Source organism: Galendromus occidentalis, unplaced genomic scaffold, assembly GCF_000255335.2.
Source record: "Galendromus occidentalis unplaced genomic scaffold, Mocc_1.1 scf7180000075574, whole genome shotgun sequence".
Classification (NCBI taxonomy): Eukaryota; Metazoa; Arthropoda; class Arachnida; order Mesostigmata; family Phytoseiidae; genus Galendromus; species Galendromus occidentalis.
In genome coordinates, this window is record NW_003803564.1 from 199,293 (window position 1) to 266,503 (window position 67,211).

A 67,211-nucleotide genomic window follows, 5' to 3' on the forward strand; every position below is an offset into this window, starting at 1 on the left:
AATTCGGGACTTTTTCCGAAGCGCGAAGTATACTCAGCGCTCGATCCGCCGAGAAGCGAAAAAAAGACCGTCGGAGCAAGAACATGCTCCCAAGCACGAAAGAGGAAAAACTCAGCCTTTCAGCCGGCTATCCCATCGACGGTCTCCTTCCCACGGAAGTTTAGAGCTTTCAATTCGCTTCGCTGACGGCCAATCCCTCCGTGCCGTTCTCGTTGCCCTGAAGAGCATTTAAGCTGTCGCCCGACGGAGCGATCGAGCGCGTTCATGAACTGCTTTTGAACATATCTTCCTAACCTCCTCTTCCATCTCCTCCGTGGACTCAGGGATCTCGGAGGAGTTCCTTAGGCCGGCTGTACACCATAACGGCCACTGACCCTGAGTCTGGATCCCAGAGTCCGGAGCGATCCCTAGGCTCTCAACGAGGGAAGCTTTTGCAACACGGACTCGCGAGACCATGGAGCGACCCACAAATTCCGTGGGGTGGAATCATCGGTCCGATTCGCGATTTCTTCATCGCCTCCTGACGGAATCTCCCTTGTCTCATCGAGCATCAGATCCTGCCCTTATGCACTACAGGGCCGGCACAGAATCGACCAGCTGTGATTGCTCCGGCCTAATCCTAACGTGACGTTGACATTCAGCTGAGAGACGCAGTCAGCACAACGAAGTTCCATGAGAGCTCTTCTTGAAACTTTCTCTCGTGCTTTTGTAGCGCTCAGAAGCTACTGAGCCGCTAATCCAATGTCCGTCTCCCATTCTTCATGGAAACCCGCTTGCTGGCAGCTTCTCGAACAGATGCTAACTTAGCAGTTGCTAAGCTCACCGAGAACTCCATGAAAACCTCAGCCCAAGTGCCTGTCTGGAGAGTCTGCGACCCCGGAAGTGGACACGCCAAAGAGGAGAGGAATATTCCGGCCTGCAGTATCCGCGAATCTGGACTCGATTCGATAAATATATGTTTCTCAGCGATTTTCATCGATTGATCACCCCGTCTCTTGACCTTTTCATGGGCCATCTTGGCATATCTCATTCAATCGTCGAAGATGAATTCGATGATCGACGACCTTCCTTCCGTCGGTAGCTGCGAACGAAATGTGGGCAGGGATCGCTAGATTTTTAGTAGATCCATCCGCCGTAGGAGGCTCCGATTGTGCGAACGACTCTATTGTAGAATTATCCTACAGAAGGAACTCAGTAAGCGACAGACATCCCACTATCCCGTGGTGCCATTTGTTGACTACGGATTAATCTGGATACCGTGGTTAATTAAAAGAATCACGCCAGGAGAATGATTCTTAACTTTTCTATGTATTGGGACGTGCTGTCCCTGTACATTGGACTACGTCGCACACTCGTCCTCGTAGATGACCGATTTGTTTTTCTTGAGGAGAATTATCACATCGAGTCTCGTCACTCATAGCATCGCAATATCCCTCGCTTCGGCGAACGATACGCCAGTTCATTGTCAGATCCCGACTCAGGCCATGAATTGAGCTCGTGGCAGGAACTTCGAGGGTCTTTTTTGGATATGTGTGCGCAAATGTAGGTTGCGCCGTGAGAATCGAGATTCTGTCAACTTACAAAACACGATTCCGATGCAGGCCCCGAAATTCCTCGCCTTTCCTCGAAAATAGGTATCCATCGAATACGCGACCATCCAGGCGATTCGTGAATCATCTGAGCCCACGTGAGGACACTTCGAGCGTAGGTGGGCAGTCCTCTCGAATCGAACCCGTCGTAGACGAGCCCAAGTCCCCGAATAAGACGGGGCGACATTGTAGCCGCTCAAGAATGGAAGTGCATTATATCAACAACGTAACCTTTGAAGAGGGACGCGGCTCCTGAAGAATTGTATTTCTTCTTCCGGACAGAAAGATAGAAATTCGCTACTCAGAGCGCATTCCGCTTTCGGTAAACATTATGGCGTTCGAAATCGATCGCGGACCCTTTAGAGCTGGAGCTCCCGAACCGCGCGCTGCTCTCGTGCGTCGGTTGTGGGTAACAGAATCGACGGTCAGCAAGGTCGTCGCCGACACGGCCTCTGATGTCAACCTGACCGAGATTGTGTTTCATTGTGCGTTAGCAACGAGCTGTCGTTGGTTATTGGTTTCGCTAGGCATTTATTTGCGGAAGCTCATCATGGGATAAGATGGATGAGGTTTTGTCCCCGCTCAAGTATGTGACGTCGTCGCTTTTATTATTGCAACCGTCTGGTTCAAGCAATGAAGGTAAGGGTGACGATGATGAACGCGTCTCTGCTGGTAGGAATAATGACGACGCGACGGCAGGCGGCGCCGACAACTTGGTATAATGTTATCCTATCAGGGTCCGGGTCTCAAGGTGGAAGAAAACCTCTCGACACACGGAGAATTAGTCGCGTCTAGAAGCTGAGAGAGACGTCACGGATAGACTGATTCTTAGAAAGGGAAAAATCGCGCGGAGCCATCTCGGTTTTTCCGCTCGAGACTGAGCTCAGGACGTGGCGCTCGATGGCAGCGTTTGATGAAATCGTCATTGTACACCTGCAGCTGCTCACGGCAGAAACACCAGACTTCTCGCCCGAACAATGGAATACGGCGTCATCATATGCATATGAAATGAGGTTTTCACTGGTAGCGTCATATTGACCCCAGAGCGTAACTTCGGTCCGCGTCCCTGAGGATTCGATTTTTGGGGAACGACAGGGTGAGCTCTCAACTGGAAGAGTTAGGAGAGAGAATGCCCTCCTCAAAACGCTAACTAACGTCATAGTATATTAAAGATTAAGTCCGGATCCATTGGTGGCTGGATGGCTGAGTGACTAGCTGAATAAATAGCTGGAACCTAGGTCGGAGCCGTGGCGGGTCTTATCAGCGGGATGCTGGTCGGGTGCTTCTGATAAATCGGCTCTGAATATGCTCCGCTCCAATGGACGCCCATGTGATCGGGATCGCAGCCAGAAAATATTAATAAATCTCGTTTTTATCCGAGCCCCACGTTCGCGTCCTCCGGCGGTATTCACTGTCGGATGTGAGCGGCATCATCACAAGAATCGCCCAGGTTTCGGCGAGGCTTTCCATGTCATCCTATACGGCCTCGGACTGATCCAGTGGCTTAGGAGGAACAGGAATATTCACTCGCCCGGTTCATTGTTCGAGGAGATGGATGAATCAAGGGACATGAAACATTTGATTCCTCTCCCTCGGTTTAGTCCCGGCGGAGTCTTGGAATCCCTCGTTCCGGATTTTTTGGGGCGGGAGGCTCCATTCCAATGACGCAATGAATCGACAGAGATCTCGTGAATCATTCAGAGATTGTGCTATGTTCGCCGATCAAGGTTGAAATTTACCCATGGAGAGCCCTCGGAGATTTTTTTAAAAAGCCTTGAAGAGCGCCGGGACCGTTTAGGAGAAATGATAAGCAATACGAGAAAACTCAAATGAATGATGATGATTTGAGAGGAAGGCAATGAAGAAGTTTGATGCCTGTATACCTATTTTCAAGGGGAAACAATGCTCATCGGCAGTCGGGTAAGGGGCGGAATCAGCATCAGATGTGTGCCAGGGCGCGGGGAGAATGATACGGTCGAGCTGGACTTGGCGGGGAATGCTTACTTTTCCGTCGATTCGACCGGTCGCAACAGTGTTCGATATATGAATGGGAGAATGAGGCAATCGGAGGGAGGGAGGGGGGAAGAAAGTGACTCGCAGGATGGATACGAGAATCAATGGAACGACAAACTTTGGAAGTATACTAACTTTTCCCGACGCGATAGCCTGCTCTTTGTGTGGGCTATCCGGGCATTAATCGAAACCGAGACTCCATAGCCGCTAGACGCATTCTCGTTCCCTTATCGAATGCGGAGATCTCGAATGGGACTTTCGATAAATGACACCAGGATACCCCCGTAACGATTCAAAGAAAACCCTCATCATTTTCGTTCCACTCTCCAATCCACGCTCGAATGCAGACGATCCATGGGTGGGAGCCGGATGAGGAAAGTTGGAAGTTTCGCAAGTAGTAGTAGAGTGAATCAACGCGAGAAAAGACACGAACAAGATAATGAAGGACCTTAGCGGGAGACTGCTCCTGATAGCCTTGACGGAATGGACGGAGCCAGAAGTTGAAATTGGCTCCTTCCAAACGGAGATTTCCTTCCCACGAGAATTCCTCATACTGAATGGCTCGTTAGCTCAAATGGATATTTTCTCCTATGGCTGTCCTCCTCCCCGTCGCCGTCGTCTCGGACCTGATTCCTGCCCCAGACGAGGGTCTCGGCTGAGTACGTAATTTGCAGGAGCTCCATTTTGACACTCGTTTCAGGGGATACATTCCGACTGGATCTCGAAGGACTCGCCTCGAGTGAGGCCCTCCCGGACTGGGAATCGGGATCATATGGAATTCGATTAGGGCGACGGTTTCCGGAATCGAGTACTACCGTCAAGCGACTTCCATGGAGATGGTGGACCGTGACTCGCTCAGTGGAGATCAAGCGACTCTACGGATATCGTTCCTCCAACTCGAATGTCTCCGAGTTTCGCACAAGAGATGTTCTCGAACCTTCGCCTGCTGAGTGCTGGAGCGCAGTGTTCGATTCCAATCGGATCTGGTATCGAATGAATTATTTTCCGTGTCCCTAGAGGAGCTCAAAAATGGTTCTGTTGCGGCTGATGCGACGAAACCAAGGTCGTTGACGATGACATACGCCGCCTGTGACAGCGGGAACTGGAAAAAACGCTCCCGATGCTTTAAATCGGAGCGCAAGCATTCCGGGACGCATTTTTTTCGGAAAAACGTCCGCCCTCGGCCACTCGCTCGCCGGAGATTGGAGAGTTCGTCTGGTTACGTTGATGAGCTAGATTTTGGATATTCAATCGGAACTCACGTTCTCACGCAGGAATCAGATCGGAGCGACCTAAACAGAGGATGTGAGAGTATGACAATGGGAGCCTCTCCTGCCTGGCGCTTATTGTAATTCTCAAGGGGCCTTCGAGAGCGGTCTGGGGTTCGAGTCGAAGGCTGAGCGGATGGATCGGTCCCGAAATAAACCCGGACACAAACTACTTTCCGGCCGCCGTATAAGGCCCCATCCCAACCTCTGTCTATCGGTCAATCTCGGTTCACTCGCTGCAGACCGTCGCGTCGTTGATTTCCCTACGAAAATGCCATACAGGAGTCCGCCATCGAGGATTGGGAGCAGAGACCGTATTTGGCATTCAGGCTCTTCACATGTTCGAAAGTGATTCCAAGAGCAGTGAAGATCAATTCAGGGCTATTTTCGACACATCGGGATCATTGCCCCAGTCACAGCGATCGAGAGCGGAACTTTCGCCGGAAACCCTCGGGAACTCATCTCGGAGAACGGAGAATCCCCACGCGGTTAGCCAACTCAAACTGGGAGGACTCCGGACAACGGGGCTTGAGCTCCAGTTTCTCTCGAGCTCACGGCGTGGTCTGGCGCTGCTTTTCAGTGATAATTGCCTTGATTGCACTATGATGTCTTCCACTCTTCAGAGGAATCTTATCGGGCCTCAAAGCCACGAGGGGTTCACGGTTTGAAGCCTGACGACTTGCGACCCGCAGCTGGAGGTCTACCGCCGGAACGCGTTGCGGCGAGCCAGACGCACCTCACGCTATACCTTGCTCTCGCCGACAGGGGTTATTCATCTGTCTAGGATAGGGAGAAATCGAGTTTAGGAGTTGCGAGATCTGAAGGCGGAATATTTTCGCTCTTGGAATTTGAGAGCGAGGTCGGCCATCCCGAGCTACATACATATCTCGTGACACACCAAGACCCACGGGGAAATTCCATAGAGGAGCTCGGACGATTGCGCTCCATGATTCTTCCCGGAGCCCCGCTAGTCATTCTGCTCATGAATATGATGCTTTTTGATTCATTCTCAAACGACGAGTAGCTAGTTCTCTCGTTCACTGGAGCACTCAGCTCCCGCTCGGGCGAAGAACCCCGAGACGGAGAGGTTTCCCGGCTTTATTTTGATAAAAATCGGTGTATTATACCGGGTCCCGGAGCTTTCCGTTTCTTCTACAAGGAAAAAATATTATCGACAAAAACATCTTCCCTCGGCGAAGTCCAACCGTGAACGGGCATGTTTGAATCATCGCATCCGCTGTCTGAATCGTTTCCTGAAGACAGTGCTAATGTATTGTTCAATTTGCGCGTGAGTCCATGAGTCTCGGGGCGAGAGCGTAAATCAGGAGAGTAAACTTGAAGTTCATCCGCCGAAAACGGTCTCCTCCAGTTTCGCCGGTGAGGCGGAATCGAGTTTGAAGAAGCGGAAAGAGAGCTCGGGGAACCGGCGATCGGCCGCAGTAAGTAACAGATGTTTGCGGGGAATTGCATTTTAGCTCGAGATGAATTTTTAGGAGCCGAGAAAGATTTGGCGTACGCTCCAGTGGCATCATCTGCCGTCGGAGTCTTCAAACTGCCAAGCACCGCGGGAATCTCCCTCCTGCTACGGGAAGAAGCGGGTTCTGATTCTCAAAATTTTGCCGCCGCTTAGCCGCGAGAGAACGAGTTGATTTAAAATGCGGTTGATGTTGCCTTCGGATGAAGTGAGCACGAAGGCACCAACCTAAAGATGCGGGATTTCTTACGAGGCAAGCCCAGATGCGGGCTCGCCGCGGGTGGGTGAGCGCTCAGCCGTCCCCCCTGATGTCGTCACCGATTCGACGGCGACGACGAGGACGACGACTTTCGAGCTCTGCTATGAAACGCAATATTCACCTTCGACGGGGGCCCCTTTCCAAGAATTTGGGTCTAACGTCTCGAAAGACGTTGACGGCTTACCGTCCGTCCGAAAACTGTCACACATCATCAGCATCATTATCTCTATGATTAGCATCGCGGTGGCAGTCGCCGCCACAAGCGCCTCCGTCGTCGCCATCTGCTCTTAATTCTTTTGCTTTGCTCCGACGACGCAAAGTTTCCCTAGTAATCTTTTTGAGTTCTCGTCTCGGGATACTTGAAACTTCTCGCGTAGTACCAAAGTTTATGCCACGAGAGAGAGAGCGCCGTGATCCGGCAGTCGGTCGCTAGAGCTCTTGTTGTCCTGATCTAAGTATGTAAAATGAGCACTCACGGCTGTCTGGTGGGCCGCTCCTACTTGTTTCGAGGAGCTCAGATTCCAACGTGCACTCAAAAATCCTCTTTCCGTTCCGCTTCCAAATGAGAGAAGTAGCGGTCATTGGAATCATGGCACGCCAACAAAGGCGCAAATCCCCAAGCTCCCTCGCTCCGGACTCGGAGCCGGCCTCTTGAACTTCTGTGCGAGGAGACCCTCGTGCGAATCTCGACGGCATTAGGCAAACTGCTATCTACAAAGTTGTGCACAGGCTACTCTCGAGAGCGTTCCGGCCTCGGCTTTATTGGAGTTTCGTATTCAGAATACGGAACAGCAGCGACCCATTCCACCTGACGCAAGTCTTCCTTCAGTTTTCAGTTGCAAACCACGGCAGAGCCCCGGAGTCTCCGGCAGCTGCTCGTTTTCAATGACCTTTCCCATATTCTTCTTCACACACCCGCGTTTGGCTGCTCGCTCGCTCGTCCATCCATCCAGGCAACAGCTGCAAGTACGTTTTATACGCGGCGGCAACTCGCAAACTTCTCCATGTGAGCAGCGACTGCTTTGGCGCCTGACGGCAGCAGCAGTAGCAGCACAAACTAAGCTTCTACTAAAACGTCTAAACTGTTCCTTAGACACTGGAAGTGATTTATCGTCCCGACCATACGAAATTCGAATTAAATATCCCTACGCCCCCTCTGACCCCGTGCCTACGGCTGAAAGTCGAAGAGGGATTAAATAATTCCATCCGATGCCGAATCTCCTCCAACCGCTTCGGAAACACGCGCGGTCACTCGCGGGGTGATTCCGAGCTTTAGTTCTATGGGAAGCGTTCGTTGCCCTCAATGTCCGCAGGGAAGAGAGCCCGTCGTTGCGCTCTAATGACTCGAGCCGGCAATAAAGGGGGGGGGGTGGAGAACAAGGGGAGGGTCCGGAGCAACCCGGCTTCGAATACCCTCTGTGGCATGCTTCTGCCTCTTTCCGGGGTCTGGAGCGCGTGCTCTTAGTTTTCCTCGGACCTTTTATTCTTTTCCTGACGACGCGAATCCGCCGCTTCGGCCACCGCCATTGAACTTTGTTTAAATTCCAATTCGAAACAAAGGAGCGAATTGTGCGGAACAGTCGATTACGACTGTTTTCCCGCGACGCCTTCTGTTCCGCGCCGGCCGCATCATCTCATCGGCATTGATTCCCGTTATTCCTCTTTTGATCGTCCCGCACTCTCTCCGCCATCGATTCTTTGACATTTCACACGTCCGAGACTCGATGTTATTTATTAGTATTGTTTCCTGATCTTACGGTGCGGTGAGTGCGGTCGACGCAATGACGGATACGAACGAATGGGCTCGGGGCAAGCTCTGATCGGCAGAAGCCCATGATTTCATTCTGGAAAATGATCTCTGATCATGGTCTCGGGGGATACAATCTGACTCGGGTAGGGAGATCGATAGAGAAGAAGCGCCATTTCTCCCTTTCTCCTTATGGAGCTATGAAAAATAGAAAGAAAGTCAGTCTTGCACCGAACCAACATCCGGCGTTTCTCTGCATCACATCGGAGAGTATTCAAACTGAACCCGATCGATGCGGGATTACTCAGGTGGGGCAAAGTCATAGTCTCTGAGCTATTAGGAAGCCTGTAGGACGATTACCGTAAATATTCCAATACAAGCCCGGGCTTCTATCATTTCAACCCTCCGCGGAGGGGCTTCTACTGGAGTGGGCTTCTATTGAAGAGGGGCTTCTGTTACGAGGGAGCTCCTCACGATTCTACGCGCGGCTGTGCGATGACGGTGACTAAGAAGCAGAGACTCCAGAAAGCTGGACTTATCGTGACTTCTGAAACTCGAAGTACGCTCTGGAACAGGGCTTCTCGGAAATCTGATTCGATTCCCCTTAAGGGGCTGCTGTCCGATACGGGCTACTATCGGAGACGGGGTTCTATTCGACTCCAGAATCCCGCCGAGGGGCTTCTATTGGAGACGGGCTACTATTGGAGAGGGGCTTGTACTGGAATTTTTACGGTATTTCTCCTGAGGTACGTTTCTTTCCAATGAGCAATCGCGTACCCCCTCACTCATACTCCCCACAAGAGATGTCGGCCTAGCCCTGTGTATCGCCATGTGTGTAATCGAAGCGGGAAGCGGAACGGGAGACTGGAAAGAATGGAGAAGGAATAACCGGGAAGGGGAAAAAATGAAGGGCATCGAATTTTCAGATTAGAGGAAGTGCGGAACGGGTAACCGAGAAGTACACGGGAAAGGGCGAACAGGAAATCGAGGAATTCGGAGACGGGGAGTTCGAGGAGACGGGGGTAGGAACACGAGCAAGGGGAAGCCTCGGTCTATCGACCAGATGAACATGTAATCTGGGAGATCCGGAGAAGGTGGCAGAGAAACGGGAAACCAGGAAGAACAGGGAGACGGGCGAATTTTAGAGCTGGGCACGAGGAAACAGGGAGTCTGTGAAGAATGGGGAGCGGGAAAACGAGCAAGGTGAGTTCTCTTAGTTCATTGAATAACTTCAGTGATCAAAGGCAGTTGTACCGTATATCGACGCAGACACACCGGGAAGGAGACGCATGCAGCAGAAGATCCAGTGCCCAGTATTGCTGCTCCGCGGCGTATCATCCCCGACCTCGTATACACCAAGAAGCTGCGGTCGAGTCCTCCCAACTAGTCAGTCCGACTCGATTGGAACAGGGCGAGCGGGCCCTCGCATGCGACTGGCGGCCGAACACAAAGTGCGTCGGCGTGAGTTACACAGGAGATATCCATTTTGATGGACTGCGTTAGAGAGCCGTAAAATGGCGCCGACGGGACGCGACACCTGAACTCTCGATGTCTCCAGGAGCGAATTAAGGTAGCTCTTTCAATGTTCCATCCTGCAATGCAACGACGGCCCCCTCTCTGCGGAGCTCCTTGTTCATATGATAGATCTTCACAGAATGAAGCTTGAGCATTTGACGTGGAGGATAGCGCGTCGCTCCTGATTGTATAGCTACTTCTACGGTTACGTTCGCCACGTGACCCAACATTTTTCTACAGACAATACTTATAGAAGCCCGCTGCCCAAGCCATGTGAGCAGAATTTGAATAGGCACTCCGGATTCGGGGAGTTGATCGCCTTTCAGTTTCAGTTTCTTACCGCCGACGCGATCATGCCCAAAGGGCGACAAACTAGTTTTCGACCGCTGGAGCACGTTTGGTATTTCGCCGCCTCCCGTGAGACGCGAGCGGAAATCCCCGCGTCAGACAAGCCATGAACAAAACGCCAGCGACATCGAGGCTCAATTTTTCGGAATCGTCAAAACCTCCTTGCGATAAATCGTGCAATCTCGAGGCGTTTCTGGACGGATTGCTGGTGAGAGTATTTCCCAAAGACAGCGGAAAACAGCACGACGTTACGTATGATTCCCAATCCGAATCACTGTGCGCTTGGCACTTAGGTTAAGTAAGAGAAAGAGGATGCTTCTGGCCAACGATACACAGGAACCCACCGTTTGAATTCCATATGCTTCCCGTAAGACTCGGACGTCGGGCTTGTCTCCTGTGACGATATCCCGTAGATCTTCATGCGTGACTTCCTCGCATAAGCATCTCCGCAGTTCGTGGTTTCAGTGACTTAATTTCCGGTATGGGTTGTTGCTTCGTCGAACCGATTCCCGTCTCACGAGGATGGGCAAGCGGCGGCGGCGGAGAAACACGAGAGCGAATACCGTAAGCGGCGATATAGAAAAAGACAATGATAGAGAGACACAGAGTTTGCTCGGTTGCCAATAAGCCAATCGCACCCCTCCCACCTGGCTCTGTATAGCCGCGCCGAACAAACACTGTCAGACAGCAAGTCGATCGTTCGCCCACCGACTCTCACTTCCTCGCTTAGACTTGTTTCCCTTTGACGACTAACAGACACGTTTGGACATCCGCGGTGCGATCTCACCTGATTTGCCGATGCGCTCGTCGGCTTCACACGAAGAGCAGACATGAGCCTCGAGTCCGCCGCGTATAACCCGATGCGCCTGTCTAATATGATACGTTGTGGGCATACGACGATATATGGCATCTCATGCATGTCTCGAGCATCTCGTGTGCGCAGTATTGGTCGGAGGCATTGAACATCCGATGGTGGGGTGGAGTGGAGTGATGCATTGCCCTATTAGATAAGATCTATCCGATCCTAGCGGCAGCAAACACATTGACGGAAATAAAGGGAACCCACCGGGAAAGATTGGGTAACATCGACGGAGAGGGGGAGTAATCGAGGGAGGAACGAGATAGGGAACTTTTCTACATTGACAATATATAAGATGGACGGACTCCACCGCTCCCTTCGCTCCCACCGCATTCTGAGAACTTTGCTATCTTGAATACGATCGACACTTCTCAGACCCCTGATCCCTCCCGTCCTCTCTGCCCGGCTCTCATCGGCCCTCTCAAGTGTTCCCAAGTGTCTTCGGGCTTCTGTGAATTCGAATTTCGACTCTGAATATTTTAGGTGTTTCGGTTCGTGGCCGTCTCCGCGAGCTACATTCACTCGGGATATTCATCGGGTCTCTCGCTCGGTTTCGGGGAAGTCGATCGGGAGATCCAAGTCTCCCTGGACCCGGATCGATATCGGGCGGTGTGGAGGCAGAAAAAAATTTCCAGAAGTTTCCATTGTGCTTCGGAGTTGTCTTCGAGGATCAGAATCGAAACATCGGGGAAATATCGAGCGACTCGAATCACACACGCGGTAGCGGCTCGTTCCCATCGGGAGGCAGCATAGCTGATCGATTGGGAGTCGGGAGGGGGGGGAGTAGCTGAGCGTGATCAAGAAGAACAGCGGGAAGACCGGAGGGAATGAATTCAAACACACCGAGCAGACTCAGAACGTTTTTTGTTGATTAAAAGCAACAAGACTTTTTAGTCTAATAGTCATCAGACATACGACAGACAGATCGTTGTCTTTGTCGATGGAGCAGCGAACAGCCGAATACTCCCGGGACCCGACTCTTTCGTAATAGAACGGAAGGAGGGGCGGTCGGTCGGTGCGGGAGAAGGATACGAGTGCGATAGGGGCTGGGGGAGGGAAATCGGGGGGCGCGGGCAGACGCAATCAACGAGAAGAATACCGCGGCCGGATCTCACGGGTGCATAATCTCACTCTGCTTCTTGACTCTTTCTCCTCTCCCTTAGGGTGTACGCCTCGTATAGAACTGAACCGAAGTTCGGCCGGACGCGGTCACAAACAATAGAGCTGTAGCAGTTCCACGCTGATGTTTACGGATGGCAGCCACGGTTTCGGATGCAGGCTTCGCTCTGAGATATATCTCATCTGGAATTTCGTCCGGGTTATCCTGAGTCATCACCGACGCGGAGCGGACTCCCGATCATGATTTCGTCTCATGTGTCCGACTCCCGTCGTTCCATCCCCCGCCCACTGCCGTTCGCAGGGAGACAATGGTAGGTTTTCAATTTCGATGAGGAATAAGTCGGATGATTTCGACCCGCAAGTATCGCAGAGGAAGCCCGAAGAGCGATGCGCGACCATCCCGTCACTTCCTTCGCCCGCCTCCTCGGTCGGCTGAGCTCGCTTCGCGGCAAGTTCACCATACACCTCATCCGCGTCGTTTTCCTCTTCGCTCGTTGAGGATATAGTATCCCGTTCGTCGTCCACCTCCTCCTCCCCTCCCCCTGGACTGCTCAGATGTCCTGCTGCAAAAGCCACCTGTTTGGTCTCAGGGTGACCCACACGAATCTCAGATTACCGTCTTGCCAATTACGGCCTCATCCGGTTGTTCGTCTACATCCTCGTCCATTTCTCTCTTCTCGGTCGTGCGAGGAGCGAAGCTATATCCCGTCGGCCACCCGTGTTGTCAAGCGACCGGGACTTGTTCGCAGTTCGTGCACTTCGAGAGGTCTAATTATTCCCCTTAGCAATTTCGTGTAGGTACAACAAGGAAGCTGTCGAAGTGCTCCGCTAACTATGTGGAGATGCCTCCGGTTCTCCGATTGTGAGAGGAGCGGGACTTCATTCTCGAGGAAGTACTCACACCATCGGTCGCCTAGAGGATGCAATAATGGTTCGTCTGATATTTCCGTTGGGAATCCGATTTTCGATATCCGCAGGATTCCGGATCTCCGTCCTGGCTGGAGACGGTGCCCTCGCCAAACGGCGATCTGATCGAGAGTTTCGAGCTGCATTGAAGTCCGTCCCGATCTGAAAACTAGGGAACGATATCCGCCGTGGGTCGCCTACTCTGCTGAGGGTCACGAAACTCGGATTTCGTCGTGGAATTTGGGACCACTCTGAGAGTGAACCGTTCGCTCGGTCACACCCACAGAGACCCACCGGGCTCAGAACCATAGCGAGAAAAGAGCATCTCCAACGTACACGACGAAGAGGGTTTGAACTCCGAGGGCTCGAGTCTGGTGAATCCCTGCTGCCCGCCCTCGACCCGGATCCATGAGCAGAACAAGCATCCGAATGTTGGCATCAAACGAGCGCTCGTTAACTTCGGTTTCGTGCTTCCGAGCACACATCAGTCGAGCGTAGAGAACAACGCGGGAACAAGCACAACGAAACTCACCCTTAGGAATGCCGGGGCAAGACACTTGTGCGCCAAGTTGTTGGGGTCAGGCGCTGTTGAACAAGGTAGACAAAAAGAAAAGGATCGTCAGGAAGTCTGTTGCACGATGTTACACAGTCTGATAGCGGTTAGTTGTCCCGTGCTGAATGAGCGGGTCGCTTGCCCCTCAGCTGCTCGTTGTCCGGTGGGAACATCGCGACGTTGCTTGCTCGCAGCCATTGCTTCATTCATCTTGGTCAGTTGCATGCCATTAGCAGTCTACGCGGCTCAGGCATGGCCAGGGGTCGAGTGAGTTGAGGAGGTGGAGCTGAGACCCCGACTGTGGAGAAGTACCTACCTATCTGTCGCATGGAGACAAATCTAATATCGGAATTAGTTCATTGCCTCTCCCCGTCTGATGATGTTTGTCCGAAGTGACTGTCACCGGAGACTGTTGCTTCGGAAGACTCCGATCGATGAAACGGATCCACCCGTCCGATAGATCGCGAGCTTCGCCCTTATTCTCGTCGAGACCGAGGAAGCTGAGGGTTATGCTTCTTTTTCAAATGCGTCCCTCAGCGGTCTTCCCTTCAATTGAGTTCCGTTGGAGACTTGTTGGGAGGTGTGCGCAGCACCACTACGGATCTTCCCGCCGCACTTCGCCATTATACTATTCCATCTAGAGAAGATAACGAAGAGAAGAGATTGACACTGCTGCACCGCTCGTTCACGGTGGTTCACATTCCAACAGGTTATGGGCCCAGGCCACCATGTGTGAAAGAGTCGAAACATTGAGGATAGAATGTTGACGAAGGCTGTGCGAGTGCCTATGCGAAATCAATAGAAGTGAACCGAGTGAAAAAAGAAATTTCCTAAACCGCGGCGTGGTGACGGAAAGGAGCCCGGCGGGAGAATGGTCAACGAGGACTCAGAATCGCGTCTGTCTTCGCGTCTGCATGAGGTTCATCAGGAGCTCTGAGGAGCCGACACCTAAGCTTTCGCCAAAAGAGACTATTGAGGAAAACACCACGACAGGCGAAACGGGAGAGAGACGCAGGTGGAGGAAGACCTGCGTTGGGTTGATATGTGTTCAGAAAAGATCTACTGGAGTGTAGAACTGTGAATGTACGAATCCCGAGAATGAACATGGCGTGAATGCACGACTAGCTGGAAAGCGATCGACACGCTACTCAAGAGAGCGTGTCGATGATGGTTGCTGCTGGACTCGATGAGAGCTAAAGACAGATCTCGTATCGAGAAAGCTCTGACTGGTGTCTTCGATGAGCACACCATGGTTTCGTCAATCATCTGGCAAGAATCTGAAGGAGGACCGAGGCTTAAGGTAGCGGGTCCGGTGGACAGCTTGAGAGGACCGATGCTTGATGTAGCGGGTCCGGGCGATGAGATGAGCGGACCGATGCTTGATGTAGCGGGTCCGGGCGATGAGATGAGTGGACCGATGCTTGATGTAGCGGGTCCGGGCGATGAGATGAGTGGACCGATGCTTGATGTAGCGGGTCCGGGTGATGAGATGAGGGGACCAATGCCATGGGTGGCAGGTCAGGATGAGGGGCCGATGCCATGTGTGGCAGGTCAGGACGACGGAAGACCAATGCCTAATGTGGCGGGTCGAGAATTGGTCGTGATGAGATGGTCGGTCGAGATGATGAACACGTGCCATGTGTGGCAGGTTCAGATCAGCTGAAGGGTCGAAATGGGCGACCAATGCCATTTGAGGCATGTTGGAATGGAGCATCGAGCGATGGCTGAGGCACGGCTCAATTGCCCGCCAGCCTTTTTCGGAACGCAGACGGAAACGCTGGAAGCGTCGTTGAGAGCGCTGGGAGCGCAGATGGAAACGCTGGGAGCGTTGAGGACGCTAAGAGCGTAGATGAGAATGCTGGGAGCGTTAGTAGCGCTCGGAGCGCGGACAAAGGCTGCTCGGGAAGCGTCGGGAATTCGAGAAAACTGGACGAGGGCTCGGGGAGCACAGGAAATATCCGACCGTGCCGGGGTCAGGACAGAGATCAAAGTCAGCGGAACACCGAGCTGTCACTACCCATCGATTATACAAGACCAAAACTGGATCGCGGAGTGCTGCGGAATGCCAGAGAACTTCGCGAGCGATGGGAGTACTTCAGATAAGTAGAACCTAAGTTGAATTTTCTTAGAGGGTGCCTCATCCACCTTGAATGAGCTCCCTGGTTTTGAAGCAAGGGGGAGCCTTCGAGATCGCGCTCCACTTCGAAGGATCTTCGTGGTTCTGCGCAAGGGGGAGTGTTGGGAGGTGTGCGCAGCACCACTACGGATCTTCCCGCCGCACTTCGCCATTATACTATTCCATCTAGAGAAGATAACGAAGAGAAGAGATTGACACTGCTGCACCGCTCGTTCACGGTGGTTCACATTCCAACAAGACTTCACCTTTTCGCGAATCGCTTTGTGGATCGGCGTCATCAAATACATACTACGTGTGTACATGAAGTGAACAGGGAGGAGAGGGAAGAGAAGCGAGACAGTTCGGTGGCTCGGTGCGAGGGCACACAAGCGAGCGGGCAGACAACGAGTTTCGGCGTCTGCGGGAAAATAAATTTGGCTTTCCGCGCGATTTCATCCCAATGCTCCGTGATCTCTTCCTCCGCTCTGTTAGTACGGCTGGTCGCAACAATGGCCCGAGAAAAAAACACAATGTCAACAAACATACGGGCACAAGCAAGCAATGCGCTCCTCGGTTGTAACCCTTTTTTGAAGCTTCACGCGGGAATGTTTTTTTTTCGCTCGAGAAAATTTCCCCGATAATGTGAGAGCTCCTCAGAAGCGCTGCCCCCACCGCACCGACACGATACTCTTCATCGAGGATTCAAACAACGCCATTCTTTTCAATGGATGCTCTCATCCGAGATGCCAGCCAAAAACTTCAACAAGAAGTCATGGAACTTGCGGAGCGGATAATCGAGAAAGTTTTGATCGGAATCCGCCGCCAGTCTCTTCTCGGTGTGATATCTTCAGAAGACCACCAGTCCTTGCGGGCCGACGCGGGCATCTTTCAAATGTTTTAATCCAATCTCATATGATGTTCGGCTGAGCTCTCCCGTCACGGGATCTTCAAAATGAAATATCTCGCAGGGAGAACACCACATCACCTGCGGGCCGCTTATCAGACCCGGAAACCCTTGACAAAAGTGAAAGAGACATTTATGCCCCCGACAAGTGCGAGCAATTTTGAAAGTGTTAAGCTTATCTCTTTGAATGAGTGTATACGTCGAGGCGGGAGACAGCAGGAGTTACCGCTTGCGCACCGAGTACAATCCTTGTCAGGCTCCATTTAAATTTCACTTCTCACCAAGACCGGATGTCTCTCGCGCGGGCAAAGCAACTATGGAGGAACAGAGGATGTGGCAAGGCTAGCAGAGACATTGGCATGGCACGCAGCAGAGTCCCCTGATCCGTCTCAGCCCATTCAGGGCGCTCGTTCCGGGCGGCCCGCTCAAAGCTGTCCGAGCTCGAAACATCCGTCCGGACGTCTTCATCGTTGTATGTCAGCTCGCACAGATCCCGATTCGCAAGGCCTCGGGCGAGCCTCGGAGCGTTCTGTGTTTGTCATTCTGTTGCGCGCTCAGACGCCCCCACTGTGTGTGTAGCCGTCTCGCTGCTCCGCGAGTTTTCAGCATCAACTACCGCGCGAAAATTGCCCGAAACATTGGAGCATACAGGAAGAGAAATGTTCCCTGGGAACCCTGAGCATGCTGCATCTTGGATGGACGCATTTTTGGGGTTTGAGACGAGGAAAAAGAAGAACCATGGTCCATGGTCCCTCGATAATATACAAAATGTCTTCAGCGAAACTTGGACCAACTCCAGAACGGTAGTAGGAAGAACTTATGAAAAGCTACTGCCCTCATCGCGTCTGGCGGTGAGAGTAAGCTCGTCGGGCGTTTCTTGAATAGATATGTATAAGAATCAACATGGGCTGCTGCGATCCTCGAGCAGGTCGTTTTTATCTAGAGCCGAGCGAAGTTGCCCCTCAAGTTGTTCCTACTGTTGCAAGAAGTAACCTGAAGTAGATATGATCAACTAGGGACGAGAACCGAGATCCTGATGCGGGTGCAGTTGCGGAAACTCAGGAAGTCGATGAGGGGAGCGGCCACGAGATTTTTCACACGGTCGAGAATATTCGTAGCTCAACGACCGGATCACGAGACCAGGTCATCGCTCCAAAATTAATGGATGAATAAATTGTAATCAATCGGATCATTTGATGGATAAATTATTTATTGGATGAATTTATGGATAAATAATGAATGAACAAAATGATCAGATCCGGATCAAAACTGCGCGGAAGACCCCGTCACATTCTCTCCGCGCAATATTTCAGGAGGAATTCTCTCAAAAAAACTCTGATTAGACGAAACATCTTCATCACAGAACAACATTCCCTCCTTCCTTGTCTGTGCAAGAAGAGGCCCAGCCTAAGAGCAAGGGCGAGTCAGTCTAATTTATGTACCCCTAGCGTAACAACAGATCCGATGACCTTATTTACTTGATGGTTATGATCTTTCATCTCTCGGTTCCGCTGCTGGTTCGAAGAAGGAGCTTGAGTATCAGGGTGGTACGGTGACTCCCCATGGCATGTCGGCCCGAAACTTCTCCGCGCTAGGACCGCTGAGCCATCACATACTTCCGCATCTGTTTCCCTTTCCAGCGGCCGGAGTCGGTCAATGATCCAGAGGAGGCGACACTCCAACCTGCGGCAAATTTCGCAGGGAGATGCATTCTCACACCTAACTATTGAGCAAACTATTGTGGATCACGACAGCAAATTGATGGGGAAGACCGAAGCGCTGGAAATACTCACCGAAGGAAAAATGACTTTCGATTATACTCCGATTTTTCTTCCAACTCCGATATACTCCGTCGTCTACATTCGATTTATGAAATTCTCATCCCCATCCGAAGCGGCCTTGAGGAAGTTTCGATTAATGATATTTCGCAACCGACATTGTTCGGCAAAATTATGCAAATGATGGAAGTGACTGAATGTCAACGGGTTTCTGAGTGAACCCACAACCCTGGTGTCAAATTACTCATGATAAATCAATCACCGCTAGTGAATCCGACCAGAATCGCCTCCCCGCGAATATTGGTGCTGTTGCCGCCCTTGCTACCGCGATCAATGTGACAAGCAACGACTCGCTCCTCATCGGCATCGCATTTAGCGGCTAAACGATACGGTCACAATGAGAGCGAAGACATCACATGCCAGAGGTAAAACAAAAGCTTATCCGTCTTGTCCTGTGATGAGCAACGGCAAATAAAAGCCGAACGAAACCGAGGGGCCTCGGATACAGACAATGGAATACGACCTTGACAAGCTCGATGCCAATTGACATCTGAGGCCGAGAGACCTTGACGACCTTCAAATTCTGTAGACGGCGTCGCATGTGACCAGCGTGCGAGAGGCTCAGACCCGTGGACCAGGGTTCGAACCTTCCGCTATATAACCGGAACCTCCCTCAGCGTTTGAACACCGGAAGCGTGCCGGATCGTCCGGAGTGAATCCGTGGTGATTTCGATTGCGACAAGGAGGATCACCGTTTCCGCTGCTACCGTGCTCAGTGTTTTTCCGCGATGATCGGCGTAAGAGTTCTGATTCTCGTGGCGATCCCCGCCGCTCTCGCCAGCAATGCGACAGATCCCAAGAACAGACTCGATGAGAGAACTTTTGGATTCTTCGACTCGGGAGTGAATATGAGAAATATTGACGCGGACTACGAGAAGCCGATTGTGAGTGAATTTCTCCGAGCGGAATCTTCGGACTGGTGATAATTATTCATCTGGATTTCCCCCCGAAAATCTGACAGTTCAGCGGAGTATCCGGAGTCCCTTCTTCATTCGATCTCGAGTTCTAAGCGACGTTGTGCCTCGAGAAGTCTTTAATTTCTCGTCAATCCGGATATTCCGCGCCCCCTCTCCCCAGCAAGATCTGGATATTCGATGAAATCCCACGAAATATCATATTCCTCTCGATCTCCATTGACGTTGTTCTACCTCACGCAGGATTATCTGGTGCAATCGAAAGGCTATCCATTCGAGAAACACTACGTCACCACAGAAGACGGATACATCATAACAATGCACAGGATCCCTCATGGAAGGAATGTACCGAATCCCGGCACTCCGAATCGCAAAGTCGCCGTCCTCGGCGCACCACTCCTGACACTGAGCACAATATGGGTGATGGATATGCCCAATAACTCATTCGGTACGTTCGCTACCGACCTACTCGGGAGTAGGTCGGCTAGGGGCTAGCGGAACAGCGCTCGCGAGAGCCTCCCCAGACTCTCTCTCGGTCCGATCAGGACGGCGATGGGGTACTCACCTCCCACGTTTCGACACCGAACGAAGAAGTCCGCGAGACATCAGGGCGAACCCTCTCCGAAATAATCTCGTCATCGAGCGCTTCTTTCGTTGGAGACCTCTAATGGTCAATCAACGAATAGTCGACTGCGACGAGACCAGCGCATTTCACAAGCTGCTCGCCAAAGACCTTGCCAATATTGTCCCGGGCACGATTTCGATCGTCAATTTCGGGCGGCGGGAGCCCTACAGAAGCCGAGCGAATGCCGCGGTTGATTTTTCGCGTAGAAAGGAAGCTCGGTCAGCCGAGACCGCGTAAGCTCCGTTGCCGAGCCTTCCGCCAGATGAGCCTATCCAGATGGGATCGAAAGGTGACTGGAAGAGAGAAGCACTCGGGTGTTGGAAGGCAATTGAAGAAAGTCTTCTCGTCTTCCAGCTTTCATCTTGGCTGACCGAGGGTATGACGTATGGCTCGCCAACTGCCGAGGTTCATCGTTCGGGAAACACCACACGAACCTCACAATCTACGACTCGCAATTCTGGCATTTCACTCTCATAGACATCGGTGCCAAGGTTGGTGCTCCTCAACCATCCGAATGAAATGCGCTGGCGACCCTGTCTAGCACTGTCTGCGGACGGAATGCGTATACTTACCCCGGAAGCATAAAAAACAAGATCGAATCACTTTCAGGACTTAGCCGCACAAATCGATTATGCCTTGAAAGTTTCCGGTCGAGAACAAGTCTACTACGCTGGTGAGGATTAGGATTATCGTGCGTTCTCTTTATGGAAAAAAAAAGTTTTTGCCCCGATATTCGGTCTAGCAAGTCCTCTCGCAAAATGCGAGAAGTTGTTGTTGCCGAAGAGGAAGCTATTCCTCGGAGAAATGGGTCAGAAAGTGTGTCGAGTATAGCAGAGTCGACAGATGATATCCGATGGCACGTTTCGGGATGCAGCACGCTGTTCGTTCTTATCCGTATTTACGTACGTATTGAGGAACGGAGCGCCTACTGAATATTCTTCATCTCGTGACAGGCATGTCGCAGGGAGGAGCCTCCCTGTATGCTCTACTCGCGAAACGTCCCGACTACAATAAGAAGATTCGAGCCATGGCAGCTTTGGCCACCTTCAGGAGAGTCTGTCATATCAACATATGGTGGATGAACGCAGGCTCAACGCTGGAGAATTATATTGGAGTGAGTAGTCGCTTCCGGTGTGCGGCTTCCCGTGGTCGCTGGGTCCATGCCAATCCCGCGATACACAGTGGGAGTAACGTGAGACCTCGTCGCTGCTTAATTTTTTTCCAGCATCGCCCTAGAAGAGGGGAAACCCTGGGGAATAGTTCAGTAACTCCGAGAAAATATTTTACAGCGTTTCCCCATCATGGAGGTCCTACCGAAAGTTTCCATGCTCGGACAAGGATGCGACATGGCCGATAATCTTTGCTTATGGTACACGAAATATTTCCTCTACACGGACGTGAAATATTTGAACACCGTGAGTATGGTTCTATGGGTAAAGTAATTGCTTCGATTTTTTGTCCGCGAAGCCCAAAAACCCGATCGCAGCTCCGAGAGCACTGTCTCTCTCTGCTCCTCCGATTCGGTACATGCGTACGATTGTCCTGACGCGCTGGGCCATGGACTGGCGAATTGACTGTTCGACGCTCTGCCCGTTCTATCGACAATCGAACATCCTCTCCTCGGCTGATTCAAAAGTTTTGCCTGCGGCGAAGTTTATGATCTGCGATCCAATGTTTTTCTTTGCAAGCTTCTAAAAGCATCGAGCGTGCCTGTTATCGCGCTCCATAAACTCGACACGGACGAGAGTGTGAACCTTATCCGGACAGTAAAGTATGGCATTGTCATCGGTCATCGACGGAACAGCAAAGGTCTAGCCAGCTCCAGGTCTTCCAAAAACGATCCACGTCTCCGGATTGGGAAGACTCGTAAATGTTCCGCCAGACCGAATTCTCGCCTGACCTTGCCTGAACTGCTCCGTGGAGCCGCAATGTCATTTTCCCCCCGCCTGGATGAATGAATCACAGAGTGGGTTTGCCTAATGGCACAAATTATTTTTTATAAGCGAGGGAGAAAGCAAATCAGAAGAAGCGAAGAAGTCGAGGCTGTCGTCTCTGCAAGCGAATGTGTTCTGCGGAAGACAAGCCGCAGAGCTTTTAGGCTTGTTTAGAGCACGAACAGATGTTGCCGTCCTCGTAATATAGCCAAAGGCCCTAGCGACTGTTCGCATAGCTTCCCCGACTGGATGCAGCCATTCAAGCAACCGACCAGCCAACCAGGAAGCCCGCCTGGTTGCCCAACTTGCGCTCACAAGGCCCACGTCTCGCCTACGTATATCCGCCCAAGTGTCGCGTACAACCGTTTATACCGCACATGATATAGTCAAGGTTCCTGCATATAAGAACACCTACGGATGGGTGAAACCTTCGGATGCCGAGTGAGAAAACAACGCCGAATGTCCCTCGAGAGACTTTTTCCAGGAAGCAGCTCAGGTAGTTGCGAAGAGTGGAGCTTGTGCTGCGCGTTTTATGTCTCCGAGGATAATTTATTCTATTCCTTCCAGAGCCGAATCCCGGTGTACATGAGCCATTTCCCATCAGGAACCTCGAAAATGAATCTGTTCTACTACTCGCAAATCATGCAGGAGAGCCAATGCGAAAAATGGAACGAGGTTTGTCCAATGTGGTGGATTCCTTCTCAGTGATCACCCGGATGAGTTCTGGGCTATCCATTCACCTCTGAGATAAATCGGGGGTAATGTGTCATTGGGTCTTCCAAAGGGCGACGAGTGGGAGTCCCGAGATTCCGATCCGTGGCCGGAAAGAGTACTTGCGCCCGAATAACGATTTAAAACCGCAGGTTCGAGAGTACGACTACGATAGATCGGCGGTTTCTCGATCGACGTACGGAGGGAACTTTTTCTGGAATGTCTTCGGTGAAACGAAGCGGATCAACCCTCAGATGTACGATGGAAGTCTGGAGCCTCCAATTATGGATCCGAATAACATTCATGTGAGTTCCGCGTAAATCCCATATATGACATCTCCCCGGACCCTTGCGGGGGGTGGAATCGCAAAATCGGGAATGCGAGTTGCGGATTTGAAATCGGAGCTGAGCTTATCTCGAGAACCATTAGCGATGCCGGCGCATGTGAGAATTCTGATGACGAAGCTAGTACTGTCTGCCACCTGCTCAATGTATCTCACACCGGGAATCGGAGTCCTCCTAGTCTGGAACAGGAGTCCCGTTCGGCCCGAGCGAGGGAGTTCGCTCACTTGCTCTCTTTCTGACGACGCGATATTTCGTTTCCATCGACAGATTCCCATCAAGCTGTACTGGAGCGACGGGGACCGTTACGCGCCCCCTCAAGAGCAGGCTTTCCTCAAGAAGGAGCTGAAGAGTATCGTCGCGGAATTCCACATTGCCGATCAGGCTTGGGGCCATTACTCGTTCGGGACGTCGCCCTACAATGCGTCGGTCTTCTTGGATGCCGCGAAATTCTTCGATGATTGCAGCGTCGGGGAGGAGTATTGCACGTATCGGCCGTGAGAGGACCACATGGTGCGCTTGTCGCATATCAATCTAATCTCTCCACTGGACCTTTTGCTCTCGCCGTAGATGGAACGGACTTTTTTTCATATTACTTACCTAGGTTTTTCTATTGAGTTCCCGATCGAGAGGAGGCTCTAACAGATCGTGAGCCATCCCACGGGCACGTTTTCTCATGATTGATGAGGCTTTAGGGAATCACCAAGTCATTTTGATACTTTTCCATTGATCTCTGAATAAATGAGCGAATCGATCGATCGATACATTCTGAATTGAGATCTCTTCTATGACGCGGACCGGGCCGACCAGAACCTTTGCTACTCATCTTCAGTATGTGCGATCTCAAGTCTCCGACCCTGCACAACCGTCAACCACCACAATCATGACCGTGAAGTAGATGTCCTAGTTTCTCGACTGCATTTCAAGCTATAAAATTCGAGCGGGCTCCAAGGAATATCTCATAAAAGTCCCTCACGCAAACATCCCACGTAATGGTCACTTTACGATAGGGAACCGTTGACTCTCCTTACTTCATAAACCCTGAGCGCTCGTCCTTCTCGACACCAAACTTGACGGGAGAGGGTTTGTCGACCGGTAATTCCGACGGCGGCGTGTAAATTTCCGCTGCGGAGAGTGCCGCAAGTGGTTGCGGGGCAAAGTAAACAGTCCGGGCGCTTTTTTCCCTTTCGGCCTCTCGGAACGGTTCGGGAGTCTCGACATCTGCCCAGAGCGTGCTCCCCGCCAATAATTTCTTCACCTCTCCGAGCACCGTGAGGATGATCCCCTCTGAAGACAAACAACCCGAGAAGTATCTGGTGCGGAAGCAGACGGAGAAAATTCCGATCAGAGATTTCGGAGTTGAAACTCGCGCTCGCTTGGATCTTCTCTCTGATCTCTCTGTTGTGCTCGACTGTCCCGGAGATGATTTGTTCGCGGTCGTCGGATCCATTCTGGAAAAGATGTTCCCGAACGAGCCGAGTTATGTCAGATCTGCACTCGGGAATATTTTCTTCAACGGGAGCGAGACTAATCTCAAGAACCAGATGACAGCTGCTTCGAGCAAAGGAAACTCGATTTCGCATGACGTGTCGTTTCTGTGTTTGCCGTGTGCGATCGCCGGGCCCGACCGCAGGCATGTTGGAATCGGAAGACTCCCGGAGAACTCCAATCTCAGCGTCAACGGCGAGGCCCGAGTGTTATTCATCATTGTCGTTGTGTGTCCGTTGCACGAAAAAGCCACGAAGTCCCCGGTCGAAGTTTCCAGAACGTTCTGCACCCTATTCTCGGATCCCGGGGTTCGGAATCGACTTGTCCAAACCAATCTCACCGCCTCCGACTTCCGTGATGTTCTGATGCAGAGCTCTAGAGAGGAGCAAAACTCCATGCGAGCGGAGGACCCGAAATCAGAGTCATCCCCCTTGTCCACTAAAACTCAAAAGTTCCGACCGTTCCGCGGTCTGATCGACGACGTGCGACGGCGATTCCCGTTCTATAAATCGGATTTCGTCGATGGAGTTCGCGACCAACGCGCGATATACAAGACGACGTCGACGACCTTGTTCCTTTTCTTCGGAATACTGCTGCCGCTGATCGCGTTCGGCACTCTGAACAATGTGAACACCAAGGGCAGGATGACAGTCCGGCAGACGCTCATAAGTCAAACAATCGGCGGAGTTTTTTTCTCTCTGCTCTCTGGACAGCCACTTGTCATACTGATGACGACAGCTCCTCTGTCTCTGTACATAAAGGTCATCTATAGCATCAGCGAGGAGTGGGAAGTGGATTTCGGTGCCATGTACGCGTGGGTCGGGGTCTTCAATAGTTTGTTCCTGATCGTCTACGCGAGTCTAAACGCTTCCCGAATAATGCGGTGGTGTACCCGATCGACGGAAGAGATTTTCTCGCTCTTCATCACCGTGGCGTTCTTCGTCGATGCGGGAAAAGACGCCTACCACAATTTCCAGAGGTATCAAAATCCCCACGCGACTATTGCATGCCGGAACAAAACCCCCCTCTCTGTCGGGAGCCCGAGCCCAATCTATTTTCGTCGTTCCTGTCCAGGTGTCCCCGCAGCTTATTCAGACCCGGAAGTCGCTAGCGTCGGTCCCCGTCTCCTTTGGTCGGTCCTCATTGCTGTCGTCGTCTCGTAGATCCTCTCAGACGCGAAATCTAATAAGCTATTCTTCAATTTAGATACTACAGCTCGTGCGAAAACAATGGTGGGGTGGACCCTTGCCGTCGGGAAGTGTCTCTTTTGTTCGTGCTGCTTATGCTAACTACACTGTGGCTTGGGCTAACATTGTTCAAGTTCAAAAAGTCTCCTTATCTGCCGAGTTGGGCTCGCGAAATCCTTTCAGACTACGCCCTGCCTCTGGCGGTGATTTCGGTGTCGCTTCTCGGAGTCCTCGCCTTCCCGGACATTCCGAGCAACGAATTCAAAGACGATTCGACGAATTCGGTGAGAAATTCCCGACTCGGTACACTCGGTAGTGGAATAGATCTCTTTATGAGCTAAAAACTCATATCCACGATGAGTATATGAGGATCTCCGACGAATGCGATCAATGCATTGCGCCCGATGCGATGATTCTTTCGGGGGACTCCATCGGATTTGACATTTATTCGTTTATGCTCTCTGCAGGCGTTCATCGTAGCTCGAATGGAGCGGATCAGTGGCGTCCCACTGCTCATCTGCTTCATCCTCGGCTTCGCCCTCTCACTCCTGTTCCTCATGGATCAGAACATCTCAGCGGCAATGGTCGATAGTCCTGCGCACAGACTCGTCAAAGGTACGGTCGATCGGTACGGGTTGACGACGAATCGAATCCCGAGGTTCCGACTCCCGCGAACGATTTGAGAACCGCGGGAATTATCCTCCCCGATCGCCGTCTCCATCCCTTACGGGAAGCTCCCTGAAACCGCAGCATTGTTTCAGGCTCCACCTACGACTGGGACACTCTCGTTGTCGCGATTCTGAATGGAATCCTCTCGATATTTGGATTCCCGTGGATGCACGGCGTTCTGCCCCATTCCCCGCTGCACGCCGAGATGATGGCAGACTTCGAGGAACGCCTCGTCGAAGGCCATGTTTGTAAAGTCGTTGTGAAGTCCCGAGAAACGAGGCTGACTTCGCTGTTTGCCCACGTTCTCATGGGTCTTTCACTTCTTTTGATACCGAAACCGCTGGGACAGATACCGACGTCCGTGCTAGACGGGCTCTTTCTGTACATGGCGGTATCTTCTCTCGAGGGGAACCAGCTCTTCGACAGGGTCCTGTTGCTCTGTACCGAGCAGGAGGTGCGACTCCGATGCATTCAATGGGCGATCTGATTTGAATTCGCCCTCCTCGTGAAATGTTTGCTTACGTGTTTGTTCTCTCCTGGCAGTCGTATCCACCGAATCACTACGTAAGGAGGTGTCCGCAGCGAGCCATACATTTGTTCACCTTGGCGCAAGTGGTCCAACTGGGGATATTCATATTCTTCGGATTCTCGCCCTGGCCCTACGTGACGATGACTTTCCCGCTCGTGATCATGGCGCTCCTGGTAATCCGACAATTTATCATACCATTATTCGTGGATCTCAAATATCTGAAATACTTGGACGGTAAAGATCACTAGGCAAGCAAGAAAAATAAAATACCAAAGTGAGCGGAAACTCGTGAATTGACGCGTCCGATTCTATCCTTCCTCTTCCGTCGACGAAATGCTATTCAGGAATCCCATGTGATTAAGGAATGTTTTTGTACGAGAAAAAAGACCCTTCAAATCAATGTCGGATCTCCCCGACCTCCTTCCCCTCGATCTTCCCCCCGATCTCCATCTTATGAACCTACTTTCCGAAATCAGAGTTTCCTGAGGATCTCTGAGAAATCGGAGAAGAGGATAAGGTCGAGGGGAACAGTGACGGTGAGGAGCTCGTTATAAGACCTTCAGTCACAAATCCGCTCAAAGACACGTCCAGCGGCGGGGGAGCGCAACCGGCGCATGCACCTCAAAGCTGTACGCGATCGTATTTGACACAAAGCCTATATGACAGTAAGAGCCGATGGAAGACTCTATCCAATGTGACAGGATGCGCTCGTCAGCGCTTCGAGGTTCTCTGATTCTGATGACTTCTAGCATTCTCGAACGTAAACCGTCCTAATCCTACTCGGGATGATCAAATCCATGCCCGGTCTTGGCACCGAGGAATCGAATCGCTCTTGTCGGTTCGGAGACTGATTTCTGACTGTTCTTCCGTGCGGGCTCGAGACTATGAAGCGAAACGTTCCCAGCACAATAATCTACTGGAATTAAATGTTCCTCTCCTCTCTAATGAATTGGATTCCTCCAAGTCGCTTGACCTTTCCTCTCTAGACTCTGTGTCCCCACAGTTTTGTTCCGATCCCATTTCTGGCTGATGTATAGGCGGCGGGGAGATAGGGCGAGAGCAGAGTTCATCGTACTTCTAGAGCGCTACCGGCGTGGTGTCGGAGCCCTGGGGAAAAGTCGCTCATCGGAGCCCGCTCTATTCTCTAATGCACATACCTTCCACGGAGCGAGTTCATATCGAAAACGTTATCCAGCTTGTGAAAGGCTTCGTGTTCGGCCCTCCATCCATCCATGTTTCTTGCGTTTGGTTACGGCAAACGCCCGTCGTTCGTCCGTCCGTCAGTCTGTCCGGACTTCCATCTAACCGCTCGCTTACCAGCTCGCTCGCTGCCGGGCGAGATTCCTCGTTGCTTCGATCCTTACCCGCTTGCCCGTCTCCCCGTACGTCGGCGTCGCCGGAGATTGGGCGCCCAGGAGTCTCGGGCCGATAGACGGAAGGAGCCGAGCGAGGAATTCATGAATATAATGGTTTTTAAACTAAATGATGCGGCGCGGGAGAAAGGCGTATATTTTGATACCACAACCCACCCCGACGGCCGACCGATCTCCCGACAAGCCAAGTTTCGTCTACGATGCCTGCAATGGCTCCTGCCCCGCCGATTCCACCCGAGGGGAGATTGCGGAGAAGGCGGTGAGGAAAAATGGCTGCGGAGGGAAGGCAGCGAGTGCGAGCAAAACGAACGAGCAACGCGCCACCGTTGCTATGATGGAACATCGTCCAACAGCAGCTAGCTGAAACGCCTTTTTGTTTAGAGCTTTCCAAAAATGACCCCTGTCAAGGCAAGCTTCTGTTTCACGCCAGCTGTTCCGCAGGGTTTCGGGGTTATTCTCCCACGGCTCACGATAGGCGACTCACAGTGGAATCATGCTAGCGATCTCGTCTTCGCTGCGAGATCCGCTTCGACCAAAGGTCTCACCATGATTTTGGATTGAGAAAAAAAGTTAGAACCAGCGGTCCAAATTGCGGGAAACTTCTGTGCTCCCCTCCAAGGGGGTGTCGAGGGGAATTTTTATTATGTTGATCTGTTAGTTTTATCGCTCAGTTGTATTTCACACAAAGGATTTCAATGTCCGTCGAATGTACTAGGCCTCCGAGATACACCGTGATGAACCCGTCGGAGGGAACGAAGATACTGGGAATCGATCCGTAGATTTTGTCATCGGATGGTTTCTTCGCAAATGTTCGACCCACGTAGCCAGTTTCTCCGGAGTTCGTCCGTCCGTACGGTATGCAGGCGTCCAAGTCCATCATGGGGTCGTACTTCACCCATCTCAGATGGGCGAGCTCGTTGTCACACGTTAGGAGTTCCGCGTCTCTCAACCGGAACATTTCCTGGAACCCGATTCAACTCTCATTTTCGTCTACGATCCCACCCCATGACCAGTAAGAAATCTTCTGAGTCGACGATACTCACTGCCCTAATGAAGTCATTGGTTCCTCTCTTGAAATTGACAGCCCAATGATGCATGGAATGCGTTTGTCGTACTGCGACTAATTCTCCCTGGTCCCACACCCGAGCCACGTATAGATGATAGGATTTCGTCGTATCGCCTTCGGTGAAATACCCACCTAGGGTTGCGCTGAGGAGAAGCGGAAAACTTACAATCGTGGTTTGTGGGTCGGAAACGTGCTCTACCGGTGGAAAAAAACTGAAAATAGGTCTCTACCCCGGACTTCACCGAGAAACGAGTGCAGCTTTATTTTATCTCGATCTGGAAACAAAGCCGTCATCGCAATTTCATCAAGCATGCTCTGATCGAAATCGGAAGTCTTCCGCGAGAATAATACGGCCACAGGAACGCCTCCGGTCAAACGACTCGCTCTTCCGGAGGGAACCATGCTCCCATGACGTCGTCGAAGCGAAGAGCGCCGTGAGACCTTACTTCCCCCGACATGTCGCTTTCTCTTGAACTGTACAGCGAGTGCTTTCTCGAGGTGGTTCGAGAGTTAGCTCGGTCCTACATCAGAGAAACTCACGCTCTAGCACCCCCATTCCGGAGTTCTCGAGGGCAAGATTTTCCACGATGCTATCGTAGAGGATGTGCCGATACTTAGAGGCGTCTCCGGCCCTGGTACTGACCGTGAATCCGACGTTCCTGCTCGCATGGGATTCGAGCTCCTGAAAGCTAGAGCCTGAGGTACGTACTTTCGCGGTAGAGCTGAATCCAGAATATACGGTATCCACACACAGATTGAAGGAACTGAAGCGAGCATCTCTCCTTCAGACTATACGCTATTCAGCCTCCTCCAGAACGTGAGCGAGAATGACGAAACATCCATTTATTCCGCACCACCGTTCGGAATGAGAGAGAACGCACAGGTCTGTAGGTCACCGAGAGCAGACTATCACTCTCAAGTTCCGCGTCCGTCGGCGGTGGTGAACTATTGAGAACCTCTGTCGAGGACGGATATTTTAACTCTTTCTCAACACGGCTCATGGAAGCGTCCGATCGCAGAAAACGAGCATAATGTTCTTGTACGCAAGGGAGCGGCATTGCGAGGACGCACGGGGTCCGAGCCGCCCGGGGCATCGAGCATTCGGAGGTAGCGGACCGTTTTCTCCGTGGCGTGCTTGAGGGATTCTCGACCAGAGTCTTCTCGGATATGATCCTTGGGGGATGATCTCGGAGTGTATGTGCGCTTGAAAGCTCAGAGGACATTCCATTCCCGTTGCGAAATCAAATCGCGGCTTGTTCGACTCTCAATCGCAATGGTGATTCTTGTCAGCAGGCAATCTACTCGCTTGCTTAGAGAAGACTTCGCATCACAGGGGAGCGTGGACGGAATACGAACTTCGTCACAGTTTGGCCATCTTTGTGTATATCGCCCCGCGAGGCTGCGTGGCTTCTGGAATCATCTTCGAGAAAAAAATGAATGGGATCAGAACCCATCGTCGGAAAAGAAAGGAAGCCTCGCTCATTTATCTAGTGAATCCTGTCCTGTAGGAACGTCCGAGCTTGTCGAAGCTTCTCCGAGTCCACGTTCCGCTCAGCCAAGATCAAACATAGGTATAAAGCTGTAGTGAAGATGAAGGCTAACCTTCTCGAGCGTCAGTACGCTCGGGCAAAAATCCGTTTATCCCAGGCAGGATCTCGAGGCTCGGGCCCTTGTCAGATATTCGGATTCGAAACAGAATTCTCGATCACTTCTGAATTCCGTATCGGTGTTTGAGAAGCAATCGTCGGCCTACGGGGACAGCGAAGACAGCCTTGGGTGGGATATTTGGTCTCGAATGGACAGCAGATTCATGGTCCGGAAGCGATTTCACCTTATGCACATCACGATTCCGATGGAATCGCTCATTCTCGCATCCCGGGAAGACAATAGCGCGATATCAGGAAAAACTCAGAAGAATCTCCTGGAAGCATTTCCGGCAAGAAAGCCATCTCGACAGAAGAGCCGCGATCGGTTCGGTCCATGTGCGCAGATTCTCGAAAAGTTCAAAAAAATCCATCTATCACTGTACGTGGGCATCTGACAAACTCCGCTCAACCCATTCCCCAACAACAACACCGTGAGAGGAACTGTGCAACAGAAAGAGAGATAGAGAAGAAAAAAGTGAGATTCTAGGAAGGCGAACGCGCAGCCCGGGCTAAGCAGAAGATATTGGCACATCCGTCTTCCACCCACTAGCTGGAGGAGGTTTCTTCGCTGGCGGGCAAACGAGACACGGCGAACCTCGGCGCTCGCAGACGGGCTCGCTCGGAGCTATCGACTTCTCCGTTTCCACAACGCTTATCTGAGAGGTGTCGAAAGAGTTCTCGAGAAAAAGCGAATTCCACTCGAGCTTCCGGAGCGGGGAGTGTTCTCCTCAATCGCGCAACATTTCACGCTGTGCGACCGATCGACTGGATCAGCGGCATCTTGACATCGACGTTTTTGCGTCACTCGGTGAGAGATGAACGAGATTGCACAACTTTTGGCGGAGAAGTACTTGACGACGTTCTCGTTATTGGCCCACTTCATTCTCGAAAAGGCCCGGAGCTGAGTAAGGGGGTCGAGATTTTCCGCCGATCGAAGCCTCAATTCAATTTGTCCCATCGGATTAAGATGAATCGGAGCTCTCCGCGAACCCTCGATAGCAGCCCGAACGAAATATTTCGTTTCTCGAAGGACGGAGAGCCTATGAATGATTGCCTATCAGCCAATAATTTATTCGCGATTCCACCAACGCGGAGTTGATCGCACATATCGCACTGGAATATGTACAAGTTCTTCCGCGTGTCACATCCGGGTATGTATGGACTCCCCTCTGCTTCCAACTGAGCGATAGACTGAATTCAGAATGGGCTTGAGGGGGCCGCCAGAGATGTGAAGCTGAGAAGGTGGATCGGATGTAGCGAATGTTCGACTTTCGACTGCCGTTACCCGTATTCTTGAGGAAGCGTCAAAAATCAGCGATGTCTATGGACATTGGGCATTCCGCTAATTCCGACATCCTGCGGGGGGAAGAAATCGACGGAATAGCTTGGGTATCACCGTTACATCAAGAGGGGAGACAGCTCGTTGGAGCGCAGCGAAATCCATATACCTGCGCTCCAACGCGGTTAGTGCCTTCAAAGGTGAACCATGGCTCTTGCGGCGAGTCGCAGAGCTCCTAGAAGCCCTCCGACGGATGAGAAGGCTCTATAGCCAGGGCGGACCATAGCTCCGGAATGTCCGTAAGAAAAGATTCATGAGAGGCTCCGAGAATGGTAGATGGCGTAGCTTTACTGCGGTGATACCTAGGTGAAGGCTGCGAAGGACCTCCAATAATTAATCACGCGCCCACATCCAAGTGCCAAGAGATTCCGACGATGTAATTACGAGCCGCTCGGGGGCTGCCCACCACCGATAATTCGAGAGCGTACGGAATATCTCTCTGGCGGCCCCGACTGATCAGAAACTTCAAGCAGTGCATTCGATGAGTACGGACCTGCCGGCTCGACAATGAGGAGATCAGGAATTTCACACACATCTGGGTCTGGAGTCCTGATCCCCTTCAGAAGGTCGTGGGATAAGGCGAGTACGAGACACCGGAGACAAAGGAGTGAGTTTTCTGTCCGGTTTCACCCTCCTCATGAAAATTTGTAGCAAATGGCGGTGTTGAGATTCACCCGATATTCGATCCTACTGAATCGACTGACGAGAGCTTAACCAGAGCAGATCAGCTGCTTCAAATCGAGAGAGATTTCACAACCGCTGCCCGCTTGCGGAGAATATCCACAACCCCCTTTCCCCGATTTTCAACTGAGTTCATCGATAAGCCGTATGTTGACGCTCAACACCACCTACCCATCTCGAAGGTGTGCAGTTCCCGTGTAAAACCCTCCTCAATCTCTCAATCTCCCAGTTCTCCAATCTCGCATCGAGCCCTCAGTAAGGAGCGGGAAGAGAGCCGGGGATCCGGAGATACTTCTGGCATGCACGAGACAGGAGTAGGGAGTCATGAGAGGCTACTGCAGTGTCTCCTAAGAGTTGTCCGCCGGTGCCCCTCATCCGGAATCCGAAAGGTGTCCATGCCCCAACTGCACACTCAGGATATTGGAGACACCGAGCGTCTTAGAGGAAAAAAATCGCAACGACGAGAAAAAAAACGAAGGAACCAACTCATCCGTGAATTCATGGCCGGAGTCCCAGAATCGAGTTCCTCCCGTGAGGAATCATCGGCTTTCGAGAACTACAGGGTAGGAGGCGCCCGGAGCCGCGCAAGATGTCGACAAAGATCACCAGCATCATCGTCTTGTCGTAGAATTCTATTTTTCTTCCGCCTATTCTCGTTAAGTATCACCGCAGTTTTGATGGCGGATCTTTCCATGGTACCCTCAAAGATATAGACAAGCGCTGGGGGTACGCCTCGCGAGCTATATCCGACTCCGAGCGAATTTCGATGTCTTCTCAGCAGATCGCCGTTGTTGACTTTCCTCCAATGCCGCGTTCTCGGATCCCGCAGCAAACGCTCCAGGTTGAACTTCTAGCTCCTGCTATGCCAAAAAATGAGTCCCATCCAGGGGAATGATGCCGCAGAACCGCTCAATGCGGCATGCGGAAAAGGGTAAGGGAAGCTGCCGTTCGAGGGCGATCGCATGGATTCCACGGAGATATATATATATATATGTGCATGATTCGTGATGGTGAAAGACGAATTTTTCTAGGAGAATCCGTAAAACATCGAAGCAGTATCTGTGTAGTACTTGTGAGAAGATCCTATCCACATCCTACGCTCTGAAAGTTCATCAAAGGAAGCATACCGGCGAAACTCCTTACGTGTGCTCGCTCTGTACGAAAGGATTCGCGAGCTCGACTGATCTCAAACGACACAGCAGGTGCGTTCCTAGGTGTATCCTCCGACGAATCGCTGCCACACCCGACTAAATGAAGAGACTTAAAGCTCATCCTCTTTTGACTTATCGCAGAATACACACAGGGGAACGTCCTTTCATATGTCCCGAAATCAACTGTCGAAAGTCGTTCACCACCGGCACGATCCTCCAAGTTCACAAACGTACGCACTTTGGAGAAAAACCATTCAGATGCGAACATCTGGACTGCGGGAAGACTTTCAGCAACGCAACAAACTTGAGGTGCGAGACTTTATCCTCTTCAGCAGCGATCAATAGTTGCAAAGAGTTTAGACGTCTTGAAGTCTTTCTTGTCCTCCTAGGAACCACTCGCGGATCCACACGGGCGATCGACCCTTCAGATGCCAGGTCGCCGATTGTGATAAGTCGTTCACGGAATACTCCTCATTGTACCGCCATCTCGTCGTACACACTTCCGAGAGACCCTATAAGTGCAACTCCTGCGGTCAGTTCTCCAAGGGGACTAGCCAGCCAGATGAATTCCGGGAATTCTCAATGGCATGGTCGCAAAGTCAGAGCTTCTCACGTATGTGTTTTTTCTCTTCATTCCAGGCAAGCTGTACAGACAAAGTTCGTCTCTCAGACAGCACCAGCGATCTCATGGTCCAGACGTTAGTTTGGTGATCGAAACGAATCACGACGTACAGCGACCTCCGTGACGCAAAAAAGGCCAAATTAGAATCTCTTATTTACAATCACATAATTCCCAGTGTCAGCGGGAACTCGCTACAGATCTCCTGACGATGCTCGAAGAGAAAGAGAAAAACGGATCCGGACTGGAGGGTGAGCAGCTCGTCAGAAATAAAAATATCCGATCTGACAATGAGAAGCGAGCAGGCTTTTTTTTGAGTTTCTGAGCGATTGTCCGGGGCTCGTAACCTGGGCGTGCGTGACCGCGAGACCAATGGGGGCGATGAGGCGGAATCCTTCCTGGCGATTCGGAATTCTCGTTTCGGAATTCCTCCGCCGCATTCGTCACTTTGGTATCTGAAGTGCTACGATCCGAATACCTGGAGCCACCAGGTCATCGAGTACCCCTGTGATACCCGAGGAGGAACGTGTCGAGGCATGGTAGTTCCTTGAAATGCATTAGTTCTTCTCTAGGGAGCAACGAAGCTGCTCCGCGGGATACCCTAACGAGGAACTCAGGCGGAACAGACTTGACGCAAGGATATGGTGGTGAATCGCCGAGCGCAACCGCGCGTCAAACCCCTGAAGTCCCACAAGAGCAAACAAGGAACGAATCTGTTCTTCGCCAATGGCATCCTCTACTACGCCGACGCACCGGTGAAAAAAGTTGTCAAGTATTCCGTGGACGATCAAGACATTCTCTCGACCGTTTACACGAAGAGTGAGCTGTTCTATCCCGAGTGAGATCCGACCCCTCTCTTACCCATTGGGTCGATGTGCTGAGCTAATTTCGATTTCCAAACGACCGCCTTCCCTCTCTCAGGGAGGTCGTCCCTCGCGATACCCGTCTACAAGCATTCAAAACTTCCCCCGAATATGAATATCGAGTCGACGGTCTTGATGAGCGAAGGAGCTCAATTGAAACTGATGGATCTCGAAACGAAGAGCGAGAAAGATTTGATTTTAGTGGACGATGCCGAGGAGGTCTCAATCGGAGCTGCGGCAACGCACCAGACAGGAACTCTTTTCTTCTCAACGATTCAGCTCGGTTAGTTGAGATCTTCGAAACCGAATGTTTCAGAATGCGTCGAGCCACGAGGAATCGAGCCGAAGACGAATACAATCGAAGATAATGCCCGATACAGATAAAGGGACCGTGGAAGAGAGCCACGGAGGCTCATTGTGCTGCATGCGCCGAAGCGGCAAGGTCACCAAGCTCTTCGACGGGCTATGCGTGCCCGATGGGCTCTGCTTCAACGGAGACTGTACGAGACTCTTCGCGATGGAACGCGGCGAGAATCATTTGGTCTGTTCGAAGCTCGACGATCTGAGCATCGCCGGTCCGGTGAGTGGAGATCCGAGCGACCCAGAGTCACCCAGATTTCTTGGCAACGATCATTCGAGGGATCGCAGAACGCGCTCCGCTGACTTTTCCCCCACAGGAGCTCGTCGTAGACTGGAATAAAAGCCCGCTCCTGCCCAAAACCGTAGTGCGGGGTCTAACGATGGATATCGATGATCGTCTCTGGATGTGTTGCTCCGGAGAGGGAAAGATCATTCAGGTCGATGTAGAGAAGAAACGTGTCCTGTTAGAGATTCCTGCGCCGAAAGCCCGTGAGGTGGGGCATTGGGAGCGGGCCGCTCCGAGAAATCGTAAGATCTCGCCGAATGTCGGACACGGTAATGCCTAGAATGTCTAATTCCAGCTGAGTTCGCTCTGTTTCGGGGGCCCGGAGTACCGTGAAATTTTCGTCGCCTCGTCTTACGCCGCTCTGACTCAAGACGAGCTAACGAAGCAGGTGAACGCCGGACACATTTTGAGAGCCAAGGGATACGATGTACGCGGTAGAAAGCCTTTCCCTGTAATGATTGAAGTCGCCGGGGACTAGGAGCAAACTCAGACCAGTATCGGGGCGCTATTCAATGATCCTGCGGTCGTATATACCTGACGGTATGATGGATGACGCTCTCTCTGGTGACCTCACCCTAAGTGATTAAAATACCTACTCGAAGCTCTGAGGATGAGAGAGGGAGGGAGAACTCGAACTCATCGAGAAAAAACGGAATAAAAGTTTCATGGACCGTTCCACATGCATCCGCTCAGGCTTCCTCTGATAATTTCCAGGGTAAGACAGCTCTCACAGCGTTTACTCCGTCAAGCGCTTGCGTGGAATGAAAGAGCCGGTACAAGGACGCAAGATCTCGGGTGGAATTCTAGAGCCAGCGTCATCGGAGCCGTGATTTCCGCCGATCTCGAGATATCCACGGTACGGTGTGATGCTCACTCACAAATGAGTCAAGCTCCCGCGCGATGAGGAGCATATCGAGAACAATTTATGTGGGCGGCACAATCAGGGGGGGACAGTCACTGGATGCCCGATCGACGATTCTCCGGGTCCTCGATCCTTCTCTTTGAGTACATCCGAGCTCCCACACGCCGCACCGACCGAACTGACATTTTCTCGAATTCTCCAGCCCGTTCGACAGATTCTCTGAAGGAGAACCTTGCGGGTTTGTTATTGTCTTGGTTCCACTTCGAGTTGCCCGCCTGTACCACAAACGTACCAATGATCCTGGTATGCCGCGCTGATGCTTTTTCATTGATATCGTGGATTATAGGCCCAAATCGTGCTTGGATCAGCGCTCATTATGAGGCTAGGCATCGAAATTCGAGAAAAGGGAATTATTCTCACAGCGGAGCGGATCCCCATCCCCAGCTAGGACGGTACCCCGACTGTGCCACATTCGGGTTTGACCCGCTGATTTGACGGAAATTCGAGCCAGATTTGTTTACAAGCGTTGCGAGCCGAGTTTAAAGTGGCGTCGAACCAAATATTCTCAAGTTTAGCATTATGTGAATCATCTATATGATATTTCACGTTATCTGTTGCTCAGTGAAGTGAAGCCACGATGCCGACGAGTTCACCTCCTCTAACGAAACTCACAGAAGGATGTCGGGTTCCCGTTCACATGAGCGGAACAGAGTGGCCGATCGCCGAAGTGAGTTGGCTCGTGCACTTATCTCCAATGTATAATTCACCCTACCGGTCCCAAGAGGCTTCTCTGAACCCATTGCACTGTGGGCGAAGATGAGGCGGAACGTTATTCAGAGTACTGTTCGAGAAGAAATCCAAAGAATCATGTATTTTCACCAAATAACTGAGCGGAACCCCAGGCCGCTCAGAACCCGCGCGTGGTGTTCCATTGAGCTACGTTGCCGGTTAAATTCTCTGCCTCAGAAACTTCGCGGTGTAGAGGGAAGAACGATTTCCAAAATCATTCTGTGAAGTGAATGCTACCACTAGAGGCATCTTCTCGTGTTCTACAGGTTCTTTCGACTCGGAGAGAGGATTCGGATAATTCGATGTTATACTATGTCCACTATGTGGGCTTCAATAAACGTCTGGACGAATGGGTACCGCCAGAGCGCATCGACTTCACTCGAATCACGCAACCGAAACTCAAAACCAACAATAAGCAACAAGATGCGGTAAGGCTCTCCGCGCGGTGATACGGCCGGTAACCGCGTTGGCGCGGCCGGCATCTGCAACGTCCCGAAGCAGGGGCACTCTTTTCAGCAAAGGCTTTTCTGAGGGTTCAACTAGACAGTCAATTGTAGGACGCCGAAGACAAGCGAACGAAAAGTCGGAAACTCCCCTCTGGAGTATCCAGCTGATTGTCACGATTCGGTCCTGAACTCCAGAGACGGGGCGGTAACTCGGAACCCTCACCGGGCTTCGAGTAATTAGACTATCGAAGATCCAGTTCTTCTAGCAAGGCTCCCGTGATGGAATATTATTCACCCGATTAAATATTATCATCGCTGATTGCTTGACGAAGTTTCCCTCCGTAGCCGGGGAGTATCGCAACGGTGTCACGGCCATCGAGTCCAGACATATCCGCGCCGGCTACCCCCGAAAGTTGGGCCGACCGAGGCACTCCCACCACGAAGGAGAATGGGCTAATCGCACAGAAGGGTCGGAAACGGCCCATGAAAATGGATGAAGACTCACAGGTTTGTTTCGCCTAGTCGAAGTGAAACGATTGAGGAGTAGCCACCTTCTCGCGCTCATCTGATACCGACTCTCTCACTCTCCGACTCCCCGATCGGCTGGCACGACGGAACTTTTGTTTTGATTCGATAATGACTCCTCTCCTCAATCTATGCGGATTGCGAAAGGGGTGGAATTTAAATATTTGATCGTTCGAACAGTCGTCGAAAGATGTGCCTCCCGCGAAATGTCCGCGGATTGCTCCTTTCGCTAAGGATAGCCCAGCCAACGGCCAGGCTAAAGAAGTTAGTTTTCTTTGTTTTATCTTCAGTTCTCTCGTCCTATTCTCTCCCTTCGTTTCTGAGTCAGACCTTCTGTGATCGTATGAATTCGTTGTCGCTCCCCATCCTCTGTATGGTGCCCCAAATACGTTCCTCCGGGATGAGCTCGAGGGCTTCATAGCCTCGTTTTTTATATGATGGTCATCCAATCCTCCGAAATTCCAGGATGGGCCCACTCCACCGCAGGGCGCACCTCTAGCGCGACCGTCTGGATCTGGATCTCTAGTAGCTCATAACGACAGTGATATTATAACTCGTATGAAGAATATCGAGATGATAGAACTAGGAAAACATCGTATTACACCCTGGTGAGAATCCGGAGCGTCCGGTCCCGTTTTGACAGGAATTTTCATCTGAAAAGAAAAAAACTTCTAGAATCGAATCGTGGGACCCCCTCGCCCATGTCCACTCGCCGAAAACTCGGTTTAAAATCGCGCTTGTCACCATCCACAGGTACTTCAGTCCGTACCCTCAGGAAATGGTGAACGGCTGCATTCACCTCTGTGAATATTGCCTGAAGTTTGTAAAGTCTCGGAAATGTCTCCAACGACATCTCCAAAAATGCACACTACGACATCCGCCGGGGAACGAAATCTACCGGAAAGGCTCGTTATCGTTTTTTGAAATCGACGGCAGAAAAAACAAAACCTACGCTCAAAACCTCTGCTTGTTGGCCAAGTGTTTTCTAGATCACAAAACGTTATACTACGATACCGAGCCCTTCCTGTTCTACGTGATGACGGAGCAAGACAGCAAGGGCTTTCACATCGTAGGCTATTTCTCGAAGGAGAAAGAGTCCGCCGAGGACTACAACGTCGCTTGTATCCTCACACTGCCATCGTATCAACGACGGGGCTACGGGAAGCTGCTCATCGAGTTCTCGTACGAACTGAGCAAATTCGAGGGCAAGACCGGCTCACCCGAGAAGCCATTGTCCGATCTCGGCCTTCTGTCCTACAGAAGTTATTGGGCTGAGGCCATCCTGGAGATTCTCATCAACATGAAGAGCAACGAGAATTGCGATGAAAAACCGTCCACTACCATCAACGAAATTTGCGAGTTGACCTCTATCAAGAAAGAGGACGTCATCTCAACTCTGACCTACCTTAATCTCATCAACTATTACAAGGGCCAGTACATCATAACGCTGGGCCGGGACGTTCTCGACACGTACGAACGCGCCGTGTCAAAGCGGAAGATTCGCATCGATGCGAAGTGTTTGCACTGGACGCCGAAAGATTGGACTAAACGGGGTCGGTGAGATAGGTTCTCGGGGTAGGGGCAGTCGACTTAGTGATTCCTCTCGGTGGGAGCAGAGAGCAAGATGAATGAATGAGATGGCTTTAGCATCCTGCAAATTGTACAAACGGAATGGGATGGGGCAGATGGATGCGAACGAGGACTGAGTGGAAACTCGAGATGGTGAGGCGTACTTAATTCCAAATGTAAATAAAACGAACTTCCCTCAGGTTGTCAGACAACGTCCCTGCTCGATCTCTCCTTGCCATTCGGGATTACTTCCCTTCTCGGAACTCCCCCAGGATGATTCGGAGTTTCGGAATCGGAGCTTGTTTACGAGAGAAGAAAGGAACCGGAACTCATGAAAACTATTATATTTCCGTGCCCAATCCAAAAAGCCAAACATTTGAGCAGAGTCACGCACAATGATGCAGTTTCCTTCCGTTCTCCGGAGGCTTTCCAGCTCGTTAGTCTCCGCCTCGTTGAGTGACACCGTGACGGCTCTCGTCAGCCGAGAGTTTATTCTCTTCAACCGTCAAATCCGTACAGGATAGCCTCCTTCACAATACGGAAAAATGTTTTCCAGAAGACCCATTTGCCCGTGGGTAAAAATCGATTAAAACGCTGGAATTCGAGCGTCGATGTGGGAAGTCCGCGGAACCTGATTCAGCTTTGATGATTTAAAATTCGGTTTCCTCTCCGTCTCCTGTGCGGGCTTCCCCGTCTCCGTCCATAGCGACTTCTTCGTAATCTTTCTCCAGAGCCGCCAAATCTTCTCGGGCTTCGGGGAATTCTCCCTCCTCCATTCCTTCTCCGACGTACCAATGCACAAAAGCTCTTTTCGCGTACATTAGATCGAATTTGTTGTTCAGTCTCACCCAGGCTTCTGAAATGGCTGTATGGTTTGACAGCATGGTTATGGCTCGGGGAACTTTAGCGAGATCTCCGCCGGGGATAACCGAGGGTGGTCGATAATTGATTCCGACCTTGAATCCCGTCGGGCACCAATCTACGAATTGGATCGTTTTCCTCTTCTTGATGCTGGCGATGGTCGCGTTGACGTCTTTCGGCACTACGTCGCCTCTATACAGAAGACAGCAGGCCATGAATTTTCCCCGGGTCGAATCGCAAACCACGAGTTGATTCTGCGGTTCGAAACAAGCATTCGTTATGCTGAGCACGCTGTGCTGGTCGTGGTGCGACCTGTCTCCGGATACGATGGGGGCGTAGCCCACCAGAGGGAAATGGATTCGGGGGTACGGGACCAAGTTCGTTTGGAATTCGTTCAGATCGACGTTCAGGGCGCCGGAGAATCGGAGGGACGTCGTGATGGCCGACACCGCTTGGCTTATTAGGCGATTCAAGCTCTGGTACGAGGGTTTCTCCACGTCCAAATTACGTTTGCAGATGTTGTATATGGCCTCGTTGTCCATCATGAAGACACAATCGAAATAGTCGAGGGTTGTGTGCATCATCAGCACGGAGTTGTACGGTTCGACCACAGACGTCGAGACTTGCGGCGCGGGATATATGGCAAAGCCGAGGCGACACTTCCGTGCAAACTCCTCAGATATCTTCTCCATGAGGAGCGACGTATACCCAGATCCTGTGCCCCCGCCGAAAGAGTGGAAAACCAGAAAGCCCTGCAGACCATCGCAATCGTCGACCATTTTTTGGAGCTTGTCCATCGTTTTATCGATGATTTCTCTGCCGATTGTGTAGTGTCCTCGCGCGTAGTTATTGGCAGCATCCTCCTTTCCCGTGATCAGACTTTCCGGATGAAATAGTTGTCTGCAAATCGTTCACGGGAAAAAATTGGTTCAGATTCGAATAAACATTCCGCTAGGGGAATGTGGAGGTGACATACTTCCCCGAGCTCGGATCGCTTCGCGCACTCACCGGTAGGTCCCGGTCTTTATCTCGTCGATGACTGTAGGTTCCAGGTCCACGAATAGGGCTCTCGGTGTGTAGCGATCGCCATTCGTTTCTCTGAAGAACGTGTCGAAACTAGAATCCGAGGGACCCGTGGCTTGAGCGTCGAGATGTCCGTCGGGTTTTATGTCGTGCTCGAGGCAGTAGAGTTCCCAGCACGATGCTCCCATCTGAACTCCAGCTTGACCGATGTGAACATTGATGATCTCCCTCATTTTCTTCGAGTTTTTATCTATGTGGAAACAGAGCAGAGCTTAGATCTCGGTTTCTCATTTATCCCGCCGAACGGGGAGAGCACGTTCGCATTCCGGGCCGGAGCAACGACCGAGAGGATTCAGAAGCATCGAGCATCGTAGATCGCGGCGGGACATGATCTGCCGGAGTCAATTGTTGTCGAGAATTCACTCACAGATTGATCTTATTTAGATGTGGAATCGTGGAGTTCTGGAATCGCACACAAGCAACTTCGGGAGTCTGTCACCTGAATTCGGCCCGCTTGTGGGAAGGCAAAAAATATTGTTCCGATCATGAACGTCATCTCCCGACGTGCAACGTGGAGCCGGAGGCAGCACGGTCGACCCGACTCGAAGTCCCGACATTCGGGGACTCTCTGATGGCATTTCGCATTAAATAAGGAGGGGGAATTCCCTCTAATCTAATCGACAAGTCACCTGTCTAACCGCCTTTACCCTGACAGATAACTGACATTTCGGAGAGAAATCCGCTTAGAGCTGGAGCGTTTTTTAGAGCGCCCGGCAAGCTCTGCACCCTATGTTGGATGAATTAGCCAGTCAGAGGCAGAGTCATTCCGGACTCGCCGGCAGAACCAGACCGGGAAAGGCACATACGCTCATCGGATGCGTCACTTCGCACCATCAATGATAATTTCCGCTCCATCTGCTCGAGGGAGCTCTCTCCGAGGGGCACGGGCGTCCCGTAGACTACATGATTGGAAAGGGAACACCCTCTCAAAAGCATCTCATTTGAGGTATGACATCCATTCCGGAAGCGGAAACCTGAGGAGGCTACGCCACCCTGGTCACATCTCACATCGAATACTTGTTCGGGCCGTCGCACCTGTCGACCGGATCCAGGCAACACATAATCCTTTCATCACCTAATGGAGCGCCTCCTCAGCTAAGAACGAATAGCGTCCACCCTGAGACTCGAGAGAATGGATAGATTCTAGTACGAAAATATAGTCGGTCGAGCGCTTCCTCGCGTTTCGCAGCATTCAATCTCTTTGGGCGACAACCGATCACTTTATCGCAGCGATGCCGAGTAGGGTCGAGAACGATCCCAATTAGACACATAAGCGATGAGCGAGTCGAATGTCCCCCCAGAGTCGTCGCTACGTCGACGAGTCTTGTGAACTCATTGAGAGAGCGCCTGCTCGCTGAAGTTTCTTCGCGAGCTTCTACATATTGTGTAATGTCACATGCTCGTAATCGCTTTTTCCCGAGACAGATGGTGTCCGACGGGATCCCCGGCGCTTCCGACACCGATCTGTCGACCTTAGAAGGGGATTCGCAGGAGAGGGGGAAGCCGGTTGACAGGACAAGTCTTCGACCTTAGCAAATGGCCTCTGTGCTGATGAGGAAAGCCAAATCGAACTTCTCTTCCTCAGTCAACGGTCATAGTTTTTTACCGTCAATAGCTCTGGAGGGAGAAGCCATGCCATTCGACTTCCGTGAAGATTCGTGACTGACGATCAATGATCGGCGATTCCCATTCGTCGGGACTGGCCTGTGGCCTGAGCTTTCCCTCGGAGCGATGAGGCGACATGAGGCTCGAAATGAGACGAACATCAGCCGATTTACAATACCTCTGGTGTAGATCGTGCACTGTCCAGGTAATGGGGACCTCGCCGATGACCGAAAACCCAGGACTCGAGTCTGGAGAAATCAGATCGGATCTGGCATGATTCTCCGACAGTCTCGATTAGAGACTTGATCCCAGCTTGCGAGGAGTTTTCTCGCTGACATCCTGGGATTAATCCCCAGGATGCCCCACGCGGCAATGCGGTATGTTCGAGCGATCTCATAATTGCTTCTGCCCAAGGGAATTATCCGCAAACGGGTCCACCCGAGTAGGTGTGGGTCTTTTCGTCGTTTCGAGGCTCAATCCGAACTTTTAGACGAGAATGATTATATGCACGCTAGCGAATCGTCGCTGGACCCGAGTCAGCTTGCGCATGAGCGCTCTCCCACAAGTCGTAGGCGACGACAACTTTTCGCTGTGGCGGATGAGGTATTTCCATCCGATGTAATCATGGGTCGCACTCCCGAATCTCCCTAATTTCCGGGGGTATCCTTCCACTCACCGCGCCTCGAACGCCAGGAATATATGTACATTATTATCGGGCATACGGCCTGGCGACGACGAGCGTGATATGTAAGAGCATTCTAGCCTGAAACTCTTGTCTCGGATTCGAGATATTAGGAAAACGCATACGCATAGCCTATTAAATGAAGAATCGTGCTTGTCTGGAACCTACGTCGTTCAAAGATTCATTCAGAGGAATGTGCAGGTCATCGATCGTTCGGGCAGTCCTCATGCAGTACCGCCTGGAAGCATAAGCTCGTTGAGATGAATCTCCATACCGCAAGCGTTCCAACCACTGACGTTCCCGTGGGAAGCTTCGCGTCCCCGTGCGAATTCCGGGCAACGAGGACCCGCTCTTCAGGAGAAGTCTCCGCGAAGTATCTAATTTTCCGCGCGGAAGTTCTCTCTTCGATGTGGCCTGCGGTTGCAAACGATTCGGATCCTCCCGCTGTGGATCCGAACCGATCGGATTGTGAGATTCTCCAGGCTGTGAGTTCTCTTCCAGGTTCCGACAGCGTCGACAATTCGGTGTACGGGCTCTTCAGTCGAGTTTAGTATTTCGCGGTTTCACTGACGCGACTGTGGCCGACGCCAGCGATGGAGACAGGGGATGTATCAAGGGACGAGGCTTACGATGTTCTTCAGAGCTCCCGCGACCGGTGTCTTGTCATTTCGGCTTTGTGCGAGGATTGAAGAATATCACCGCGGCTCACGGAACGGTGCCTCAGAGACAGAGACCTCGGTCAGGAGTTCCGTAGTATTTAGAGGGAACGGAGCTGGGAGCCTCTAGGATAATCGGGGACGAAAATCGAAACTCACGTATCACGAGCGTTCCGAAATCGTAGATGTCGCGGTATACTTCGTCATTTTCGGATGGAAAAGCGGCGCCCCGGAGTTTTCGGTCATGAAATGGTCATGCCTGATTGAAGAGGTACGTTTCGATACTCCCGAGAGATGAACTCAGGCTGGGAAGCAAGGTCGTGAGAACTCGCGGCTTGGACGGCCGCTTGAAAAAAGCTCAGATGGATGGGATCTGTGGGGGAAGGGAGAGGATTCACGTCAGATTGTATCCGACAGACGAGGAGTGCAGAACAGATGCCCCGGACAATTGGGACCAGCAGACATTGGTTTTTGCCTGTACAAGTCTACCTCGGTGTGCACGAGGGAAAACTCCCCAGAGGATCGTTTCTTACTTGTTTGCGGGGAGTTAAACTCAAGCAAATCAATGAAAGCAGCAGGCTCGACTAGGCTTGCAATTCAGCAAACGTGACAGGACATCTGCTGCTGGACAGCTGCTAGAATACCCCTAGGACAAAATCAAAGCTGTTGGGATTGGAGCTGAGCTTTTCGGAAGAAAGGTCAAATAACCTCCAGGTGGGCAGAAATCCTGAGACATTCGCTGAGCTTGTCGGGAGGAAGACGAAATGACCTTCGGATTGGTGAGGATCCAGAGACTTTCACCGAGCTCGACCAGAGCAACGATGCTCCCCTCTCACAAGCACAGACCTGACGATTTCTCTGTGCCAGATAGAGATAATCGTTAGGAGGTCAGTCTTCGGGAGAGCAACGCCGTGCGCACGGGAAATTGTTTTCCCATCACAGCTTTGAAAATTTTCCAAGACTGGCGACGCAATGCTCCGGACGGGTAAGAAGATGCCGATGGCAAAACTAGCCCCTCCTGGCCACCTATTCATCTAGCGTGAATTTTCGCGAAAGTCATCGCTCTGATGGCTCTGAACGCTCTCCTTCGAAGTCGCAGTTCTACGCGGTTCGGATCCATGGAGTAAGCTGGATGGATGGATAGATGTTTACAATCATCACTCACCACGATCGTGGAGGATTCGATCATACGCGATCGGAATGGACCTTGGGAAAATATGATCCGATGGCGAGGACGGGTCGACGTTTCGCAAGCAGGCTGAATTAGTTTTCCGGCTGACGGCTACACATCCTCCGGGAGCACTGAGTTTGGTTATTCCAGTGCATCGAGAGGATTCAGCAGATTGTTTGTAGGGCTGTGAACGAGGTGAATCCCAGAGTGTTATTGGAAGCCATTCAGCGAATATTGCTGATTTCGATAGATCTGCGCTTCAAAAGAAACCGATGCCCATATTCCCAACGACTGAGTGTTTCGTTAGAGCGCTTGAAAACACTCCACGTTCACTCGAGAAACCTTTTACGCATCGATATGCTCCACTTGTTGACTGAATGCTGTTAGCAACCGGGAGTCTTCCGCCGCTCGAATGAAGGTCAATCCGTCATCAAAATCCGGATCATCTAGTCGAAGCTTCTAGGACACGGAGTTTCTCGTGATTTACCTACGGTTCCGGAGTTCCCTTGCTCGGCCGTCTCCCCGCGGCTGTCTGGTCCGAGACAAGGGGCAAGGTTGAAGGATCCGCCATCTTCGCTCCAGGCCGAGGTCCTCTGACGTAGGTCCTAAGTGAATCAATACAATCTGCTCAGGGCCCCGGAGTGAGCCGTGAGAAGGAGATTATAATCGACGTCTTCATTTGGTATCGCGCCCGCGGCGGCTGAGTCCATCCTCTTCAGCTTATGTCTTTATGCAAAATAACGGGCTATAGATGTTTAGCTTGTCGTCTTTAAGTGATGGGTTTCATCGGATGCATAGGTGTCGCCAGGGGGATATGAAATGAAAATTGCTCTGTTAATGTTCTGAAGCTTGCTTGGCTCAACATGAGTCCGAGATCCGAGCGCGGTGTTCTCACCGCGAACGTGATTGCCTACTGTGCATCTCGATTTTGACTATTCGGAGTCGCTGAGATCATTCACTCAGTCACTTCCGTCCGTGGAATGATGCGCATCACGAGAACTCAAGTACTTCCCGCCGAGTGACCGACTGGGACTCGCCGCTGATCGCCTCTCCGAGGCTGAACCACGTACAGAATTAGTCACCGAAGGTATGTTATTAATACCATGTCTCCCGAGATATCCGAGGAAATTCTCGTTTTTGACGCGGAACGTCTCTAAATGGCTCGGAGGGGCGAACAAAAAAGTTCGTCCGTCATGCAGCGAAATCTTCTCCGCTTTCGCGGGCCCGGAACTCGCGCCCGACTCGGCAGATTCCCGTGCTGAACGCTGCTGGGCGTTGCCCGGGAGGCAATATCTGCGAATTCACAGCCGATCCCAAAGTCCCTTGGGAGTTTCTTCGTAGAGATTCGTGCGAAGCCCAGAAAAAGTCTGAAAGTGCTCGTAAATCATGTATTTCATTCATGTATTTTTCGCGTCAATTTGCGTCTTCACGGTGAGTCACGATATCTCTCGACGAATGGGTTCATCCATCGCTGCGCTTCTACCCCAGTCGATAACATAATCGACGGGGAGGTTCCAATCTCGTTCCCCCGATGCATTGGTCCGCCACTCCCAACGAAAGGACGCAACATCCTTTGTGCGCGGGGTATTTCATCATTCATATCGGTGGTTTCCCAAATATTTCAAGCCCCCGACCCCCCTTTGTGTTCTGAGCACTAGATCCACGATCCCTCTGGACCCCCTCTTTTCCCCGGGAGGTTCCCGTGGAGAACCGAGAATCGCCATAGACCCCCGGGAGCCCATGTAGGCCACGTCGGGAACCAATGGTTGAGATTATCATTAGTCCGCAGACCAGGCGTCCAAGTGAGTGTGCCTGTTCTCTAGCTTGCCAAGTAGAACGTAGTCTTCGCCGCAATGAGTTTCATGGAAGGAAGCGCGAGGTTTTTGGCGACTTGATTGCATGACGGTAGTTTACATCATCCGGTCACGATGCCGAACTCGAGTCACAATCGATGAATCTTCCTCCCTTCAAGTTGCAAGAATTTTGAACTTCGAGGAATAGATTGTCTCCACTCGTCCGAGCTCAGGGAGGCGTAAGCGGACAGAGCATTTCTGTCGAGGCATTCTTCTTGTGACAGATCTTTCCATCACTGCGCCATGATTCCCGTACAGGAATCATCCTCTCTAGCATGGAAATTCTCGAAAGAGGGTCCTGCGACCTCTAGGGAGTCCCGGATTGTTACAAATCCAGAATCGCTGCATGATCCCGCGCAACAAATCTGAATCGCTGTCCACGAAGGAGGGACCCAGGAAATCAGCCAGTCAATTCCCTCCGGGGGTGCCTCCCCAAATGCTGTTGATCCAGCCACCCAGAATTTTACAGTCGAGCGCTCACGCGTTCGAAGCTGAGTAGAGAATCATACGAGCTCGTGAAAGTCATGTGATCCGAAGCACATTGGGGGGAATCGATCATCCTTAGCCTTGGCTTATAATGGAATTGCACTCTATCGATCCGATTTCTGCCGCTAGGGTCCACCCTTCCTCCACCAGGCACCCATCGGGAGAGCCGTGAATCCTCCTCCTTGTTTATTCTTCCCACAGCCAGCCGTTATACCTGTGAAGCGTTTCGAGGGGAACGATCTTCTAGAATAGATAATGCTAAAAGAAACGGTGAAACTTGAGCGAGAAGAGCGCCTCTGAGGAACTCGTCAGCGACGTTGTGTTTGAGCAGAGATACCAATCGGAAAGTGAAGGGGCGTTCGCCGTAGCATGGACACCGTCCGCGGACCGACGGCGGACCACGAATTCATCCGGCGCTGGTGGCGATACTCCCGCGGCCGCCGTATTCTGCCGGTGGTGGCGTCGACGGCGTGCGGCAGCTCGAAGCGCTCGGGTGGGACAGCGCGCGTTCTCCTCGCCCGTTTAGAGAGAGTTCTACCGCTTCCATAGCGTTCAGTGATCACTCGCCACCGATGACAGCGAAATGTGTTTCCAGACTTTTCGGATGTTTTCATTCTTCTGCTTCCGTTGCCCTCGGGCCCGTGTCGGATTTTTCTGAAGGATAAAGACAACCTCAACGTTTCCAAAGTGAGGCTTAGCTTTGCCATCGGATCGCTTTCTGTTCGGGCGAACTGGAAACGATGAGCGAACGGGAGAGGATGAGCCGAACACCGATGTACGGTACAAGGTGGTGAGCGTAAAAGAGACACGATCGGGACCGGACAGTCTCGTCGCCTCCCGCCGAAGGGAGAAAAAAACCTGAGACTTCTACCACCTGCTGGACATCTGCGTTGGTTTCCCGTTTGGGGTTTTTGTTCCTACCGCACGACCGACCGACCTAATCGCCGCAGTGTTTTCTTATTAGCTATCAGAACAAGATAGGGAGGAGAGTGCCGTGAAACATCACGAGTCGCCGAGACTCAGCCGTGAATCAAGTCGCGGAGCATAACCCGCCCGGAAAATGTGCGAAGCAAAGACCTCGAATCTCACGCGCTCGGCTCCATGGGTGCTGTCGTGACTATCGATTCTGTGAGCTCGAGGATCTCCTCGAAATCTGCTAGAAAGTTTAAAGTGTATGGATACCTGAAAATGGTAAGTCCTTCATATAATATTCTGCTTCGAATATCTTATGTGTTCAGAAAGCCTCATACGTCGGAGCTCGTTCCGAGTTTCCGTACGCTCACGCGCCACAAATCGAGCTTGAAACGAATCTCGGAGAATCCCCAGAAGATTCGCGAGGGGAGAGTTCGGACTGCTGAGGCCATAGCATCCGCCGGAAAACTACTGCAAGTGAACGGGCGTGTTCGGACTTCTCGTCGGGAGTTCCTATTAGAAGGAGTACGCGCGAGAAAAGGAAGAAAATTCGCGCCAGAACGGCATTTGACACGGACACTTCTCGAAGCCGAGACGTAATGAGCAGCTTTGAAACATCAATCATTCCTTCGCAAGTGACCGCCGCGTCGATAATGAGTGCTCTTGTTCTGAAAGTGAAAGTTTATGGCCTTCCTTCCCGCGAGACAATCTTTGCGAAACACGGCTCCTCCCTTCTTCCAATCCTGGCTCGGTCTACGGAATATTTTTGCTCTCCCCGAGAATCTACAACCGTGGATCCCAGTCCCCGGGGGCTTAGTCTCGAACTCGGCGTTGTCTTGAACTTCGGCATAAATACGCTTACATAGTAGTGAGACTGTCAGACGAGCCGAGCGAACGACATCATCCCTTCCGTGTCTCCCCGGTGAGGAGAGTTGTTTGGTTATCTATCTAAGGAATTTCGAAGTCAGCTATCGAGCCGGGTAAATCCATCTTCATCGCTCCTTCTGACTTGAGTGGTGTTTCGGTGAGCGGAATCGTATCTATTTTTCGCCTGAAGATCTCTTCTATCGTCATGCGCCCCAGAGCGGCGATGTCCCAAGCAGACCAGGATTCCGTTTCCGAACGATAAAGGTCCAGTGAGCCGGTGTTTCACCGCGATGCAAAGGAATGCCGAGGAGACTTACACGGAGTGCATTCGGTTTTGCTCGAGCAGATCCGAGATGGTTTAATCCTCGATCTGTTATTGTCTGACAAGGTTTTTATTGATTATACAGCGACGGATGCTCTGATAGACGACACATACTTATCAATGTGAGCTGTATACTGTAACGGGTGCACTTAAGAAAGAAGAGCGAGTAGAAACTCTCGGTGTGTGCTCTCGGTCGGTCGGAGGACGAGAAATCATTCGAGCGCTATTTCGTGAGCGTCACTCGAATTCAAACAAGTGCGTAAGCCATAATTGGGTATCCATCGGATCTGCCGTCAGCGATCGGCGAGGGAAAATTAGAAACCATACGGTTCACATGGAAAACTGCAGTGGCATGCCGTGACTGAAATTCGATTGATCAGCCAACGATTTGTGATGCCTCGAGCCCATGGAGGCTCTCCCATAATTTATTCACTAATCGGGCACCAACGCTGACCATTGTTCGTTAGGGTGTGATTTGGAGCAGTGGATACGGCCTTCGATCGCGAGGCTCTGGGACTGTCTCTGAAGCTCTCATTGTGAGCTCCGGAGAATCGAGGAATTCACTCCTGACTCTGAATTGTTCCATTGTGTAGCGGGATTCAGGGGAAGAGTCGACAAGCTGTAGGCATTAGGAAATCCGTACCCTTCATGAATCAGGAATGAGTCAGCGGAATGAGATTTTTTAGTGACTTCTCCAGCTGATACTAATTGTGAGCGGTACGTGTACACAGCCAGAACGTCGGACAGGCCCTCTTTCTAGATTCTAGACGCTTAGACAACCTTCCCGTGGCGCGATCGATTTTTTGCACAGAAACGTGCGTGAGCGCGATAAGAGCAATGACGCAGAGAGCGACAGAGCGAGCATTAGATACAAAGCGAATCGCATTCCAGATCTCGGTATAAAAATCTTCGTATCAAGGCTGTGTGCAGGGTGTAAATCTCGAACTCTGACAATATCTTCGGAGTCTACGAGAAGATGATTCCCCACTCACGTCAGTGTCGCGGTGTGTTTGACTTTCCCGATCTAGGCGACTCCTGGAGTCCGCGAGATCGTCTCCGGATACCCCGAGCGGATCGAGTGCGATGCAATACAGAGCACGTGCTACTCGATTACGAGCGGATCGTCCGATGATAAAACCCGCAGACGGTCCTGCGGAGAGATGGATGATTTCTGACGCGAATTACGGTCGACTGACTGTGATAAGCGTCTCCGATGCTCACAAGTCTGGTCTCGACCGCAAAGGTCAAAAGGCGATTCAGCGAGTCAATGGGGATCGTCACCACTTCTGCCACCACTGGGCATCTTCGGAGTTCCACGGGACCACAACACCAGCTAGAAATATTGGTCTTGTCTCTTCTCGGGCAGTCGAACCTCCTCTCCGACAGGCTCGATTCGGATGGAGATCGTGCCCAATACGACCCGTCATCCTGAGGAGCTTCTCCTGGATATGCCCAAATTATTCAATGAGCCAGATTCGGACAAAGAAACTCTAACATTGCGTTCGGGATCTCTCAGCGCATATCGTTTACAACTCATTCACAATTTTGGCTACTGATAGTACGTCACGTTTTTTACGACGCATTTGCTACTAGCCAGAAATCTCGAACGTCAACAATCCCGTTCCTTTTAGAGGCGGCGTCGACGTTGTCGAAACGCGTCCAGGATACCGATATAAACAACAGCGGTGACTGACTCGTTTGGATCTTATGCTCAAATTGGCTACAAATTTATAATTTCGCGGCTCGTAAACTCGGAGATAGCCGCCCTGGACGGATTTTCGAATTAGTGAAGTGACCGCAAACACTAAACAGCTGTCGACGCAAATAAAATAATGACTGGTTCCGATCGCCCGACATTCTTTCCGGTACTTAAAATACCATTGGCAATAGTTTGGTGGAGGAACGCCATTCGGCGGTCGACGCTCGGCGTCAACTACTCGAAATAATAATCGATAACCTTTCACGAGACTTCCTCGATCAAAGAACGAAGAACGTCGAGGGCTTTCGCGAGACGCCCCCAACAAAAATGAGCGAACGTTTAGAGGAGTCTGAGTTCCCACGGTATACCGCTTTCGACGGCGCGGCGTGAAAAGATAAGTCCCGGATCTGAGGAGAATTCTTAGGACTCGGATCAGGCTTCTGGTTTGGCGAGAGCGCCATTTGTTCGAAATACTATAAAATTCGATTCATTTTGTTCCGTTCCGGTGCGTTCCGACGATCTTCTAACAGCTGACGACGCCGACGTCCTTCTTCCTAAAGATGGAAGGACCATGCTCTTCGGATGGTGTGAGGAGGCTTGGCATGTATCTTCGTAGGGGGGCGTCGCTGGGAGTGTTTTCTTTTCAGGTGAGTTTTGTGCCTGCGAGCATCGAATGGCTTTAGATTGTCGCTCCCTACGCGAGACGAAGCGAATCCCCGGGGATATTTGTTTGTCATAGAGACTAGTCAGCGGAGAAGTATTTGAATCATTCGACAGATCCGAGCGAAGAGCGCTTCCAGGTCTCTACTTGCCGTTCGAACTTCCCTCAGAGTCAGCATTCTGGGGAAATACTCCAATAAATCAAGGGACTTTCTGTCGAGGCAGAACGCATCGGAGATTACATCAGTTGTAAGTCTGTCGGTAGCTCGTTCGCTCTCAACGGCGCGGCACCACGATTCGCGCTTTCGCGGAAGCTAGAGAGTAGTCAGCATCGCAACGATCTGTCGCATGCAATGTCTACTACGTTTTGTAGGAAGCAAAGGTTGGAACCATCGATTTTTCCTCAATGTTCGTTGCACGAGTCCAGCTCAATCGTAGACACTCGTATTTGTGGTAGAAATGAAGACTCGCGACATTCTCCCCGAGCATCAATCTATCATTCTCGAAGACAATCAGTGCGATCCAGAAAACGGGGGAAAGCGCTCCAGAGAGGCTCTAGAAAGCTGGCTCAAGGAAGCTGATGCCGATCGAGGCGAACACCGATATGGATCAAATGCAAGTCGAGTGGGCTGCTCTCCAAAGACTGACAGTAGACCACAGAACCTAGGAATCGTCCATCGCGTGCTCGCAAGCGGATTGCATTTGACATTCGACCCTCATTCACATCGCTTCCCCCTCATGTGCCCACATGGAACGATTCGCATATGGTTACAGAGGGAACGAGAGACATTCATTTTTATTGGGAAGAAGCTGACGTTCCAGCATCGTTCCCCCCTCCGCATTTCCTCCTGATCAAGCTCATTCCGACGCAAGCATTCCGTCACGCAAAACGACGATGCTGACGTAACACTACTACAAGAAGAGCTGCTGGTGCTCTTTCCTTCTTTTTTCTTCCCCATCGACAATGACCGATTATGACGTCACCTACGATTCATGTCTATCAGGAAGCCCGCCCTGAACAGAGATCGGGAAAAAAGGAGCTCCAGAGCTCTGCAATCCGAAATCGGAATCGCTCCTCTTCCAAATGTCCCACGATGTCCGAGACCGGTGATGATCCGCGGGACATCAAGCAGCGATGCAAACCGAGAAATTACGGCACTTCTGCGCGGGCCCACGAGAACGACTGTCAGCCTCCCGGCTTTCCGTTCGCCGATTGCCTCGCCGCCGGATTGACGGGTTAGTCAATCGCTATTACGGATGCGTATACTGGATGCGAAACAGGTCGACCGGGTGCGGCACTCTATCGTGGAAGAGGGTCGCGTTTCCACGTGCGGGCAGTTCAGAATGAGGAATGTTTGTCTCAGTCGCAGAAAAACATCTATCTATACGGATGGGGAGACAGCGCTTTTACGATGGACACGTGTTATGACCTCCACTCACTCAGATCAAGTGTTACATGTCGAACTCAACATCGTCCGGGCCTGATGATAATCGACGCCTATCACTGACGAGAGGGAATCCCACTCCATTGAGACAACAACGCTCTCGGAAAAACGGTTTGAAACTCTGAATTGGCCGCAGACTTGACTGATCCGGATAAACGTCGAGACATCGAAATACCCACTGTCGTGAGGGAGTGTCTCGAGGAAGGTCAGACGCTCATGATTTCAGGTGGAGATCGCACAGAGACATTCGCGAGACATTTCCATGGAAGACTCAAGAACTCTAGAGCAGTGGTTTCCAACCGGGGTTCCATGGAACCCTTGGGCTCCGTCGACGATTTCGCGGGGTTCCACGTCCGGATGTCTGTGGAACCCCGGGGCTCCATCATACGCTCCGGGTTACATTTATTTTCCAAAACAAGGTTTCGAGTCATTTTCCCTCATCCCATTTCTGCGCTGGCGAGCCCATAGAACATCTGGGGCGTCCGATAATATGACTTTTTGATGCAGCCCCGTCGATGAGGTGTTCCCTCTGCACGTCAGGATTCACAACTGGAGAGCGACCTTCATTCGCTGCCGTTTTTCTTTCTCAGTGAAGATTCATTCAGGGTCTATGAACCTCCAAAATATGAGACGGCGGTGCTCCATGGATTAAATGAGGACTTGCGGGTCCCAAGAAAAAAAAGGTTGGGAACCACTGCTCTAGAGGAAAAGACGATTCTCAGTGTCGGCAGTCGTGAGAGGTCCCGATCGATCCCTTTGCGGCTCCTGAATTCCAAGACTCACCGGGGGCATCACGACCGCAATGAGAGAGTAAATTGTATCAATTCCATACAAATATGAGATAGCCAATCCCTCCCTGAGTCCGAGAATATCACTAGCATCTTCTTTATTGTCAGTTATCCCTGGGAGCTCAGAAAGTTGAATCATTGTCGGACGTCAGAGAGATAATCCATCGCTTTTCCGTCTACGATTTTCTGATGCGGTTGGACTTCTGGGACATTCCACGCTCGGGCGCGATTCCGACTCGAAGTCAACCTTCACCTCTTTTTTCCCTGATGCTCTGACGTCATATTCTTTTTGTTTACTGCTTACTCGAGAATTATTTCTCTCGATGATTAGGTAAATATTGTTCCGTGTTGCTTGAAGCCGCAAAGATCAAGCTGAGATACCATGTAGTGTCGCGGAAGACTGCGGAAAACGAACATGTCATAGGCCGGATTTCTTCTCTAGAAACGAATGATTCAGATAGAGATTAGTGATATTCCATCTTCGCTTGACGTCACCGAAATATCTCGATCGCATCGTTGAATCGAATGACAAGGGTTCGCGGGGATCCGTCCGGGGTCGATTACTCCGGTTCCGATAGAATTCTGCAAAGGAGTCGTCCGTCTTTTGACAAAATCTCACGGCACCAAGTAACCTTTCAGCTTACCTTGTCTGTCCTGTTGATTCTTTCGACGCTGCTCTTGGCGCCCATCGGTGGGTGTGGCTGTGGTAGTTGTGCATTGGTTTGTGAACGTTCGACGACGGATGGGTAAAAGAGGTTTCCTCCTCTTTCGATGCGAGCTACCGGTGCGACGCCGGGCTGGTCATGGTCGGCTGTCGAGCCAAACCATTTTCGATTGAAATTTTGTTTATTCATGGTCGGGAGTACCACAATATTTTCTTTCCCCGAGAATGAATCCCGGGAGAGCGGCCGGCTCGAGGGCAAAGTCGGACATTCTTCTGGGCTTCAGGTAGAACTGACCTCGACGAGGAGATCCCCTCCAATTCATCAAATATCGCCGCCGGATCTGCGAGAAAAGAGGCGTCCCAAAACTGAGTCTTTCATTCCGCTCTTCAAGACAGAGTCGGACCGAATACATTATAGCGATAACATCAGAGCTGTTGAGAAGGCTCATTCCACATGCGCTGTGGTATACATAAGCCGGAACGAGACCTTGAGTTCGATAATTTCGTCTACTGCTCCCATAGACAGTCACGCCATCGGTTCGATCACTTGGTCGAGAGTCAGGTGGATGTCGTTTCAGGTACTCATTTCATTTTCCATTTTGCATAAGAGTTCTGCATTAGAGAGGTGAACAGTCATTTCACCTTGTCCCGATCGCGACCTCTTGCGGTGACGTCGGCACGGTCAAATGCCCTTCGATGCTCGAATCAAAAGTACGTCCCTCCAAATCAGTCCGGTGCGGTATGGACGAATGTTCGGAGTTCCTCTATGATCCGTGGAAGATTCCAGAGCGCAGGCCTGCTGGGAAAAAAAAATCCGTCCGTCCCGAATCGGGTTAGCTGACGCGTGTTTTGGATGCTCTCCCATTGAATGACTCCAGAGCTGGTGTCGGAAGAAATCTAATCCAGTCCCTAGTGCGGCTACAATTCAAATTCCCGTTCGGGCGCGATGGAGCGCTTCCAGGATCCAGTCTTCCGCCTTTACTTCCGCTTTTCTCGAGACCGGAAAGGAATCATTGAACCGTGTGGTATTTTGAGAGAGTTTTCGGTACAACGCTCTCGGGCATCCGAATACGTACACAGGATCCGGAAGGGGCCCGCGCCGAGGTCGTATTGTGAGAATTCATGTCAAAAGATTGAACTTCATTGCTTTCTCCGCATCTGTTCCCTCGCTCAACTTGAGAGAGCTCTGATGTGAGACGTGATGATCATCCGAAAGCTCCGTCATTCGCTGCGAAATGAAGCCCTACGTGGGAAACTTGAGGGCTCCACATCTTTCCCATGCATTCGATCCGTTCCCGGACAGAAAATGTTCCCTTAACGGAAAATCGCCGACGATTGGAGCATCCACGAATTTCATTCCGGAATCATGACGAGAAAGAAGAATTCTAATATATTCGCTGAGCACGAGAATTCTCGACTTCAGGAATGGTCGGACGGGAGTACGAGGCGCCCTCCCGATGCCGCCGAGGGCCCGGATAGCGCGGCGTGTTTCATCTCACCAGTCAATGGACTCCGTGAGATTTTCCCCGGGGAGTTCTGGTCCTACTATCATCACGTCAAGTCGCAAGGCATTCAATTGCTTGTCATGCAGGAATCGCATTTCTCCTCATATTTCAGATTAAAAACTGCTCCCGTCGAGATTGCCGCTCGAGGCGGATGCTCCCCCTCAACAATTTCCCCTGCGTACTTCTAAGGGAGAGGTCGCTTGCGACGGCTGCCTCTAATTGGCCATCTGAGGCAGGTCTCGAGTTTTTCGCCTCGAGGAATGCGAGAGGGTCTCCTGAAGGAATGGACAGGGAGAGAACGACCTACGGCACACGGGGGACCTCCTCGCCTCTCTGAGAGTGAAGTCTTCGGAACGACTCCAGGCTCCAAGCTCGTTCAAAGCGCGACGGGAACGCGTTCAAGAAGCTACTTTGGCGCTTTCAGGCTCCTTGAAATGAACTGAGGTTGTCGTTATCTGAGATTCTGAAGGGCACCGGCTGCATTCCCCGAAGAAGCCGTTTTGGGTAGCTCAAGGTCATTAGGCGAAGGCTTCGCGAGTCGACCTTGAACTTTGTTGCCTTACGCCTTGCGTGAAGTGAAATGAGAATTTCTATGCTTGACGTTGAGCTTCCCACGTCAGGATGGGATCTGCTGCGAGGAAATGCTCAGCCACGAACGATTTTATCGAATAATGAGTAATTGATACTTCACAATCGCTTGGCGAGTACCTGGGTGAGAGTTGCGGGGTTTCCCTGATCGGCTTATCCTTCCTCGCGGGTTTTTCTGCGAGTTCCAGGACCGCGCGACCCGGATTCGATATCCAGCAGGATCGGCCTTCGGAATCCAAACCATGATGAGCATCCGAAATTGTTTCCTTGGCGTCGAGCGGGGGTCCGTCGTTGGAGGATGCTGTCTGATCCGAGTAAGAGGTTTTTTCCGAACGGAGCGTTTCCGATCACTGTCTACCCGAAAGTAGTCCATGAAAGACGAGACGACTTTGAATAGAATATGAGTGGGTTCATCGAATGAAACCGGACACCTAATGAATGGTTACAGAATCGGCTCGCGTAAGAGTCACGTGAAGCATGTCGCTCGTCGTTCGGAAACAATATACGGGACATTGTTCCCCCAGAGACCTTACGACGACAATCTTTCTATCGGGGAGGCAAACCTCGTCGGTTATGTCAATCGTATTTCCGTCGAGCGACATTGCAGTATTGCTGACATAGAAAGCAGGTGCGCGTCAGAAGACCCGAGATCGGTCACAGAACCCACCGAAGAAATCCGTTGCGCCTTGACTGAGGATCGCCTGAATGAGCTCGCCCAGTCACGAGAGAGCTCGCGGACTCCGCGCGCAGATCCATCGACCTGATCTCCGTATTATGGAATGAGAAATTCGGAGTCGATCTTACTTCCCTGTCGCCGCCAGGGATGAAAACTGAATTCCGCCGACTTGCGCCACTGCGTGCTGACTTGAGCAGACGGATCCTTTTTTTGCGAGAGCTCCGTTGGCGAGCCATCAGCGCGTATTAATGCCAGAATCCAATACTTTGGAACTACAAACCTCTTGAAACTTCTCTTGAGCTCTCGAAAAGTTCCGATCGCTGTAGAATCCGTACTCATTACTTCTGACTCTTTCTGTGAGCTCTCCGAAAGCTTCTCTCCCTCCTACGATATCGAGCCGTTCATCAGAACGTTCACGCTCATAAATCTCGGTACTGGCGAAATACGCTCAGCGGAGAGAATTTCTTTTCTGAGAATCGTTCCCGAATTTCTCAGTCGCGATGAAGCTCGACGAGTATCCCTCCGTCGAGCCTTTGAAGAGGAGTTTCGGGAACACGAGCGACGCTTGACCTACCTGCTGCAATTCCGCTGCCGAGGGACCGAGCGAGCGAGGGACAGACTTATTTTTAGAGGTTATTTCTGGCTGCGCGTGGCACCAGCAAACTTCTCTTTCGACCGACTGATTGACTGAGATGTGCCAACTCTGCTGGAGAGCTCCAGAGATTGGCACTCAGAGAATGGAAAATGTCAAAACGGATGGCGCAACTGTGCAAAGAGCCGCCCAAGAGACGACCCCGGTGACGGGAGAATCCGATCCCCCTCCGCTCGGAATTCTTCCCCGCTAGAGCTGTGGAATTAATGAGTGTTGAGAGGATCCTCGAAACTACTGTATGTCGCGAATGTCTCATCGCTCTTGTCTTCACTGTGCTCCGATCGATGGTCTACGGGAGAGAGGCTGCCGTATGCCTGGAGGTCTGTTTGCCTCGGTGAAGCCTACTCCGGCATGAGGTTCATTCACCAGACCGCAGAGAAACGTTCCCCCGCAAAAATCATGCTCGACTATAATTATTATCACACAAGCATATTCATGTTACATTTTTAAGAAGTCTCCCGTGAGCGATAAATGAGGAGCCTACCGCCACCCTCAATGGTTTCGGAACATACCTTCAGGAACGCCACCGCCTACAGGGACTCTCAGCTAGAGAGTGGGCCGTCCCTCTCTCTACATGAACACACGGCTAGCTTCGGATCCCGGAAATTCATATAGGAAAAATCGAGTCATATTTCACTTCGGTATATTGAGTGAGCTGACTGAACGATATGACCGTTTTCGGCGACGAAATCTCCCCTCGCTTCCCGTCGAGAAATGATGACTATGGGAAACAAAATTGATTCTTGCTCATTTTGGAACACATTATGGTTTCCGTTCAAAATCAAGTCCGGATCGAAGAAGCCATTCAATGATCCACCTAATCGCTGTGGTTGTCCACCATGGAAAAGTTCGAAAAACCGGTTGTGAAATAAGCATCGAGTCTCTGTTTCGAGTCCGAACAAGCTTCTGCTCTCCCTCGAAAATGATTCCTTTCGTGGGTTCTCCACATCGGTACTGTTGTTGCGTTAGCCGGAGATCAGGTCGTTCTCCCCGCTCCGGAGCGTTGTTGACGCGTGCAGTGGGAACTGTTTATCCTTCTTCCCTCTTTGCAGTATTTGCCATGTATTCTCGTCTGTGTTCCAAAGACTCGGTACAACATAGTGATATTGGAACTTTGTAGGTATGGCGGAGCCTCCGTTCAAAATGGAGCGAAGAGCCAGATCTACGGGAATCAAGAATAAGGCTGCGGATGCGGGCTCGCATTTTGTGCCGGCTGCTCATTATCATTCCGGAGCTGTCGTCTTTACTAGGAACAAATACCGGGATACTCGAGAAGCGACGAAGGTGGTCAAGTCGGACGACCTTTCTGCAGAGCGGGCATCCCTGAGAAAATGAGTCGCGCTGAGGGTGTGAGCCCAACCGGCGAACACAGGCGAATATCTAGATTCGACTCCTCCGCTTCTCCGGATTCCGAAATGACTGACCATCGATGGATAAGAGACGACCCTTCCGAAGAAAGAGATATGACCAAATCTCGTGCGAATCCTGCAGGTTTCCGGGACGTTTCTAAGGCGGGATGGAAGTGAGAGTTGCGAGCGTCCCTGTGGTTCTCCCGGGAAGAGGGAAAACTTCGCTTCTCTGTTTCCGGAACAGCTCGAGCACGAGATTAGTTCTCGTGCGCGAGCAGCGATTCTCAATCCGATAGCGGGGGCTAGACACGGCTCCGTTTGTCCAGACGGCATCGTCTTATTGCTTTCGTGCCGTATGCGTCGAAGCCGTCGTAGTTGATAAAGTTCCCCGCTCTTTTTGCCTATCCTTGACGCCGTCCGCTACATGTTTTTTGCCTCCTCGGTCCTTGAATACAAGACCCGTCGTGGAGTCGCTCACGTGGCTGATCCTGCGGTGCTCCACAAAGCAATGAATATCCAATCCAGCGAATGCTCCGGTTTTCCCTACGGCTCGGGTCTCTCTTCCCATCTCTCGAACTCGTTGCCTCCCTTCCGCCACGTTCTCTTACTTCTTTCAGGACAGAAACACGTTGACCTCCCGACAGCGAGGATTTTGATACCGGATCCTGTGTGCTAAAGAAGGAAAAATCGAAAATGATTCACTTTTAACAAGTTTCTGCCCGACCTGAATGGAGTCCTGGCTGGAGATTCCAGCCACAGATCCAGTGAGGTGTCGTCGGACCTCACTGCGAGCCTCGTAGGCTGCTTGAGAGTTTCGAAACCTGATGCTTATTTCAAAAGCGTTCGCGGAGCTCAGGTGACCGACGCACAATGGTGGCTTGTTCACTTGCGCAAAGATGCGGGCTCAGCAAGAACTTTCTCCCGAGTTCCCCAGTGGCCAAGGCGACCGGATTCAAGAATTCTCCCGAGCATGCATATCTCGAAATAGAAACTCGGCCAACCTGGAGACATCGCATATTTCGCTGACGTTTGCCAGAGTGGAAAATTCCCCCCTCGAATCTCTGGAGCTGCTCGGGAATTCAGATCAGGAACTCTCCAAGTCGTTTATCGATTGACGGCCGCGTGTGTCGTTCGGAAGAGTTTCCTCGCGAGACCTTTGAACCGACATTAAAGCTGCATATTGTGAGCTCCGTGGTAATTTAAAAGGTAGTGAGTGCATCGCTCCCGGATTCTCTTCCGCTCCAGCGTCTTATGTCTGACGCTGATCGATAGAATCGAAGTCCCGCAGCGTCCGGATGCGGAAGTCGTCTAAATCGTCTCCGGAGAGCGGCCTTCTTCGCTTCACTCTCCGGCCGCACCTGTACATCTTTCCCACTCGCTCATGGCGACTTTCTGGGATCAGAGTTGAATGCCCAGAGGACCTAGTTTTATTAGAAAATATTTGCCTACCTATCTGACTATTTCTTTCGGGGAATTTCCGTGAAACGGAGCAGTCAAATACATACTATATCCAACGTTTTCATAAGAGTTTCATCGCGGCGGCGAGGAGCTGCTCGTCCTCCTTTCGGGGTTTCCAATAAGCTCCTTGTTTGGAGATCATTCCGCTCCCTAATACGAAGCAGTTTCGTCCGACGGATCTGCGGCCCGAGCCGGAAAGTGTTTCGGAGCTCACACGGTGTTCGGTCCCCTGAGCGGACGAGCCACGGCTCAATGCGACATCGAAGCAGAGGAATCCTCGCTCCCAGCACGCCTCGGAGCTCTCATCCCCGCGAGTCGTGGGCACGTGTCTTCGACTCGGGCGAGGCTCCGTTGTCACAATATGGTTTCATCCGTCAGCTGAGCTGCCCTCCTCCTGCGACAAGGTTGCCTAACGTGTTTCGCCGGGGGAGGGAAACCCTCGCACGTCGACTCTCCAGACTCTCGTCTCGGCTTCAGCTCCCGAGTGCAACAGGCTGAGATCAGACTCCTGGGTCTCAGAGAGTTCCTTACTCTGGGATCGTCGGACGAGTCGCTTGTCACGATGATGAACGTCCTAGTGATGATAAAGCCGTTTCGAGCGTTTTCACAGCCATCTGGCTGAAACGAAGCATCCTCCTAGTTTCAACATCAGTCGCCGCACCTCAGTGCGAAAGTGTCCAACGGTGAGTTGCGAAACCAATCGGCCGAGAGCCTCAACGATCGGATCGACGGTGACCGACAGGGCAGAGACGGTCCGCCGAGCTCATTGCGTTCGAGGTTTTCTTCTGCGTGAATTCTCGCGAGCTCAAAGAACTTCCACAACGACGCCGGACGGACTGCGACGAGGACTCCGCGGTGGTCTCGATTATTTCGCGAGCCGAATCGAGCGGAGAACTTGATGAGCCGACTAGAGCCCTGTATGCATTAGCTCTCGTGTAGAGGAGACCTCATCCATCTCACGAGCCCAACCTACGGATCTATTACCGCGGATTGACGTAGATAGACGTGACGCTGATTTCCATGCCGGAGATCTTTGCTCAACTACTAAATTATTCGGCCCACCTCATTAGTATTCCCCTTCAGAGCTGGTTCCTCCATGCGTGTTTCAGTTCCGGAGACGGGGATCTTCACTTTTTTCCCGTCTCCTACTGACATGAGAGACTCCTTGATCAGCTGATCAGATACCCTCGATTTCATTACTCGCGCCTAAATTGTTTAAAACAAGCTACATGGCCTTTTAGGATCGACTAACGGCCACGTCTACGGCGGCGTATCCAAACATCATTACGTACATTTGCGTTTTACATCGCCAGAGGTGACGTGGATCAAATTCGATACCCCTGCTCAACCCCCTCCCCTTCGATGCTCCCCATCGTTCGTCTACTATCGCGGCGGCGGGCCGTCCGCGTGTGACCGTCTTCCGAAGTTCGCCGAACGGGCTCAGGTCTTTAGACGGGAAAGCACGTAGCACATCACGACGAAACTTTGTACAAGATGGAGTAAATAATAGAATTGGCCAGGGTCAGCCGGCCATCGAACGAGGCGCCTCCAAACAGGAGAAGAGGTGCTGAACCAACAAGGACTTGTTTCACCTATTCAACGGCTCTGAACTTCGGAGCCGCCTCTGACTTTCAGTCCTACGAACTTCCTAACACACGAGCAAACAAGAGCTCGCCTGAAGTCGAACCCGTGGGGTCCGAGCGCTATTCGAGCCTAAACAGAACGAAAGCGAAAAACCATAGGGCCTGCTAGCTCAGGAACGAACCCCAAACAACGAGTTTCCTATGTAGCCGAAATCTCCTCCGGCGTCCATACCGACCGCTAGTTCATCAATGCGCACCGCGAACGCTTCCTCACTGCAGAATGAGCAAACTTCTCTCATCTACGCCGACGTGCCGCCCAGGATCGAGTTATCGAGCTGACCGACCGATCGAGGCTGGGCTTCGCTGACGGTAAGCCGACCGGGGGATATACTTCTCGAGGCACAGAGACTTTCTCGTCGCGAGCGAACAAGTTACTCGACTCGCCTCTCCCGAGCATATCCCATCGAGGTTGGAGCGAGCGGAAAATATGACGAGCACATTGTTGTGCATCATTACGCGATTATTCCGCGTGACGATAATGGAATGCTCCACGACAAATCGCTCAACAGGGATGGCTGGCGATCAGTGGAGCGACCTCAACCTCGGCCCGAGTCGCTTACTTTGCGTCATCGGCTGGGGATTCCTAGTTTAGCCGGGAGTAATTTTTCCATTCGCGTTCGGGTTACGTCGGGGGAGTCGGTTCGGGATCGGCTTACCGTCATCGGCGGGTTGAGAAACTCGATGACCGGCTGGACAAATAAACGGAACGATGGGAAAACGAATTCACATCGCCGCCGACAAGGCTCGTTTCGGGACGAGCTGCTCGGAGCACGACGAAGAGTTCTCCATGCTAGGAAACGCCTCTCGCGCCTTTGTCGAGCTCGGAAATTCCGGAAAAAATGGAGTTTGCGAACTCCAGGCTCTGCTCACTGAGCCGACGCCGACGCCTCCCGGCGAAATGATCCTTCCTCTTCGGGGGGGACTACGGAAACATGCTCAACTTTTGTGAGTGTAGACTGTGGAACTCCTCCAGTGAAGAAACTGTGGAAACTCGACGGCTTGCTCCGTCTTCTGCCCATGGCGCGGAGAGGGGGAGGATACTCCGAGAAAATCCGCGAGTGAACTCTCGCGATTTTATGATAGAGGGAGAATGAGCGCATCGGTCGTATTTCTACATCTGGAGGGATCTCCCGATCGATCCGTCGGTCGATGGGAGAAATCGATTCTCGAAGGAACTCGGTAGCGGGTCTTGCAGCCGCTCAAAAGTTCCTTCAGCAGATGATTGCAATTCGTATGATAGCGTCCACCGTGACGGTTCTCAAGGCCAACTCCATTTCCGTCTGGGTCGCCGTTCCGAGCTTCGTTACTCCGGGCGCGATGTGGGCATTGCAAAGTTCTCTCTTCGCGGCAAGAGGGAATTGCGCCGACAGAGCGAGATCTGTGTCTCCAGGACAAGGTCATCTCGTTCACGGCAGCAGCCGCGGGAGGAAAAGTGATGCTTCCCCGTGTTATAGAGATGCAGGAAAAACAGCTGCGATGGCGAAGAGCAGATTTTGGGCATATTATCGATGCATAGTGGATCTGTAATGAGGCACGACATCCGATCCTCCTGAGCTCTATCCCTGGCCCGGCTCCTGAAAAGTCCTCATTATATAAGGAAACGATGCGCTCAAAATCACGTCGCCTATCAAAAGTCTCATGTTCTCGGCTGACACTGCTCTCCTCGTTGAGGTTGCCTGCACCGCGGCGCTCATAAAAATGTCCCTTCAAGCTCAAAGGATTCCAGACCTGAAATTGCCTTATGCCATTGGAGAGGGCACCTGTCGGAGAACATATGAACATTCCAACTCGACGCAGACAGTCCCGAGTCTGTCACTCCCCGAAATTCGGAAAATTTTGAATTCCCATCGAAGTGAACTCGGTTGCGTGGGAATGCTCGGGTTCCATCGTCCTGACTCACCAAGCAAATATTCGTATCCGTCGCATACATCACCGGGATATCGCGAGTGTCCGCTAAACTGCCCAGGAGAACTCTAGAACCAAATTCTGGAACCGAATCGAGAGGGAAGTTTGTTTGCGCATTCGCCTCCTAATGGGTTTGCCTTTAATAGTATATGGCGTTTCATTCGTTCAGAAGACAACAGTTTGCCTTCAACAAGATATCCGCTATTTTGGATGAATTATCAGGCTGATATTCGAGTGGTGGGCGATTATCGATTCGGTGGCGGGACCCACCTCGCGTGAACGGGATCCTTTCTTCCATCCACTAGTCGATTGTGTTAGGCTGATACGCTCAATGAGCGCGCGCAGCTAGGGCAATTTGGCTTCGAGGAGATATTCCGTGCAGCGATTGAGGAAGCACCTGAGAGAATGTGAGCTTCAGGGGAGCGTACATCAACATAATTAGGTTTTCTCTCTTTTTCTCGAATGTGCCACGAGACCATCATCCTGTCGAATCGGAGAAAGAGATGGAATCATACCGATGGGGGCTCGCGGTTATTGCTGATGCTGTACGTACCGTGGAAGATATTCCGATCGTGGCTGAAGCCGCGGCCTTGGATGGAGCCGATGACCTTGACGGGAAATACGGGGGTTACGGGAGTCCTGGGGATTTCCAGGGGAAGGGAAGCTGTCGCGACGGGCCCGGCGGTAGTGGTCTTCGCGTGACTGAGCGGAGCTCCGTGGACATTCCTATAGGGATCGCCCCGATGCGAGAGATATGTAGGTCTCGTAGGGTGGGGGAGACGTGGAAAGGAAAAATAATTCCGTGGAATACCAGAGTAGGCTAGCGCTAACTCAATCGTACCATGGGCATCGATACGATCCGATTATGTGATGGGAGCGTCGATGTGATGGAGAACGAGAGATGGTCGTGATTTGCGACGAAAGGGAATGGATCGGTATCGGGACTCTGAGAAGAATTCCCGATACTGGATAACCTCTTCCATACATCATGTCCAACGATCTCCGATTGCGAAGGCGCATGACAGCCACTAGGTGGACCGGCTCGTGACCTTGACGCGATGTCAAGACCTCTCGAAAACTTCATTGCTCTGTGGATTTGTCCGTCGAGAGTCGTAACGTCGTAAGTCTCGTCGGCTTTGTACCGTTGCGCCCAAGCCCTTTCCAAACGCTGCATTCAATCGGAACTCTAACGAAGTGCTT

General features: G+C 51.6%; 6 protein-coding genes across 6 annotated transcripts; 5 read left to right on the forward strand and 1 right to left on the reverse strand.

Moving 5' to 3' along the window:
* Window positions 1–19,236: 19,236 nt before the first annotated feature.
* Window positions 19,237–23,534, forward strand: LOC100903389 (lipase member J-like). The gene is made up of 9 exons (XM_003737544.1): window positions 19,237–19,392; window positions 19,666–19,870; window positions 20,402–20,538; window positions 20,657–20,720; window positions 21,001–21,161; window positions 21,337–21,462; window positions 22,549–22,656; window positions 22,845–22,997; window positions 23,304–23,534. The coding sequence occupies exons 1-9, from the start codon at window positions 19,237–19,239 to the stop codon at window positions 23,532–23,534; spliced, it is 1,341 nt and encodes a 446-aa protein (XP_003737592.1).
* Window positions 23,535–24,142: 608 nt separating this feature from the next.
* Window positions 24,143–27,173, forward strand: LOC100901517 (sodium bicarbonate transporter-like protein 11). Its single transcript, XM_029111337.1, has 5 exons — window positions 24,143–25,559; window positions 25,712–25,992; window positions 26,176–26,323; window positions 26,470–26,831; window positions 26,921–27,173. The coding sequence occupies exons 1-5, from the start codon at window positions 24,311–24,313 to the stop codon at window positions 27,152–27,154; spliced, it is 2,274 nt and encodes a 757-aa protein (XP_028967170.1). The 5' UTR covers window positions 24,143–24,310; the 3' UTR covers window positions 27,155–27,173.
* Window positions 27,174–33,642: 6,469 nt separating this feature from the next.
* Window positions 33,643–34,908, forward strand: LOC100903533 (zinc finger protein 143). Its single transcript, XM_003737545.2, has 5 exons — window positions 33,643–33,942; window positions 34,043–34,213; window positions 34,304–34,471; window positions 34,552–34,694; window positions 34,802–34,908. Exons 1-5 carry the CDS (start codon window positions 33,884–33,886, stop codon window positions 34,906–34,908), a joined length of 648 nt encoding a protein of 215 aa, XP_003737593.1. The 5' UTR covers window positions 33,643–33,883.
* A 514-nt stretch (window positions 34,909–35,422) lies between these two features.
* Window positions 35,423–45,978, forward strand: LOC108864198 (regucalcin-like). Its single transcript, XM_018639349.2, has 6 exons — window positions 35,423–35,600; window positions 35,703–35,927; window positions 36,025–36,224; window positions 36,322–36,498; window positions 36,586–36,753; window positions 45,916–45,978. Exons 1-6 carry the CDS (start codon window positions 35,423–35,425, stop codon window positions 45,976–45,978), a joined length of 1,011 nt encoding a protein of 336 aa, XP_018494865.2.
* Window positions 37,672–40,484, forward strand: Tip60 (Histone acetyltransferase Tip60). Its single transcript, XM_003737537.2, has 6 exons — window positions 37,672–37,879; window positions 38,208–38,369; window positions 38,733–38,894; window positions 39,093–39,176; window positions 39,378–39,520; window positions 39,666–40,484. Exons 1-6 carry the CDS (start codon window positions 37,790–37,792, stop codon window positions 40,471–40,473), a joined length of 1,449 nt encoding a protein of 482 aa, XP_003737585.1. The 5' UTR covers window positions 37,672–37,789; the 3' UTR covers window positions 40,474–40,484.
* LOC100901802 (tubulin alpha-1 chain) lies at window positions 40,814–42,881 on the reverse strand. The gene is made up of 3 exons (XM_003737538.1): window positions 42,793–42,881; window positions 42,351–42,615; window positions 40,814–42,242 (listed from the first exon to the last, which is right to left on the reverse strand). Exons 2-3 carry the CDS (start codon window positions 42,596–42,598, stop codon window positions 41,132–41,134), a joined length of 1,359 nt encoding a protein of 452 aa, XP_003737586.1. The 5' UTR covers window positions 42,599–42,615; window positions 42,793–42,881; the 3' UTR covers window positions 40,814–41,131.
* Window positions 45,979–67,211: the final 21,233 nt, after the last annotated feature.

Bases quoted from the DNA above. Each gene is read 5' to 3' on its own strand.
- LOC100903389 (XM_003737544.1), top strand. From the start codon at position 19,237: ATGATCGGCGTAAGAGTTCTGATTCTCGTGGCGATCCCCGCCGCTCTC. The intron at 20,721-21,000 runs GTGAGGATTAGG...ATCTCGTGACAG, and splicing joins AGAACAAGTCTACTACGCTG to GCATGTCGCAGGGAGGAGCC. The intron at 22,657-22,844 runs GTTTGTCCAATG...TTAAAACCGCAG, and splicing joins AATGCGAAAAATGGAACGAG to GTTCGAGAGTACGACTACGA.
- LOC100901517 (XM_029111337.1), top strand. From the start codon at position 24,311: ATGATCCCCTCTGAAGACAAACAACCCGAGAAGTATCTGGTGCGGAAG. The intron at 25,560-25,711 runs GCCCGAGCCCAA...AAATCTAATAAG, and splicing joins AACCCCCCTCTCTGTCGGGA to CTATTCTTCAATTTAGATAC. The intron at 26,324-26,469 runs GTACGGTCGATC...GCATTGTTTCAG, and splicing joins TGCGCACAGACTCGTCAAAG to GCTCCACCTACGACTGGGAC.
- LOC100903533 (XM_003737545.2), top strand. From the start codon at position 33,884: ATGAGTCCCATCCAGGGGAATGATGCCGCAGAACCGCTCAATGCGGCA. The intron at 33,943-34,042 runs GTAAGGGAAGCT...GAATTTTTCTAG, and splicing joins AATGCGGCATGCGGAAAAGG to GAGAATCCGTAAAACATCGA. The intron at 34,214-34,303 runs GTGCGTTCCTAG...GACTTATCGCAG, and splicing joins GATCTCAAACGACACAGCAG to AATACACACAGGGGAACGTC.
- LOC108864198 (XM_018639349.2), top strand. From the start codon at position 35,423: ATGGTGGTGAATCGCCGAGCGCAACCGCGCGTCAAACCCCTGAAGTCC. The intron at 35,601-35,702 runs GTGAGCTGTTCT...TCCCTCTCTCAG, and splicing joins CTCGACCGTTTACACGAAGA to GGAGGTCGTCCCTCGCGATA. The intron at 36,225-36,321 runs GTGAGTGGAGAT...TTTCCCCCACAG, and splicing joins ATCTGAGCATCGCCGGTCCG to GAGCTCGTCGTAGACTGGAA.
- Tip60 (XM_003737537.2), top strand. From the start codon at position 37,790: ATGCCGACGAGTTCACCTCCTCTAACGAAACTCACAGAAGGATGTCGG. The intron at 37,880-38,207 runs GTGAGTTGGCTC...CGTGTTCTACAG, and splicing joins CAGAGTGGCCGATCGCCGAA to GTTCTTTCGACTCGGAGAGA. The intron at 38,370-38,732 runs GTAAGGCTCTCC...TTCCCTCCGTAG, and splicing joins ACAATAAGCAACAAGATGCG to CCGGGGAGTATCGCAACGGT.
- LOC100901802 (XM_003737538.1), bottom strand. From the start codon at position 42,598: ATGAGGGAGATCATCAATGTTCACATCGGTCAAGCTGGAGTTCAGATG. The intron at 42,243-42,350 runs GTGAGTGCGCGA...AACGATTTGCAG, and splicing joins ATAAAGACCGGGACCTACCG to ACAACTATTTCATCCGGAAA.